We start from the raw sequence: 52143 nt of genomic DNA, 5'->3' as shown, positions 1-52143 counted from the left end.
CCCAGAATTGCCCACCCTGCCGTCAACCCTGGTTTGATTATCAATCAGCCAGTCTAAAATACTTGACTCAGATCTTACGCCCAAGTCGTTGCTCCACCTCCAGCCGCCCCAGCTCACCCACTGTCTCCTGTTCAGTCAAGCCTGTTATTCGATCTCAAACTTAACAAAATGTCACACCAATAAGCATGGGACGTCATCTTCAGTTTTTTTTTACGGGAGAACAAGGTAGGCACTTCAAAGTATGTCATGGGCCCCTCATCGTAGACACGAGCCAACTGAGGGCGATTTGATTTCCTTTACGGAACATAAACTTAATAGTCACAAAGCTATTCAATGGACGGCCGAAGTATTTAAAAAATGCGTTTCTCTAAATACACCTGAACGGACGGAAAAGGGATCAAATTGTTCCTAAACACAGGAAAAAGCTGTTTCAAAAACTTATGAAATTGATTGGCAAATAGCATTCAAGATTGAACCGAAACTTCAAACAATTGATTGTAACTGAAAGCGAAAAAACGTGCTAGAAATGCAAAGTGGTTTTAGAATCGGGAACAGATCTCAAAACCTTAACTGATGCAAATTTTGAAACAATGGCTAATCTCAAAGTAAGGCCTTTCATCAGAACCAATGGAGTCTCCACATTCGATCCTAAAGAATTGGCATCTATAATTAAAATCCATATTACCCATGTTTTCTCGACACCCATACACTTGGTATCGGGATTCTTAGCATTGTAAAACATGACATTGAGTTGGTCAAAATATCATCCAAATGTTTGAGCACCCTTGGCCTTGATGGAATCACGGCACAATGCTTGAGCAAATGTTCGAATGTAGTACTAACCCAAGTATTTATATCAAGCCTACAAGCTTGCCGCAATTGTAGCCAGCAGGAAATTGATGACGGTGCAAAATCCATGAACTTCTGGCTAAAATCCTTCAATGTCTTTCTTTGGTAAGTATATACACAGACATCCATGAATGATTTACGGTACCTATCAAGGTGCCTAAAGATGCTTAACATAGAAAGATCAGCAAAGGTAAGCTGATTCTCCTTCTCCCTGATTTTTCTTTCGGATCCCCTATTCTCATTGGTTGAGGGGTTTCCAGGGCTGCCATCTCCTAAACAAGAAGCACTAGGAATCGCTGAGTTGACATGATTAGAACCATTTGTATGGCAAGCGCTCATAATACAAAAATAGATGTAATCCTTGGTAATTTTTCAAAATGGTAAATGACCCGAAAAACTTCAGGTAAAAATGGCGTTTAAACTTGGGAACCCTGCTATAGAACTCCAGCGTCATTATTATTTTGATTTGTTTGCGTGTTCGAGATTCGAAGAGTCAAATGCTAAACCCAAAACAATTCTCACGCTTGGAGTCTTTTAGCCGAGTTTCCAATTTTACCTCAACTCTACAATGGATGGTGTTTTTTGTGTCGGAAAACTATACATAACGGCAGCCCTTGAAAACCCTTGACCAATAAGAAGAAGGAACCTAAGAGAAAAATCGTCTAATCAGGGAGAAGGAGAATCAGCTGAACGTTCCTGATTGTTCTATATTAAGCATTATAAACGAGCCTTGTGTTGTTGTTGTAGTTGAAGTAGTTAATTAGCAACGTAGACATATGTTGATCCGTTAGGAATCCAAGTTTTTTCATTTAATTAAAACTCTGAGGATATGACGCTGCCTTCAATATGAGTCAAGAAAGCTAGTGGAAATCACATTCATATCCACGAATGGTTTGTGGAGAAAAGTTGAAACTATTTGCATCTTTGTCAGTCGATGACGATTAAGTTAGACATCAAAATGGTTGAAGATAAATAATGGATTATGTGCATTTGATTTGAATTGTTGATGCAAGGAGTTGCTGCCCGACCTGAACGTTAACTTTTGTTGCCAATTTCAAGTAAAAAATGTTCTTGCTGCAAATTCCCCGAATTCTATCCGGAGCCGAGTTTTTCAAACGCTCGTCCAAGTGAGTTAAGGCTAGACCGTTACCCAGAACGATGAGCATCCTCTCACAATTTTGGCGAGTGTATTTTTCATACCGGTTAATTTCCTAGCCCATAACTACGAGCTGCGAGCTTTAAAAAAACAGGCCTCGAATTTGGTTGCCTTTTTTGTACTAGTCTGAAGTCGGCAAGACCTTCATTGAATTGAAGTACACTAATGGAGTTATCGGCATTTATTATTGAGTCCTGACATTGTAAAATGATTATTGTTGTTGTTTAGAGCTTTGAATACCAAAGCAGACATTATTTGGAAGATTATTATTTTAATATTGGTCATTGCTAGATAGAGTCGGAGGGTCGAGCCATGCCATCACATCGTCCTTTTTTCCAACGGGCATTGCCGGTTCCAAATCAGATTGGTTCATTTTCTGTGGGTGTGGTTAGCATTTAAAAGTTTGCTCATAAGTAAGTTCAGATTAACACGGAATCTGGGTGTAGTCCAAGCTGAAACCGGAAAATGCGTTGTTTGTGAAGGCGGGTCTGGTGCGAACGTTAACTACGAAAGGCACTCCCCTTTCAGCTGAAAATGGAAAAAGTTTGGGATCTATTGAACGACTAATCTTGATTCGTCAATCTTTGTAACGAATGCGTTGCTCTTAGGAGGTGATACGTTTGGTACCCAATAACTTTGAATTTGAATCTATGGAAAAGGCAGAACTTTGAATATTTTGAAGTTTGATATGAAAAAGTTTCGGCCGGCTACAAAAGATGAAATTTGTTGAAGGTTGATGATTTAATTGACAAAATATCTGCACGTACCAGATCGCCAATCTAGCAATTGAGCCTAAAAGTACGTCACTTCCATGAGGCCAATTTCATCAAATCATGAACTGCAATTGATAGAGCCAGACATTCTTGACATTAAGATTGCTCAGAAATGACATCAGAAAGGATATCATTTTGAGCTCAAAGTTTTGAAACGAGTTCAAATGCATTGAACATCTCACAGCCACTGCCCTTGCATTCAATTATGTTATGTAAATTTCAAATACATATCTGTTTGCAAATCAATTCCAACATTTTGTTTACAACTATTTTTCGTGTTGTGAAACTAATAGCAGAGAAGGAATAATTTCGTCTCCTCAGTCTGGTCTCTAGGGCTTCTTAGTAAGTCGGATCAAAATAGTAGCTTACAAGTCAGGGTTGAAGGGATTGTAGATCGAGCGAGTCCTCCAAAAATCGTGCCGCATCTCACGGATGGTGCAATACGAACTAAAAAGATAGTTTTTGGGTCTATAATATTGGCGACAGTTTCATTATCTTATCTATATAAACATACTATTGCCTCCTTCCTCTGGCACCAAAATGGAACTTGGAATAGAAATTTGATTCACGCTATCGCAAGCAATCTAAAAGAATATGCCAATTAATAGAAAAAAACTTTGCAGAATTTGAAAAAAGCTACCTGCCACTCTCACCCTAACTCTCACGTCTGCCGTCAAATCAAATGGGTCAGGTGTTGTAATCGGCGACTCTGCATATCGGACTGAGCAATAACCTACGGATAAGATGTAAAAGCAAAGGTGTGAAGAAAAATCAACGCTTCACTTTTACATGAAGTTTCAACGTACCTTCGTTTTGACGGATGCAATTGGTGTAGAGTTGGTCCACAAGTATTTGTCCGCCTGGGAAGTTATAGGACATGATGGTTCCCGCCAAGCCAATGAAGTATTGTGTACAACCACTTGGCGCCCTTAAAACATATTTTGAACACAAGTTCATTCTGGTTGACATGACAAAGAGGCGCAGAGTAATTTGATTTACCGAACAATACTGGTGCACTCTATGTAGGATACTTTAATGTTGTAGCGTCTGTCACTATTGACTCCGGTACCTTGAACGATATTTATTTGGCCGGCCAAAATGCCTGATCTTCCGCTCTCAAAATACACTGAAAAGCAGAAAAGTTCTATCATTCTTTGGCCTCTTGCATCTTCGTATCGTACATTTACTGATTGCTTAAGTTCCCAGTTGATGCATTCAAAGATAAAAGGCAGGGCAAAAGGAAGATACACTTCAACTTTACTAGTTGACCAAGTTCACCAAGAAGTGAGGTTTTTTGCACCGAAAATCCGACAGACAATTACTTAATCTATGAGTAACAAGAAATGGCTTTTGGTAGAATTATTTTGCTAAATAACAATGGTTGTGTTCTTCGGTCAAGTTGCACGTTTGATACTGAATTAGAGACCTAGGATTCTAACGTATTTCCCAGCAATCGTGAACCTCGCTGAAAACAACAGGACACTTTTCAGAATTCACGCCTTTTTCATCGTTTGTGATGCCAAGGATGGTCACGGTTACTCACTTGAATTTGACTCTGTTATTTTCGTAACACTTTCTTTGGATCATTAGCCTATTGGGTATGAATCAAAAGATTCACAATCGACATGGCACCATAATTTTTTTGCTTACCCATATAGGGACAAGTCATCCCGGTGCTGAGGAAGACGATTAATACTTCGAACTCAAAAAGAATCACTCTTCTAACGCGGGAACGGTGTACGTCCAGTTACATTCTACGTACGTATAAATCAAAAGCTTGATATATCGAATAGCGCTGCAGGAGATAAAATGAGTGTTGGAAGGCGACGTCGAGAAAACCTTATTCAACCCATCCATGGGCAATTTATGGCTCACTTGCTCAGAAGGTGATAACTTCTCAGCACTTTTGGCTTATCGTGTGCTTCGTGTTAGATACCTTCTATATACATGGTACATGATAAGCCATGAACTCACGGACTTCTAAATTTTTCTAGAGGCCACTAATTTCAATAAACATTGTTGACTTGTCAAACTATGACTTGTTCGAGATTAACTCATCTCTCGATGAAGTTACCTGATTTTGGGTTGTTCATTTGCCAATCCGCCCTTACAAGTTTAAGGAAATTAGCCAGGAAATCTTCCTTTCTACTTCAGAGAACACAAAATGTCATTCAAGTATTGTGAGACTATCAGGCCCACTTGCTATCATATTGGTTTTATCGATCTGAGTCACATTTCTGTTGTTCAAGCTAGATGTAGAGGGGAATTTTGGGCAATTTTCTTTTATGTACAGTAGTGAATATAGGTTGGTGAATATGAACCAATCCCCACCAATCCTGACATCCGAAGGCCCAATCTAAAGAAATCTACGGCTTTGACCATCATCTAACCTATACAAAGAGAGAATTCCAGTTTAGCCCATCTGACAACTATATCTGTACAGGTTTTAGTGAACAAAACCACGCATATCACTCTAAATTCCTCTGCTGCCGCAATGAAGAATTAGATTTGTCGCAATAAACAAATAAATAAATGTTAAAAGCTAAGTTTCAGCAAAAAGGCAGCCCTGGTTTGACACAAGAAATATCAGGGTTACATTTTAAGGCTCATTAACGGGTTTCCAACATGCCTGTAGCGATGTCATATTCCATTGAAAATATGAATTGATAACCCTAATTCCAACCTGACGTGATTATTAATTTGATCCCATCAGAAGTACTCACCCACTTGAAATTTACTTTTAAGATCTTGAGATTTCACGTTCTCTGTTAGTTTCGCCAATATTGGCTATCCAGAGGTTTTCAGGAGGTTTACTCTCTTATAACAATTTGTGCTAGCGTCATGATTTTTGGTGTCCTTTACCTGTAAATATTTCGCCGATCAATCCAGTATTCGCGAGTGTTGTTTACTGCATGTGGGTTGGATGTAGGATAAGTTTTTAAGAAATATACTCTCAAATCTAACTTACTTTGTCATGAACGGCCAGTGAACTCGTCATGCACAATGAAGTTGTGCCATTTGGCTTCTCAATTTAAAAAAGTGCCCTCATATGTCCCGGCATTGTTTTGGCAAGGTACACCCTTGGCTTGCCAGGTGGTTGTTTGGTTGACATATTTCTTATTCAAAAATGGTTCGCCTAATTGAAAGTCATTTATTCCTTGTATCAGAAACGAGCAATGTCTTTTAAGAAAAAGCCACCATTAGGGAACACTTTCTTCAGGTAGATTTTCAACTTTTGAAGTTTTTATACTCTGGCATAGCCATCACAAGAAAGGAAGGATTTCAGCTCCAAATCCATCTGTTCCTTTGACCACAGATTTACACAGATTCGATATACTGCTCAATTTGCCGGACAAAACGTGCAGCTGATGGGAGAAAAAGGTTTTACCCAAAAAATGGTTGAAGCACCTCGCAATGTCGACCGACTTGAGTGCAATCTACGTAGATTGGAATGGCTTGTTGAAGTTTCGTGAATACCTTGACGTCGATTTACAAAAAGCACTCAATGCTTATTTTCCATATGATAACGACGCTTATCTTCTTTTTGCCCAAAGAACTCCTTCAAATACATAAAAAATTACTGAGCACATAAACAGAGAAGAAGAAGAAGCAAGAACAAGCCCATTTTCAAAAGTATGCTCCTCAAGTTTCATACGCCTCTCATTTACGTTTTTAAGTTATGCTTATTATGAGTACCGACGAGAAGTTCTTTTTCAATGCATAAACTGGTCTGGTATCTAATATACAAAAGCCCTTAGTGATTATAATGCTGGAGGATCAAATATGAGACCATAAAGAACATTTGAGTTGTTTGGCCACAACCTCCTTCTCTTCAACCAGAGCATGGAGAAATCCATGACTAGAGTCAGCCGTCGGAAACGAACACCTCGGATCAGGTCAATTATGCTAGAAAAGCCTGGCCGAGGCTGCCCGAGAAAGACATCTCTGTCCCTTTGACCAGAAAAAACAATCGGTCAATGTGGTTAAAAGGTTATCTTGAAGATACAGTATGAATAAGATGTGAAGGATGCGAAAGATATCTCAGATGTGAATTGTGTCTAAGGTGTGAAAGATGTCCCACATTATGAAAAGGTAAAACCCTCAAATGAGCCTCATATAGATATCAGAACATCAACAATGTATTTGAAGGAACTTTTAAAATGCAAATGGTGTATCTGGTTGTGTTAGCATCGGGTGGTGAAAGGATATTTTAAAATGTTTGAAATTAAGAACAAGCAGACTACCCCAGCTGTCATCAAAACATGTTGCGGTGATTTGACTTGGGTTATTATTTTCTTGCTTGCTTGAGTTTGCATAAACAGTACGAACACGAAACTGATACGCCTTCGGATAGAATAATGATAATTTGGAGCCAGCCCTCCAAGTGTTCAAAGGAAGTCTTAGGAAAGGAAAATCTTGTCAATAGAAGTGCTTTTAACAATTTGCCGTTGGACATTCTGACATAAATGGAAAAATGACAATGTAAGATTGGTTTTAGCTTTGATTTCCTATCGATTGGAGCTTTAATGGGCTTGATCCGTGTCCAGAGACCTGTTTTTGAAACGCTGCTATCTCGGAGTTAAGACTTGGACGTTACTGAGAATAAGCATCAACTCACCACTCAAGTCAGCGTATTTTCATATTGAATAACGTCCAAGTACCAGACTCTGAGGTATGAAGACCTTTAAGAAACTTGCCTCAGGATCAACAGGAATAGAAACAGGCCAAGGGTAGTAAAACTACCAATCAGTATTCGCAAAGGATGGCATTTCACTTTTGTGACATTGTTTGACTATTACGTACTGTGTTGTCCGGTGAGAGTGCCACAAATCGTCGGAGGGAAGGCACTTTGGGATCCAGAATGAGGACTTATCACATTCAAAGTGTCTCCAATTCCACCACAAACACCTGTAAGTGAACAAGAGCAACGAAGTCAGACTGCATGTAGAGCGTGGGCCCAAACACTAAAACCCTTTAATTAAAAAATGATTAGTCGATCATGCTGGCTAACCCAGCCAAGATACAAAAAAAACTTTTGAACTAAAAGAAAATTCTAGTGGTACATACATACTTTTTTGTTCAATGAACCCCACTCATTTTCAACCACACAAGACACATGACGTCTAAAACCTCTCCACACGGTAACAATGTGTTCCTAAGTCATGGTTTTCTAGGCAGCCCTGATGGTTTTCTCTCATGAACTGATTGAATTTTGGGACATCCCGCAAGCCACCCTCGTTACCCCTGATAAGGTTGAGAAGTCCAATGAATTCAGATCTGACGAGCTTGGGGCTGAAAGCCCTTGGGCCAAAATCCAAAGTTGCGAGATCTGATTGTAGCGAAGCCTGAGTCTTTTTTCGGGGAATGAGGGGTTGCTTCGTCTAGCTTTACAAGGACAACATGGACATCTGTTCCATAGGTGGTATTCACCCATGGCTAGACATCTTCTAAAATGGAGATAAAGATGTCCGCGTTGATTTTTACTCCTTGAACAAAAATCAGGGACAAGGCTCTGCCATCTGACGCAATCAAGTCAAAGGCCATGATGTTGGCCGGATGTTAGGTCCTGAAATGAACCACATCAAGCATAGGCTCAGATAACAAGTGTCCGTCATCTATTTGCTTTGTTATAACATTGACGGTTAACACTTTCTCGTTGGAGAACAATATCACCGAGCTTGGTCATGGCTTGTGTTTGAAGAAGTTGATCTTGTCACATCTCTCAAGTCGTTTCAATCTGGGGGACTCGCTGATTAGCTAGCGAACAAGGGCGACTCTCAATTTCACCCTGAGATCCCTAACAACATTCCTCATTGTCTTTTGCTGACATTGGGCTCCTTGACCAACTTCCTAACTTATCCCCGTGGATTTTCTCCGGATCTGACCTTTGACTGCCCTCTCCAAGCCTTTAACCTGGTGAAGCAAAGTCGGCCTACTCCATGATGTTGCTTGGCCATCATGGCCAGTCTCATCTAGGCGTTTTGGGACATTTCAGACCATAGCTTTTGTCACTTTCAAGAAGTTCATAATGGCAACTTGACGACGTCGGCGGCACGGAGGAGATCCGCCAGCTGTTGCCTTTTTGAGTTCAAGTCTGATGTTTGTGTGGATTTTTTTAAAGGTTCCTCTTGAATTTTGTTCACAAGACTCTAATTCATTGAAAAAAGAGTTACAGCTGACATAACAGTCATATTTATAAACGAGCCAAACTTATTTATCTAGGTAGAGGGTTTTAGTGTTTGGGCCCACCCTGTAATACAACGGCCAAATTCCATAAGCTTCCCATGACAAGCAAATTTACATAAACAAAAACGGAATGATAATTGAAAGTTTGTCAAATCATTTACAAGCTAAGTTTGCTGGGCCTTACCTTGTCCAGCTCCCAGTGGTATGACAGTTCTTGACTGAAAATCCAATCTAAAAACATGATAAACGTTAATTTTCCTGAAATTGTGGGTTATGATCTTTTGGGCCGGAATGAGAAACAAAAAAGTCATCAAATTATGAAGCTTACCTGATTTGGCAGATATCTAAAAAGTTATAACGCACAGATCAAAGACGTGATTTGGTAAACAATCTTGAAAGCCAAACTTTTCACCTTGCGATAACCGATTTATGGAAATTGAACAAGTCCGGCCGTTGTTGGGGTCTGCTGCCGGAAATCCCATGTTCTATGGAAAAAATATCAATTAGGCCTTTCATAACAAAAAGAATAAAAGAGGACACACTCAGGTTGCTCGACATTTTTCTTCAGCTTACCCGAACCATTGTGCAATTCTAAAAAAAGGATAGTGTTAAACTAATTATTAGAAAACTTTTAATTTTTTCCTCAAAATACTTGGTTGACAACTCCATTGCATCCGGTCACAATGAAAACGCAACAAACGCCGAACCCTAAAAAGTTGGAGCTCTTAATGACACGCAATTAGGTGACCAAATGATAAAATATGGTCCACCTGAAGCGCAATTTCCATCCATCGTTCCGCCTTGAGCGTTGCATTCTTGAGTGCTCAAACATGTTCCAGTTGTGTCGGCATTTGAAGTAGTTGTGCATGGACCGTTCTGAAAACAATAATAATGAGAACCAAAAATTGGCTCAAAGCAACTCAAATACAAGCAATATTTGCAACAGATGAAGCAAATTTTGTGGAGTTGGAACTAAATATGTATAACTGATGGCAGCATTTTGGGAGTAAACAAAGATATACATAATTGAGCTGAAGATCTACCTGGAACTGAACAATATTGAAGAGACTGAAAAGCCCTAAAAGAAAAGAACCCATGAACGCGTTCTTGGAATGCAAGAAACAACTGAAGTTCTACTTACTCTTTTGTCGATGAGAGTTTGATTGGTGAACACTTTTGTTTTGAACTGAACCTTGAACTAGCTCAAAACTGAACAAAGTGTGAAGCAGAAGATGAAGTATGGCGACCAGGGATCCCTTCAGCAGCATGGTTGTTTTCTCGCAGAGTCGTCAAAAAAGAATGTCTGCATGTGAAAGAATCTTTTGAGTTTATGCTTGGCCTGCGATATCTTTTTAGACGGTAATCTTTCTTCAGGATCTAGAAGATTCGCTTAGGCGCGCAATACTCTTCAGCGATTGGTCATTCTGGCTTCGCAATGGAGATCTAATCCAGGGCCTGTTTTTTTAAAGCTTGTACCTCGGAGGTAGGGGCTTGGACGTTAACCGGTATGAAATTATGCTCGCCAAAGTGGTGAGCCAATACAAGCCTTAACTCAAAGGTACAAACGTTTAAAAAACTGTTCTCAGGTAAAACAATGTCCAATAGAGAAGTTCAATCTAGAAATGCTATTGCCAACCGTTGATCATGAATTCTTTTGAAGCATTTGCTATCCGGTTTGCACGTTGAAAATTTTGTCATCACTAATTTCATAAACGTTTAAAGATTCGCTCTACTGTGACCCTTGAATAGCAAAAACGGATGTCCATTGCAATCTAGAATATTTGACTCTCTGGAGTTATATTGCTCGCATACAAAAAAGTTAGAGACATTGCGGTTGGCTGCCTCTAAAGAATAGCTCCTCCCCGTTTGCGCATAAAAATGCTGAAATGAATGACCCGATGTCTTGGGCGTGCATGGTTTGTGCCCGTTTGTCTAAAGGAGCCTGAAAACCAAAATTGCTCACAACAGAGTGCATCCACGGAGTCATTCGACAACTGAAGCTCTAGACGGAAAGTCGAGGTCTGTTCACGTTGATCATCAACTCCTCGAAGATTTGGGAATTGGCGATACTTATCTCGAAACGTTGAAAAGAAACATGTTTGGAAAATATTGGGGCAGTGCCTTTTTAATTTGTCTCCTTGCTGATATCTCAGTAACATCACCCAAAAATCTCACTTCATTTAAACGGACACGAGATGGAAAAGGTATGCGAAGACGGAAACACTTACTGCTCTGTAAACCTGAGTACGAGTATTTTCTAAGTGCTTTCTTTTATCTGTTTTTTTCAGTTTTGTCCTTGTTCCAAGTCATTCAATTTCAAGTAAGTGTCGAATAAAACAAACCATCGGCTATGGGGGGATCTTGGACATCTCAAAACTATTACTTATACCTTATTTTTAACATCTTTACACTTAACGACTCCCTGAACGTATGAAAATCATCAATATAAAGAGGATGAATGAACACAACTGTTTTTCTAGTGGGTTAGTCCAAAACTCATTTTTTTACGTGGAGGATCGCTTTAATTGTCATAAGTCATAACTGGACCTGGGAAGAAAAGGTAGAACAAATCAGCAAAACAGGTAACCAAAAGATAAAATATTCTATGAGAAAAGTATTCTGAAGTTTATTACAAACGTACTCAATAGATGATATCATATTTTTCTATAAAAGAAAAAAGAAAAAAATATAAGAATGGTTGCTCATTTATAGCCATATTTCAAGTTGTTGTTTCCAGTCAAACCCACTGCAACAGCAACTAAAAACATTTTACCCTTTATAGATAACTCAGTGGTTCAAAACGAACTCAAAGTTGTATATTCTACTGATTAACATGTTGATAATTAGTATGAGTAACGGTAGAACGCAATTGGAGCTAATTGGCGCCAATGAGGCTACACCTTCCCACCAGATCCTTGGATCTCAAGAGTACGTTTAAGTCATTTCGTGGGAATCCTTTTCGGTCTTCCTCGTCCTCTAAGTAAAGCCAATTTTTCTCCATCGTCTTCAGATTTCTTCAATAAGTTGACATGCACGATCTTTTCTCCATCGTCTTCAGATTTCTTCAATAAGTTGACATGCACGATCTTTGATTTTTCGTCTTCTCCTTCGATCTTCCAATTTACACCATAAATCTGTTCCACAAGTCTGAACGGTCCAATCCATAATGCAGACAACTTCTTGCTCTGTCCAGGGCCAAATTGCTGCCTCTTCATGTACACGTACTCCCCAATCTGAAGCTTTCTTGGCGACACGTGGTGTCTCTTGTTGTACTCCACTTTTCTTCCCTTTGCCTTGGTACGACTCACGCTTCTCGCGTTCGTCCTATAACGTACCATTCGTTGTACAAACTCGTCCATTCCCTTAGACTCATTCAAGCTTGTTTGGAATTTCAAGTCCACTGGGAACCTTGGCTTCCTTCCATACAGCACCTCAAAAGGCGACACTCCAATAGATGAATGCATTGTTGTGCGATAACCAAATAACGCAGACGTCACATGAAGCAGCCAATCTCTCTGGTGGTCATCCACAAACATTCTGACCTTGTTGAGCAACGAGCGGTTCAACCTCACGACGGGATTTGCCTGGTGATGATACGGTGTTGTCACCAACTGCTTCATTCCCATGTCTTCACAAAAATCCTTAAACTCCCTAGACACCATGTCAGATCCTTGGTCAAGGATCACCTCCTTTGGTACCCCAAACCTTGGCACGATGTCATTGACAAACCACTCAATCAAAACCCTCGCTCCCAGTTGTTCAACAGGTTTTGCTTCCGCCCATTTTGAGAAACAGTCCATAAACACAAGCAGGTACTTCTTCCCATCCTCGGACCGCGGCAATGGTCCCATGACATAAATCGCCACTTTCTCCATTGGTTCCAAGAGGCTATCATCCACAACGATCATTGGTGCTGTCCGTGGCTGTGGAAGAAAACCTTTCTTTACAGCACATGTTCCACATTTGTTCGCCCATCTTTTGATGTCGTCCCTCATTTTCGGCCAGAAAAATCGTTCCTTTACCAAAGCCAAAACCTTCCATGGTCCCACATGCCCCAACTTTTCGTGAAACTCGATCCAAATATCTTCCTTGCGGGCCGCCGGTATGCACAATTTTAGTTCATCTTCCACCCTGCGAAACCACACTCCGTCCTTTAGGGTAAACTTGCCTCGCTCCTTCTCCATTGCATCTTGAAGTCCACGATCTTCGTCTTGAGCTCTTCTCAACTTTCCACTGCTTTCCATGCTTGAAACTACTCTCGAGAGGCAATCTGCATCCTGGTTGTACGCTCCAGCAATATGCTTGATTTCAAATTCAAACTCGGCCAGTCGTAATGCCCATCTCCCCAACTTTCCATTGCAATCTTTCTTGCTTTTCAACCATGCCAATGGACGATGATCTGTGCGTAGCAGGAACTTCCTTCCAATTAGAAAATGTTTCCACCTTTCCACCGCAAATGAAGACGTTTGACTCGTTTGCAAATAATTTCCGCATCAACCGACAAAACGTTGCTGGTGCTGATGCCAACCCAAAGGGCATTCGCTTGAATTCTAATAGCTCCCCCCGAAAACGAAATGCCGTCTTCTCCTGATCTTTCTCCGCCAATCCAATTTGATAGTAGCCTTGATTGCAATCTAGGACTGAGACCTATCTTTGACCCCCTTAATAATTCCAAGGACTCATCCACTCGCGGCATAGGAAATGCATCCTTTTCCGAAATCTCGTTCAATTTCCGAAAATCAATTGCAACCCGAACTTCGCCGTTCTTCTTTCTTACTAACACCGTAGGGCTGCACCATGCACTTTGGCTCCTGGTGACCACACCATCTCTCTTCATCTTTGCCACTGTCTATGCTGCCCCATCCATCAACTGCACTGGCATTCGATGAGCCGGTGAGCAGATTGGCGTTGTGTTTCCAGTCTTGATTTCATGTTCCACGATATGCGTGAGTCCAAGTCCTTTGAATACTTGAGGATATTTCTTCTCTAGCTCTTGCACTTGGGTTGGTAAGCAATATTGTAGGACTTCTTCCTCATCACGCCTTTCCAAGTTAACCAAATCCTCCGCAAAAAGGGTTTCCACTCGCCACTCTTGGTCCCCTGACCCACATTCGATCCCAGCTAGAATACTGTATTGTTCCTCTCCAGTGTCCTCCATAGACGGCACCAACGATCTTCCCATCACCACAGACTTCACTGCTGTGTCCACGCTCATCCCGTTCTCTCCCAGGAAATCCATCTCGAGTGTTACCAACGAGACGTTGCCCACGTGAAACTTGTGCTCCATCTCCCAGTCTCCAATCTCCACGTGACAAACTAGCGTTCCTTCAATGCTCAGGTTTCCACCAGAGGCCGTTTTGAACATGCTTGGGTTGCCACTGGATGCCTTGAATTGATTACTTGGCAACACACTATCAGTCGCTCCCGTGTCCACCAAAGCCCGTACCTTGCATCCATTCAGCACAACGTCGATTTGAGGTCTGGAATGTCTCCTTCCAATGCTTCGTACTTCTCTCCCAAATCCAGTCTTACTTCGATTCTTCGAGCAGTTTCTTGCTATGTGTCCAGACTCTCGACATTTAAAACACGTTAGAGTCCCACTTGCCTGTCCCATGAATGCTGGGATTGGATCAGGCTCCTTAGCCTTTACTTTTGCTTTTCCGTCCGACACTGAGCCAAGAGTTTCCCGTACTCCTTCAGCAAGAAGTGCGGCCTGTACTGCAGCTTCAAGTTTTTCGGATTTCTGATCGAGAACTACCCCCTTCAGTTGGGGGCTCAATCCATGCACAAACCGATCTCGAACTAGTTGTTCTCTATTGGCTTTGGCAAATTTCGGATATGTACCGTACATCCGCCTTAGCCGTACAGAGTTGTTCTCTATTGGCTTTGGCAAATTTCGGATAGCATTCCTGAATCACGGATTTGCATCTCCCCAGATATTGGCCCACCGACTCTCTCGGTTGCATTGACATTGACCAGAAATACTTTTGTACAGCCGCTTCCCGGTAGCAGGTCTCCGTTAGAATGAGGGAGCTCTTGATTGCCGAAAAGCTTGACAATGACACTGGTTCCACATCTTCAAGTACAGTGGAACCGACCTCCAACAATCCAGGGAAAATCTTCGCTGCCTCGGCATCAGACCAACCATTAGCGTTCGCGACCCGTTCAAAGTACTTGAGGTAATCCACTAAATTGTCACCCTTCGTCTTTGCAACTGGAGCAATTGCGTACGACATATCGTACCGTGTTGTCTACTTCTTCTGAACAAAGTACCCGACACACACCGATTCGGCTCTCCTAGGCTTCCCAACGATTTGGAATCCACCAACGTCACCTAGTACCGAGAGTCACCGCTGCCACCATATAGATAACTCAGTGGTTCAAAACGAACTCAAAGTTGTATATTCTACTGATTAACATGTTGACAATTAGTATGAGTAACGGTAGCACGCAATTGGGGCTAATTGGCGCCAATGAGGCTACACCTTCCATTTTAACAAGTGAGTATGAAATATACCCAAAAAGGTACAAAAAATGGATTCTTTTTCCCAAAAACGACGTTTTATGTAAGTTTGCAAAAAAATGATTCAAAGAGGTAAAAACCTACGTTTTAGGTTTTTAACTTCTTTTCCTAGGTCTAGTCATAACCCATTATCAAGGCAATGTTTACCCACAAATCGTGACCTTTACTGCGAAAGAAGAACTTCTGAAAACGGTTCATGCTATTTCTTTTAGAACGGCTTCTGCATTGGAAATGCCAATCGAAACGGCACTTGTTACACTCGTAAGACGCATTTTATCCCTTTACTTTCGGCAGCTAATATTATGTTTCATTTTTAGAGGGAGAGTGTGAGGCCAGAGGTTTGAAAAAACAAAGTCCAATAACTGTATTTCAGCAGATTTTTCTTTAAGTCCAACATTACCGTGTCGAATCAATGTCTAATTTTAGATGGAACATCCGTTGGCAGTTGTGCCAATGGATTTGGAGTTTGCTGTGCCTGTAAGTTATTCCAAATGTTGGAGCAAATCAAGTCAATCCATCTATTGGCTGCTATGTTTGCATTCGTTTTCAGTTTCTTTGAGCTGTGGGCAATCAGCATCGGAAAATTGCACTTATTTGGTTCAACCCTCTGGTAGCATGGTAGCCAACCCTTGTACGTATACGGTGTGTCCATCCAACAACAACATCTGCAGAATCCGATTTGATTTTACGGTACATTGTCTCAAATCACGAAAGGATATGGTGTCCTAAGTTCGTCAGTTGGTTTATGTTTTATGCTTAAAGACCTTCAACATAAATGGCCCGGTTACTGGGTTGGTAATTACCGACGTTCCAGCGATAACAACAACAGGTAAGCAAAATGACGAATCAAACATAAATGTTTTGGCTGACCCCTACTCTAGGATTATTCGAGTTTTTCGAAAGCAAATGTAGTAAAACACAAAAGTAAGATTGAAAAAGGTGTTAATCCTTCGCCCAAACTCAAAATCATTTTCATTGAAAATGAGGAAAAAACTGAACACATTGGCCTCATGCCAAATCATATAAAATCACGTTCGTTTATCACATGTACAAAATTATTTGAGGTGACATAATCTGATTGGTAAAAAAGCTATACTGTTAACCACAACAGGATATTTGTATTTAAAATTCAAAGAAGGTCAAGGAAAAAAAGACGCTTTGACAACACTAAGCGGACCGATATCTTTGAAACTATGAAATAATTGAAGAATCTTTTTTTTTCTTTTACGGCTGGAAATAGTATTTTTATTATTGCAAGCCAAAAACCATGTGAATTTGAACTTTCAGGTCATCCTTATGCTGTAAAAGAGCTCATATTATATCTTAGAGATTTGTTTTACGACAATGAATGCATTTGTCGAAGAAAACTCAAGCTATGTTTAGGTAGTCACACTGCCAGGGGTGAAATAAACAGGAGCCCTCCACTCGACCTCTCACAGCCGCGAATAAAACGACAATTTTCAGTTGGGTTACCGCACGATTCCTCTTGAATTGGGTCCTTGGACTCGCACGTGGAGGTTTATTGTGGCTGACGTTGGCACTCCAATCATTGGTAATGACTTTTTGCAGTCTTTTGGCTACTTATTAGACGTTCGTGAACAGAGGCTCCTCGATCCGGATTGCCCAAATACATATGTTCCCCTGTTATCATCAGGTCAAAATTCCTCGCATTTGTTAGGCTTAGAGTGTTTCATTGTCCCCAACGACCCGCATCAGTGCCTATCGGAGGAGTTTCCTTTCCACCCCTACATTGAAATCGTCTTGTGTGAGTCACGGAGTAACCCACTTCAGTGAGACCACAGGGCCACTTCCTCGAGCAAAACCTCGTCGTCTAGACCCTAATCGTTCATTAGCGGCCAAAGCTGCAATGGAGGAAAATGTGAAATTAGGGATTGCCCAACGTTCCAAGTCTTCCGTGGCGAGCCCATTTGTGATGGTACCAAAACCAAATAAAACGTGGAGACTATGCGGAGATTACGTTGCCTTGAATTCAGTTACCAAACCAGACAAGTAACCCATTCCTCACATTATGGATTTCACACAAGGCCTCTATGGTAAAAACCACGAACTACTGTATAAGTTACAGAGTACTTCATGGTAAAAACATATTCAGCAAGATTGGTCTCATGAAGGGTTACAATCAAATTCCCGTGGAAAAATCTCACATGTTCAAAACTGCCGTAATTCCCCCGTTCGGACTTTTTGAGTACGCTTGCGCGCCATTTGGCTTGCGCAATGCCGGCAATGCATTTCAAAGAATGATGGATGCAATTTTGGGAGATTTACCCTACGTATTCTGCTATTTCGACCATCTTCTCATCTCTAGCACAACCCCTTATGAGCATCAAATTGACCTTAGGGAAGTGTTGAAGCGACTCTCTGATCATGGTCTCGTGATCAGCCCGAATAAGTGTGAATTCGGAAAACCTTCTCTAACGTTCCTTGGCCATCCTGTTAATGGTAGTGGCGCATCTCCATTGCCTTCAAAGATTGCGGCCGTCCGTGATTTTCCCAAGCCATCAACTGTTCGCTTCCTTCAAGAATTTATTGAGATGGTCAACTCTTACTGGAGGTTCTTCCCTCATGTCGCAAATATTCTTCAATCACTGTATCGGATTTTGTCTTATACCGGAAAAGCCGCTTGTAAAGTAATGCGAGGCACCTCTAAATTGGAACCCACAGTCGATGGAAGCTTTTACGGCTGCTAAGAACGCTCTGGCTGATGCCATGCCCCTTGTGCATCAAGATCCTAATGCGGAACTGGCTTTGACAACTGATGACTCCAACTTTGGTGTTGGAGCTTTTTTAGAGCTACACTCAGGCCCCCCTTGTTCCAAATATCTGCCCCTAGCACATTTCAGCAAGAAACTAAGAGATCCTGAGCTACAATATAGTGCTTACGACCGCGAACTTTTTGCTGTAAAGCTTGCCGTTCGTCATTTTCGTTGGCAATTGGAGGTGCGCTCGTTTACAGTTTTCACTGACCATTTGCCTCTCGCCTTTGCCCTTGGCCGGAAGTCTCCACCTTGGACTCTGAGACAGCAAAGAACCCTTTCTGAGCTAAGCACGTACTCATTAGTCATTAAACATATAGCCGGAAAATCCAACCTTGTAGCCGACGCCTTATCCCGTGCTCCTTTGGAACTTGAGGGTGATACTAATATCTTTGGAATTTTTGTTGTTCGAGACTCCATTGATTTTAATGGTCTTGCTCAAGCTCAGAAGGTAGACATCGAGTACGCAACCACGATAAAGTCCTCGTTAAGTTTGGAATGGAGTGACGTGGATGTAGAAGCTGATACAACGATCTTGTGCGACATTTTTACTTCTGGGTGAAATAAACAAGAGTTTTAAGTAACCGCTTTAATGTCATAAATTCATTGTAATGTTAGAAACTTTTACAAAAAACGTTTCAAGATGAATAGCTTGTAACACTATGGACATTACCATCAATGGTTAATTTGAGAAAAGGTGTGGAATGATATGAGATCCAAGTTAAATATGACTCCCGCAACGATTTTCTTTCTACCATTTCTTGACAGCCCTGGTTAGTGAATAGTGATTACCTTTTGTGGGAAGTTGATATGAGTATTGACTTTTCGAGAAGCGGAAAGTAGCGCACTCCAAGAACTGAACTTCGTGCGTCCGCTTGAACTTTTGACGACAATGCTTCCAAACGAATGGCGAAGAAAAGCAGCAAGTAATTGTCAATCAGCCCAAGCAAAAGCCTCAGCTGACGAGTCTGTCCCTTTACAGGTTCCGTCTTAGGGCACACTCTGTCTTCCATAACATAAAAACAACAGATGTGTTGGCAAATGCAAAAGCAGGGCTTGTTTGGCGTTAGGCTGTTAAGATTAATTCAAATGATAATTCCTGCAAAGAACAACCAATAAATTCATCCTTGTAAAATAAAAACTTATCCATGATTTCAATTGGAAGATGTTGGTGTCCTCAGTTTTTCAAAAAAAGGCCCCATTTTAGTGATTTTCAAGCACAAAGATGGAGCGCCCTCTTTTAAAGCCAGGCTCTAGTGGACGCCCTTTATGCTCTCAACCTCCTCAAGTGGCATTCTTGTTTTTGTTGTGCTTAAATCTCGAGAGTCCATACTAAAAGATCAGAGAATATGAGGCTGCAGCACTATGATGTCGCTCTCTGTTGGTTAATTGTAGCAATTTAAAACCGTCAGGTTTACTTTAAGATATGAAGCATGGGTGAAATGGAAATCGTCGCACAAAAGACATAAATTGGAACTTACAGGTCACCATATCAATCGGATTTTATCACATACCAAAAAAAGAGCACTGGGACACTATGAAAAGAAATTTGCTCATTGTTGATGTGAACAAGTCTTGTTTCTTATGGAATTGAATGCTCCCATTGAAATGTAAAAGTACATTCCAATCAAGGCAAGCAGTTCATTTGAGGTGACCAATTCAATATTATCTTGTTCATAGTATCCCTTTCCTCTCGCATCACCATTGCTGAACAACAGGAGTAGCGATTCAAAACATTGATGTTTCGTTTTGTGCACCAAAACGAATGTGCACTTACCAATCAACGGAGACAATAAACAATAAAATATTTTTATTGGGCGCCTTTTTTGAGTCATGTGCCAATTTCGCCTCTTTTTGTTGATATCGTTATCGCCAACGGGAATGTAATTCTTAGTTAGCAATTCAAGACGAAAAACTTTTTTGCTTAACCTTATATTCATATCTAATCTTATCTGACCAACCAAATAATTAGGGCGGATTCACACTAGGATGGAAAACCGAGATTGATTCCGGTTATAGGAATGGAAGCAAATTAAACAATGAAGGAGCCCGAGAAAGAAGATATGTGGACTTCATGTTCGAACTGGCCTGGATTCTCCAAGCCTAGAAGGTGCTCAAAACGCACATAAAACCTCTACGGTCAATACAATTGACCCAAAATCGTGGGTTGGAACAAAGCACATGGATGCTTTTGAAAACATATACCATCAGATAACTTTAAGGTCTTGTCAAAAACCTGTGGCGTCTCAATATTTTTCAACTCCCAATATTTCAAATTTAAACTCCATTAATCTTTCTTATACGGTCAAATCAATGATTTTGTTTCCTCAGGAGGGCCAGTTGACTTCAAACCAACATAGATTTTTCTCGAATTTTCATTTCCTTATTTGGTATCTTTTGTATAATCTCAAACTAATGACTTAAAGCAACATCAATTCCAAGTTAAATGCTCCTTCATTATACTTTTTAGGCGGTGCTATCGGTGATTGCACGACTGACATGTTTACACTGACTTCCCCGGGAAATTTCGCTCCACCTATCATTTGCGGATTCAATAGTGGACAACATAGTAAGCATTCTTTGTATGTACTTTTTTGGATATAAAGGAAATCCTTTTCGTTCTCTGTTTTAGTGATCGTGGATGCGTCACGGAATATGTGTAACGAAGCTCAATTTAGTCTGTCTGGATCGGGAACTCGAGAATGGGACATAAAAGGAAAGCGGCAACTAAAAATTCCATGAGCCTTGAATTCCGATCTTAAGTACTTGCAAAGTGCTTGAATTAGGATTCAAATCACTGAATTTTGGAACATTTGCTTAACATGCTAGAAGAGCTTGCTAGGTCTATAGAGGATATCATCCACTATTGCGACCACGGCATTCACTATCACGTAGTCTCACTATCAAACATTTCAAAAAGCCATTGACGAATGATAACAGCATTGATGAAGAATTTTATAGAAGTAATTTTGAATTCATTTTGTCCCGTCATTTTCATTTTTCTGGTTGACGGGAATTTACCACATTTTTTCGTTCTTCAATCTTCAGTGTTTTGAATCTACTTACATTAGTGACCCAATACAACTGTGGTGATGAGCAAGGAGGTAATTATACAACATTGACTGTTTCCCGATTACAGGAGAATGCAGTTTCTGTCTGCAAACATTTTAGGGCCGGACGGGTGTTTACAATACTTTACGGGCACCACAGGAACTGTGGCCAGGTAAGGAATGAAAATTTTATAATTTTTCAATCTTCGAAGAAAGAGAGAGAGTTCAGGGTACGAGGTAAGCCCAAAACCATATCATATTGCGATTTCTGCGGGAAGCCTTTTGTTACTTGTTCAGGCTCTTTGGAGGAATTAACATCAATTTAAAAGATGATTGAGTGTACGTATGGTTATGCCTTCTTTTTTCTTATGGCTTTGACCTTTTCAAACCGATCTTATCCCCAATATTTTGATAATGCTAGCTGAATGGTCTAACGTACCCGATAGAAGCGCAACATGGTTCCACAGAGGTGCGTGGGCTCGAATCCCGCCTTCGGAGAAAACGTCTAATATGAATATTTCTTCAACATTATTGCATACATTATGCCCCAATAAAACCGGTTTGGTTGCCACCAGCTTACACCCTTAATAATCAATCGTTCATGCCAAAATTAACGAAGCAACGATCAAACGTCTCTGAAACGAATCAAAGCATTTTAGTCGAGTGATTCGTCTATTCATCAACTGACTATATTATTAATCCTTTTCTCCTGCGATTTGGCTTTCAGTTTCAACTTCCTTACCACATCACCGACTGTGGAACCTACAAGTAAGATTTTTTCATAAGAAAAGAGCCGCATGCATGCATAGCGACAGAATGGTGTGCTATACATTGGGATAGAGGTGATTTCAAATCAATTGATGATTATGTTTTAGCCACACATCTGTCAAGTCAAATACAAACCATGTGCTGGAGACAGGAAATGGATACATGCGCTATTTGTTGGATTCCAGTTGTGTTGGGATCAAACACGATAACGGTAACACTGTTTAAGGAATTGATCTTCTGTTTCTTATCAAAGACTATTAACTTGTGATTTTAGGGCTCGTTCGGAGTAAGGTAACTTCATTGTTATGCAAGTGATTAGTTCTTGAGCAACTTTAGGACTAATTGTAGCCTCTTGATTTGATTCTAGTACCAGCGTGAGAAGACAACCACGAGGTGAGAGAGATGGACAGTGCAGCACAGACTATCTTCTGGTAAGCATGCCATTGCGTGGTAAATGTTAAGATGTAAACTTCTGTGGCTTAATCAGAAACCATGCATGATCCCCCAAGACGAAATAGGGTTAATCACTCAATTTTGGTTACCTTTTTGGCCCGTTACTTCGTTAATCAGTCTGTGTTATGATTAAAGCTAAAGATTTCAGCATTTTCCTACCCTAGGATCAAACTACTTAGTTGTTGACATGTGATTTGTGATTGCAATCAACAATGCATGTTTTCTTACAAGCATCTTTTACGACAGCTAATACCATTGGCAAGAATGCATGACCATTTGGTTGTTTTCTTCCGGGCCGTCTGGCAAAAATTTTTGAGTTTCGTCTGCCATTGAAGGCCTCTTGTCCGCTAGCGCATCTAAAACATTGAACTGGTTTAGAATATTAATGGGACAATGTGAGGTTTCGAATTTTTCAGAGGAATGATATGGCATTAAGAACTGAGTAAATTTGTATTGCACTGTATTGCACAAAATAATGCATAACAGAAATGTTTTGGTGGACAGTGTTGTATTTTTTTGTTGTTCTTGACCTTTTGTTGCCAAAGCCAAGCATTTGTCATTACGAGAAAAATTAGTTGGATGAATCGATCAAACGAGTAACTCCAATCATGATCTCCTACAATTAAGGTTATGTTGATTCAAGATCATAGTCATCTAAAACCTTTCGTCGTAATAAAATATTCCTTTGGGTATCGATATGAATTAATGCAAGGGTTTGATTTTCATCAATCGTAGACAAATCTACCAATGCAGCCATTCTTGAAATGCCCGAACCAGTATAATGCCAGTATTTGATTTGGTTACAGATCCCTAATGCGCAATCCAACGTGCCAACCGATCCAGCCGATACGTTCACCATTGGAAGTATTGGAAGCGATGTAATGTTGAGCGATCGTATTTGCGGCCGTTTCTTTAGTTCGGCCGCAGCTGGTGCCAACCGTTTCGCTTCCCGCTCTGTATGTTGTAAGTATTTTTCTTTTCGGGTCCGTTTTTTACACATGCTTTTCTAACCGGTAAAGGGAAAGTAATTCCCAGTACCACTAAAAATGAAGGTTACATTACGTCTATTTTGTACCTTTCAATCTCGATATGAAATTTGGTCTGCCAACAAGTTTCAGTTGGCAGACCGAGTTAGTGTTTGAATGTAGGGTTGATCTGGAATGTTATCTAAAGTTGGGTCCAAGTCTGAGTTGAAAGATGCTACCGGATCAACAGCGCTTCCGTTTTTCTTCCCAATAAATTAGGAGATCTACGGTTGCTACAAAAATTAAGAAAAATAAAACTTGGGTTGGGACAAAGCTCATAAAAGCTTTGAAAAACTTCTAGTATCATATACCTTTTGTGCCTTCTCTAAACACTGTACGGTCCCAATTTTTTTAATCTCTCCCAATACGAGAGCTCTCTCATTCCTGTGATGTTCCTAGTGAAACATCTTGGGACTTGTTAGACCTTTTGCAAACCTGTGGAACTCATTGGAGCCCAAGAGTAGATTTGTTCTAGGACCTCTACCAGACAACCGGAATTCTGACCATTCCTACCAACTACCAATTTTGTATCATCAGCGTAGGAAGAGATACTGACATTACTATTACCAAGCTTCTGAAGCGGAGTAATGAAGATGATGAAAAGGAGAGAACCCAAAATGGAATCCTGAGGAACACCCGACTCGACATCATGTATGTCACTAAGAGATCCCTCAACCTTAACCAATTGCTTCCTACCAGAAATGACACTTCTTAACCAATTGAGAACCTTGCCTTGGATCCCAATCTTATCGAGCCTGTTAACTAAAAGACCATGATCTACCTTGTCAAAGGCCTTGGCAAAGTCGAGATAAACTANTGGATCCCAATCTCATGGAGCCTGTTAACTAAAAGACCATGATCTACCTTGTCAAAGGCCTTGGCAAAGTCGAGATAAACTACATCAACTGATTCATGGCTCTCCAGTCCCTCAATAACCTGCTCTATATGCTCAATCAGTTGGGTAACCGTGCTAAAATGTGCTCGGAGCCGTGCTGGCTAGGAGAAAGAACTGCCTGAATATCAAGAAATTCAACAAGTTCAACATTCAACATCACGATCTTCTCAAACACCTTCGCAATATTCGAAGTGAGAGAAATCGGACCATTGTTACTGGGGAGCGACTTATCTCCCCCTTTGAAAATTGGAACAACATGAAGTAGGTTCAGAGAAGAGGGGAACTTGCCCTGATCCAAGATGAAACGCATCAAGTACTAGAACGCAGGAGCAAGAACCAGTGAACATTTCATTAGAAACTGAGATGTCACACCATGAGGGCCAGGTGAGCTCGAGGGTCTCAAGTCCCTGATGGCCTCTAAAGCATCTTGATCTGTGACTATAAGATCATCTAAACGCTCAACTTGACAAGCCTTGCCAATATCAACAAACTTATCAATAGAGCAATGGGCTGTTTTTCTTAAACTCTTTGGAGTTGAAAATACACTAGAGAACTGAACTCCAAGTATGTTGGCCATAGACTGTACATTGTCTATGGCTTCCCCATTGACCCCAAAAGTCCCCACATGGTGTTTGATCTTTCTCTTAGAGTTTGCATAAGAGAAAAATGCCTTCGGATTCGACCTTACCTCTTGAACTACTCTACTTTCCTTTTTGAACTGATCTGTCTCAATGGAGGTCTTAATTCCACCTGGGATTAACTCCAAATTTCTTTGAAGGCTAGCCACAACTACTGGATTCAAATTGCTCTGGAACAAATGCTTCCTAGATTTTGGAGTTTTAGAATGTACCCCGCCTTCTGGAACACATTCAGCTTATATTGGATGAGCTATTGAGCTTCTTTATTTTATTAACAAGAAATGAAATCTTCTATATGACAATGCTCGGCATTAGGACACTTTTTAAGAGATTCCAATGTTTGGTTCAGTATACAATGAGATACCCCCGCGCGGTTTTGTGAGCACTTACTTTGAATTGTGATTGGGTAAAATATTCAGTTTTTCTATAATAGATGCCTTCACATTCTTCCAAATAGAGGCCAAAATTCAGCTTAATACGTCTTATCACGCGGTCACAACAGTTGCATCTAGCAAGATATACCCAAAACTCTTTTTGAGACTCTTGGTGACCTTCTTAAAATCTCCCAACATGGAGAACCAGGTAGAAGGCCAATTGGATGACCCACCACAACGTTAGGAATTTACCCTCTTCCACAAACTTTGTCCTGCCAACATACGAATGCTTTAAAAAAATTGCGAACGCCAAATGCTTTATATCATTTGCTGAAAAATTCACGTCCGTTTTAATTCCCATCAAATCCCATTGAATTTTCTTTTTCTTGCATAGTCTCACAATAGCTAAAATAGCTCCTATTGCTTTGGGCACTTTTGCCAATGATTCGATTTGTGTCCTATTTGATCCCCAACTGAATTAAGTCCTTGTTCTCAGAAGTCACCTTTCCCTCTGTTACGTATCATTCACAGGAAGAAAAGAAGAAAAGGTCAAAAATATGAAAATGGACAAGTATATTTTTTTAGGACCCCAACCGCCAAAATATGTGAAAAAAATTTTTTTTTTAAACATTTTTAGTCTGACTCTAATGATCAATAAGATGCTTTTCAATTTCAAGCGATTGGCTTCCGATAATGTGAGCCACTACAGTGGTGAAAATACTCTTTAAAGTTTTTCGGAAATTCCCAGACAAATCTTGGCATTCTTCTACCTCATAAGATTACAAGGGACAATTTACTTCATGGAATTTTAGCCCACATAAAAAAACCTAAAATTTTCAAATCTTACAGATTGTAAATTGGGAGCACACTTCGTTAGCTCTTGAATATAAATCATAATATCATCCATTACACCGTTATTTAGTGACATGGGATTTGATGGTCTAAATTTCATCGTTTTTAGCCCCAAAATGCGGCGGTTGTACGTATGTAAATACAATTTCCCAACGAATTAATATCGACTTTCATAATCAGAAAAATGAAAGATTATTTTTTCTTTTTCTTGCATAGTCTCACAATAGCTAAAAATGATACATTATGTCACCTAAAGCACACTACAAGTGTAATCTTTGAAAGCGTGTTTTACAATAATGATGTTCCTAAACCATCGTAATGGTCGTTTAAGTGGTGAGAGGAGAAGGGTAAGCTCCACATCCCCACCACGTTCCAAGAGGTGTAAATCGAAAGCTGAACAACGAGATTCAAAGACGTCTCTCAACTGGAAAGACAGCCTTGTCTATTTGCTAAATGTCATTTACCTCACATCTGTCTACAAACGCAACACAATTAACTAACATGACAACGGCATTTACAAATCTCAGGGTCAAACTCTTGTTTAAGGTCAAGGGATGGAACAAGCAGATTATAAGTCTTGTACCCTAAGATGGCACGCCTAGAGACCTTCTACATTCAGGGTCTCTAGGGAAGCTAAGCTGTCTTTTGTGTGAGGTGTCATGCGAAGAATCAGAACTGTGAAACCGAAACCATGACGCAAATACAAGGCACAATAATTTCGAAAAGGCGCCGAAGGATTGTTTTAAGCTCTTTTCTTCGACCAGTAAACCGCTTTCCCACTATTTGTCAGTCTAGTGACTTGCTCACAAAAAGTCTTAAAATCTATCATTAACACCCACAATCTATGTTTCAGCTCAACAACGGCCATTTCGAATGACTTTCCAAAGCGACAGTGATGAGGTGACTTTGAAGGGGAATAATCTAGCGATTGGTTTCGCTAGTGTTAATGAATTGAATAAAATTCCGGGCGGAATCATTGGTTTCAATCTCCGATGGACGCTTCAAAACTGCATTTAAAATCAAGCCTTGCTAACCTTAATCGCATCCCATGTATTCCAAGCGTGCTATTTTTATTTGTTCTGACATTGTAATGTACATTTTTTTTAAATATTATAACCATTTGATGGAAAAATACATTAACGCATCTGGAAAGACCATTTTTTTATTTCCAATTAGAGATAGAATTTTAGCAGATTTGTCAGAAGAAGTTAGGGACCGAATCGTATCAAAGCGAGAGTACCACGTGGTTTCATGAACTCTCATTCGGAGTTGCAACTTGGGGAAATGGTTTTTTTTTCTTCAGTATTGTCTTTTCTCTAAATTGGCGGCAAAATACCGGTTAATGAGTTTTTCACGTTGTTACGAAAGTTAGATCAAGTAATGTGGCTACCTCTGAGCCACCTGATGGCAATATTAAAACTTTACCACATGCAATCTTTCGGGTGGAAGGCCAATGAAATGGCCATGACCCATGTTAAGAATTACCCCGTTTCCAGAGACTTTGCCCATATAACATACTTTAAGACGTTTTGTGAACCCCAAACACTTGATTTAATTCGATGAGCAATTCAAGGCGCATTTAATAATTTTCTAGGGGATTTCTTTCGTTTCCTTGTTCTTTTTGCTTGCTAAGCTCTACCTATGGGGACATTGAAGCAGGAAAGGAAGATGACGGTCGCCGAGAGTCTGAAGATCCCTTTGCGAACGGTGGATAACTGGTGGAAGCAAGCGAAGGCTGACGAATCGCTGCAAAACCGACCAGGCCATGGAAGGCTGCCAACAATCTCCAGTGTTGAAAGGCTCGTCATTGCTAAATATCTAATGAAGAAGCGGCAATTTACGCGAAAGCTGGCAAAAAAGGCTGGCCGCAAAAGGATACCCGGTGTCCAAGCCTTTTGTCAACAAATATTTGCCCGAAACACTCAACGCTCTACCCTACAAACCCTGATTGTAACCAAAGCTAAGCAAGGCGCAACGAAAGGCACAGCTTCAATTCTGCAAGGAGCGGAAGAACAAGACCATGGAGGACTGGAGGAGGGTCCTATTCAGCGACGAGAGTCCATTCGAGCTTTTTCATCCTTCAAATTGTCAGACAGATCGCGCTTGGGACAATGAAATTGAAGACGTCCCTATCAACCGACTGTCAAGTTTCCATTGAAAGTTCAAGTTTGGGCCGTCATCAGCCATCGGGCGGTTTCAGAATTGCATTTTATTCACAAAAAGCAGTCTGTAAATGCAGAGTATTATGTTGATGAAATATTGTCCATGCCATTGTTGCCAGCTTTGTCAAGCACTTGCAAACTTGTTCCATTCTTGAACGAAAATTGTTGCTTGATCCAACAAGACGGCGCTCCAGCGCACACTTCGAGGAAGGCCTATAACTGGTGTCAACAACATTTCGGTTGTTTCTGGAGCAAGGGCATAAGGCCTGCCAATAACCCTGACACGTCTCCTTTTGAACAGCTGTGAGCTTTACTCCAGGAGCAACTCAACAACAAAGCACCAGCGACCTCGGAGCAAACCCTCTTCCGTAATCTGGAAAATTCATGGAGAAAGATCTCGCCTTACGTCCTGGAAAAATTACATGCTGGATTGCCTAAACGAATTCTAAAATGCATTCGACGGCCAGGCCACCATATTGGGAAATAAATCATAGTTTGTACTTCTAAGTATGGATGATTCATTTAAAAGCTGTGACGAGTTTTAAAAACCACCAAACAATACTGGAAATATTCGGCAGTCTACGACTTACTCTCTCCACGTCAACTCTATGAATTTCCAACATAGTAAAAGTCTCGTAACTTAGCTCGAGCAATGCGTGGCGACAGTGATCTAGGTTGACCAATACGTGGCGAACATGTCATTTTTCTACAACACAGGCCAATTAGTTGAAGGGTCAATGCCAGTGTTAGGAATTGACCCTGATTCGTGATATCTTGCCTTTGCGACAAGACGAATGCAAAACATGATTGAATACAATTCACATGATCAACAATTGAAGGTCCTCTAAATGTCTTGTTTTTTTGCTTGCCAAACTTCATATGTCATGCCGTGGGCTGATTGATGCCTAGATTAGGTGACGTTTAAGAGCCATAATATTTTTAAATATTAGTGGATCCTCAGTGGAACAATAACATGGCTATTTGAGACGTCATGTGGCCAGGAAGCTACAGAAGTGAGAGTGGAAAGCATACGAATCATTGAAATAAATGGCGAAAATACAAAGGTTCAAAACATACCTATAATCACAGAAGTATTAACGAAATATGTTCAAGAAATCAGACTAGGGACCAGATTTTGGTGATAGTTTACTTTTTAAAATTCATTAAGAGGTTTACGCAATCAAAGAACAAAACGAAGATATTCAGACTCTCAAACCACAAATCCTTCTCCCTGTAAAAGAACCGTCCAATGTTATGTCTAACTTCTTTTCGCATCACTTTCCTTGCTCGTTTTCTCTTTGATGACATGAACTAAAGCTAACTGAGATGGACTTGCTCTTTCAGTAACACAAACAACATTCTTACCATCGCCACAATTCGTAGAAGATCAAGCTGGCAAGGAAGTGCGACGTCCGGAGACGGCGGGAATGACGACGACGTAATAGTTTGAGAAGATGATAAGTAGAGTCAGACCAAACATGTTTTTACATGAAACATATTTTTCACATATTTTGGGATTTTGGGGTCACAAAAAATATTCTTGTCCATTTTCATATTTTTTGACCTTTTTTCTTTTCTTCCTGTGATGATATGTAACGAAGAGAAAGATGACTTATGAGAACAAGGACTTAATTCAGTTGTGGATCAAATAGGACACAAACATGGCCGATCAAGAACTCGTTATTGGCTAGAGTTGGAGGTGTGAGGCTTTTTCAGATTCCTTTTCTCCTCTCTGTTAAAGATGTCATTTGAAAGTCAGTAAAAATGGAGCTGCAGGTGTGCTTGCCATAGATGCCGTCATGGTTGATCCAACCAAACACTCAAGATCACTAAGTGAGCAAAAGTGCCCAAAGCAATAGCACTAGACTCTCGAAAAGCGCGATCCTCGCAATATTAGATCGCCAACCACAGACAATTAATCTGAGATCTTTCTGAAAAGAGAGAGATCCAGTTCTGACCTTAGGTTTGACGTTCTTCTCGACCAATGACTTCAACGCCTGGTACTCCGAAGATGATGGCGCGTGGGCCGAAAGATTATCCAACCAAACAAGGTCAATCTCTTTAGCCCTGATCAGCGCTACTTGGAGATTCAAGGCACATTTATCAAGATCATCGTCCTCATTGGGGTCCCAAATGGGAAAACGAGATAGGGCGTCGGGAATGTAATGGTGCTTGCCACACTTCCATTCAACATGAAATTTGAAGGAGGAGAGTCTAGAACGGTTAGTCAAAATTCGAGGATTTTCAATCAAATTCAACGTTTGCTCCTTAAAAGTATTTTCTCTTTCGATTACAGAAATGATTGGTTGTTTTGTTTAATGCATACACATCGTATTTTATTTTATAGTTATTTTTACGCCATGACATGACCAAGAGTCGCAATAAAGAGTATCATTATAAAATTGGGTTCAACAACACCCAGGGCCCGACAAGCATTAAAACTCAGATATTTTTTTTGGTTTGATTTTGCATGGGCTTTTCTAACCGTTACAGGGAATATAATCCCCTCAAGGATTTTCAATCAAATTCAACGTTTGCTCCATAAAAGTATTTTCCAAATGTTTGTGACCAGTAAAGACTGTAAAATTCTCCAAACCCACCAAATATATTCGGCACATCTTAATTGCCAAGTAGATCGCCAATGCTTCCACCTCTAAAATAGTCTATCTTCTCCCTGCATCTTTCAGAAACCGGGATCCGCATTAAATAAGTCGCCACTCACTATCATGGAGCTGCAAAAGTGCAATTTGGATGCGTCCGTCTGAAGGACACCTAGTTGGACCCCTAGCTCTTTTTGGCATTGACAGTCATGCCAAAGCGGTCACAACTGAATCTCCACCCGGTTTCTTTCGTGAAATGAGGTTGCGTGATTTCGAGATAAATGCTGCGTTAAAATTTCTTTCGCACACCTCACTCATTTCTTTGAGATTTTCCCACTGAGCCCCGTTATTGGCCACTTGAATGAATATATTTTCCAGCATGCGAACAGAAATGCTGAAAGATGAGTATTCTGAATTTGTTGTTTAATAACGCGCTCGATCTAAGAATGAAATACATTGTGCACATGTAGCTCATGTTGCCCTCTCTTTTGAGTCGTAATCACGCATCCCGAAAATGGTTCTGACCTCTTCCGCTAGAGGTACGATGAAATCAGTTGGAGATTCGGTAGCGACCAAAACGGACACAGCTACAGCCTTCAAGAATCTCGCAGGTATCGCAAACTGAAAAGATTGAAAACGTCTAAAAGGCCAAAATATTCAAAAATATATTTCATTGAAATTAAATGTTTTTCCTCGGTCTAGTGATGACCATAGGATCACCCACGATTGGACCGAGCATGGGTTTTAAACTTGAATCATCAAATGCCGTACTGTAAATGGCCTTAAGTTTAGATTCAACGTTTATGAAATCTTCCCTAGAAGGCGAAGAAGGTAAGGATGTAATCCAATCTTCTCGCTCTTTCATGGACCAAACATTTAGGTCCGGTATTAGTTCGACCTCTCTTTCGATTACAGAAATGATTGGTTGTTTTGTTTAATGCATACACATCGTATTTTATTTTATAGTTATTTTTACGCCATGACATGACCAAGAGTCGCAATAAAGAGTATCATTATAAAATTGGGTTCAACAACACCCAGGGCCCGACAAGCATTAAAACTCAGATATTTTTTTTGGTTTGATTTTGCATGGGCTTTTCTAACCGTTACAGGGAATATAATCCCCAGTACTATTGAAATGAAAGGCGATGATTCGTCTATTTATTACCTTTCAATCTTTATATGACATTTGGTCCACCAACGAATTTGAGTTGGTAGACCGAACTGTCCTTGAATACGCGGTTGATCAGGACTGCTAACTAAAAATTTGACCAAGTCTGACCTGAAAGATGCTACCGGATCAATTAGGCCTACGTATTCCCTACGAATATTAGAGGGAAACAGATTGACCAATGAAGGAGCCCGAGAAAGAAGAAAAGAGGACTTCATTGTTCGGACTAGCCTGAATTCTCGAGGGCTTGAAGGTGCTCTCAAAACACACATTGAGCCTCTATGGTCACAAGAATTGACCCTAAATCCTGGGTTGGGACAAAGCTCATGAATGCTTTTGAAAACCTTTCGTACCTTCTCTGAGTACTGTACAATCCCAACCTTTCTAACCTCTCCCAATACGAGAGCTCTCTCATATCCTCAATGTTCCTAGAAAAACATCTTTGGACCTGCTCGAGCTTTTGCAAACCTGCTGAACTAATTGGAGCCCAAATATGAAAGGCATATTCAAGATGCGGCTGAACAATCGACTTGTACAGAGTTAGCATCGTGATACTATCTCTGGACTTAAATGTGCGATATATTCAACCACATGTTTGAAAAGCTTTACCAACTTTCAACTGGATATTCTCATCGAACTTTCCATTATCTTGGAGGACTACACCTAAATCCTTCATGGATGAGACCTTCTCAATGTCCTTACCTTCATCATCTAATAGTGGAGTGTCTAATGGCGTCGACCCAAAGGTCATTGAGAGGAATTTCATTTCATTCAGTGCCATGTTACTCGCAGCAACCCAAGAGTAGATTTGGTCTAGGACCTCTGCCAGACAACCGGAATTCTGACCATTCCTACCAACTACCAATTTTGTATCATCAGCATAAGAAGAGATACTGACATTACTACTACCAAGCTTCTGAAGCTGAGCAATGAAGATGATGAAAAGGAGAGAACCCAAAATGGAATCCTGAGGAACACCCGACTTGACATCATGTATGTCACAAAGGGATCCCTCAACCTTAACCAATTGCTTCCGACCAGAAATGAAACTTCTTAGCCAATTGAGAACCTTGCCTTGGATCCCAATCTCATGGAGCCTGTTAACTAAAAGACCATAATCTACCTTGTCAAAGGCCTTGGAAAAGTGGAGATAAACTACATCAACTGATTCATGACTCTCTAGTCCCTCAATAACCTGCTCTATATGCTCAATCAGTTGGTTAACCGTGCTAAAATGTGCTCCGTACCCGTGTTGGCTAGGAGGAAGAACTGCCTGAATATCAAGAAATTCAACAAGTTTGAACTTCACGATCTTCTCAAACACCTTCGCAATATTCGAAGTGAGAGAAATCGCACTATTGTTACTGGGGAGCGACTTATCTCCTCCTTTGAAAATTGGAACAACATGAGCTAGCTTCAGAGAAGAGGGGAACTTGCCCTGGTCCAAGATGAAACGCATCAAGTACTAGAAAGCAGGAGCAAGAGCCAGTGAGTATCGCATCAGAAACTGAGATGTCACACCATCAGGGCCAGGAGAGCTCGAGGGTCTCAAGTCCCTGATGGCCTCTAAAGCTTCTTGATCTGTGACTATAAGATCATCTAAACCCCCAACTTGACAGCCTTGCCAATCTCAACAAACTCATCAATTGAGCAATGGGCTTTTGCTCCTAAACGCTTTGGAGTTGAAAACACACTAGAGAACTGGTCTCCAAGTATGTTGGCCATAGTCCCTACATTGTCTATGGCTTCCCCATTGACCTCAAAAGGCCGCACAGGGTGTTTCATCTTTCTCTTGGAGTTTGCATAAGAGAAAAGTGCCTTCGGATTCGACCTCACCTCTTGAGCTACTCTTCATTCCTTCTTCAACTTGCTCTGGAGCTTTTTTGCTAGTTTGCAACTCTTTTTGAACAAATTCTTTCTATTCTTTAAAACACATTCAGAGATTGCTATAGTGGAACAGACGTCCTCAAAAACTAGAATCATTTTGTCTAAGACTACATCAATGGATGATTTCTTTTTTAGCATTGAAATGAGGTCAAGCTTCCCTAACCTTTCTATAATAAACGGGCAATGCTCATCTTTGAACTTGAACTTAGCCAGCCAGACCGACCTTTTTGGCCGGTCTTACTCTAGAGCACGCCGGCTTTTGAGTAATGGTCGACCCTATCTCGAGAACATGATGATCTGACAGATTACTAGGTGTCACATGGACGTACTCTATCAGATCAGGGTCTTTGAAAAAAACCAAGTCGAGAACACTATTCTCTCTAGTGGTTACACCAACATGCTGGGAGAAATTGCTCAAGATCGCAAATTCCTCCAGCTTTTCGAACGACTGAGATGTCGATTTCGAAATGGGAATATACCCATCGGGACTAGCCTCCCATTCTAAAACGCTGCCCGGAAAATTGTAGTCCCCTACAAAGAAAACCTTTGAGCAAACTGACTGGTCCAACTCATTTCCTATGAATTTGAGAGCTGACAAGAACGAGCTTACTGAACAAGATATATATTGTCACAATGGACAGATCGAGACCTTGAAGATGACAAACTAAGACCTCTACTTCTCCATTAGACATATTTACATGACTAGTGTGCAGGTCATTTCTAACACATAGATATACGCCCCCATGCGGAAAATGGGATTGTCAGGGAGTACTCTATCACATCGAACTAAATTGAAACCAACCATGGCCAGCTCTTCCTCTAAGACCCCTGGTCGAAGCCAAGTTTCTGCCATGGAAATGAACGAGACCTACCTATCTAAAGCTAGTTCCTCAAGAACCTTGATCTTTGTGCTATCCTTTTTGGAAGTAAGACAATGCACATTCAGATAAATTCTTTTACGGGCTTTTTGTCCTTCGATGGACTAGTGCTATCAAATCTTTGACAAGGCCTTCTAACCTTAAAAAATCCTGCTTTTGGACAAAACTCATCTTAGGCGGAGGATGAAAAAAAACTGCGCTATCCACTACACCACGTCTCCTTCCTCTTTGTAGCTTTTAAGTGGATCAGTATTTTAATATGAGCTAGAATTCAAGATGATTTGTTACAAAAGTTGTTCCTTTTGTTTCAATATCAAGGAAAATCGTTATTAGAAGTCTTGGCATTTGCAAAAAACACTTTATCAGTTTTGTGAGTAACACCGCGTAAAGCTAGTTCCTCAAGAACCTTGATCTTTGTGCTATTTTTTTTTGGAAATAAGAAAATGCACATTCCGATAAAGCCCTGTTAGGGGTAGATTGTGTTTTGATGGATTAGAGCAATCAAATTTTGACTTGTCCTGCTAACCTTGAAAATCATGCTTTTGGAGAAAAAAAGTCTTAGGTGGAGGGTGAGAAAACCTGTGGTGACACAATAAAAGGGAACAGGAGGAGAAGGGGCTCTGGACGCCACCCAAGCATACAATCGAAAAGATGCGTTGGGCTCATGGCGTCCAGACGTTGGGGTGGGGTTACAAGGTGAGGGTAGGAACGAGGTTAAGGAAATTGAGGATGAAGGGGAGAAGGGAGAAGGGAACAAGGAGAGGGAAGAGGGAAGGAAAGAAGAAAAGGGTTGGAAAAGTCCTTTGAGAGACTGAACAATGAGGTTGAGACAACCTCCTAGTACCCCTGAGATGGGCCTTTGTGCACCTAAAATTGAAGCATACCTTATGCCTCAATGATTTTATGCACCTGAATGGATGAAAATAGCCACACCCTTGCTTATAACAAGCCTTCTCATTCAACTTGAGAAGGGCAACCTCCCCAAGTTTGGGACACCACTCTGGGTGAGCCATTTCACAACCTTTCCCTGCCTTTTTGAATCTTTGTCATTTATGGACATTGCAAATCTAGAGAGCATTCTCTGCTGTGCTCTCTTTGACCTCTTTAACTACAGGAAATGGATCTAACAAATCAAGAGTGTCAGTGCCTGTGTCTGTTTTGCCTACACTTGACTCACACAATCAACTAGTGGTTGCGTGTGTCCAACCCACGCTATCAAGGCTTCTATGATAAAGGGTTTATCAATAAAGGATTGAGTTTTCCCATCCAATACAACTCAAGACAGTTCCTGGTACCATCAAAAAGTCCCTTCAATAAAGTTTCCATGGTTATGAAAGCAAGACTATCAAACTCCGAAATGGGAAGTTAAAATACTGGAAACCTGCCCAACTGGAAATTTTTTTTGGAAGCGTCTTTTAAGAGCTAGAGAAAAATTGTTAGAAATGGACAATAACAAAATAAAAAAGAAAACGATGAGAGTGGTTAGAGTACAAAAGGAAACGTAGGCTGGTGAAAAGCCAACCGCCTCGACTGAGAACCAACTGCAAGTAGACAACACCGGCTGGGTGGAAATCAAGGAGGAAAATACTCCCTGAGGACAGAAGGAGATAAGAAAATAAGTGGGCGAGCTAGGTTGAGGCTAGCAACAGAAGAGAAGAAAGAATCCGATGGGTCGACTTCGCTCACCAAGCTACCTAACATTTCTTTTTGATATTCTTCTTTTTCCAACACAAAAAATAGATAGTGTGATGTGTTTATAATGTAATAGGATCAATAGCATATCTGAACTTATTTGAAATGACACGGACAGGTACGAACGTTTAAGTTGCTTTTGGCATATTTTTGTACAATTTTCTATCCTTAAGTTCCAATGGAGGTCGGAAGTTGTCCACCATTGGTTTCTTATCGGAATTGATGAGTGTTCTTAGTTCTTTCAACTGGAAGTGAGGCATATTAAATTTGTAAAAGTGGTTGTTTTCAGGTCATTTTTCTTCACAAATTTACCTCTTCCTCGGCCATTTTGATTGGATCCTCCATATTAATCCAAGTCACAATCTCGTTACAACCAGGGGTGGTCAAAGATCCGAGATAGGTGGTCCATTTGCTGAAATCTTCCACGCCTCCCAGAATGTCTGCCATGTTGATGGTAATTGAAGTGCTGTCATCCTTATTCTTCAGACTCGGAAGTTTTTCAACCAGAGGCTTAGTTGGGAAATATGATTTTTTAATGTTTGTTTGAGAGATGCATCAACGTATATGGTAAAACATATTTTCATAATAGCTAACCTCTCATGTTTCTAACGAATGTTCAAAGAAAGATCAATTAGCCATGGTGATATTTGCCATCGGATGAAAATATGAAGTAAATAAATTTCGTTATTTATCTGCCGCCATTTTAAAGCCGCATAACTTGTGATTGGTTCGTCAAAGGTGAAAATAATACATTTAAAGAAGTAAGTTATACTTCTTGTGAGTTTTAAAATTAACAATGGTGGATGTAGCTCAATTCTTCATACACAGAATCTTAAGAAACAAATATAGTCTTAATTTGATGCCATAGTAGAAATGAAGTTCACCTCCCTCCAAACTGATCACAACAAACACCATAGAATGTGCATGAAACTTGGTTGTCATCACTCTGGGACTTCATGAGTGTTTTTTGGCCAACCACCGATGATGATGTTTGCTCAAGATTTGATCTTGGCAGAGTATTTTTCGTAAGAAAATTAGCAAATCATATGTCGTTGAACATAATTTTTGAATTTCTTCAACAATGTCACGCAGTGCTTAAGAAGGGTCCTTATTTTTTGGCCCTTGCGGAATCATGATCATGCGGAAATGATGCCTCAAATCACCTCGAACAGTTGACAAGGGGCTTTAAATATCCAACAAACATTTTTGGATCGTTATGAACCAAATTGACAAAGCCATCGCTTTTTTCTGGACCTTTCATAAGCTTTTCGGTTGCACCAGTCCTATAGTCATAATTTAAGACAACCGAAGCTTTTCTAATGCTCCTGATAATCCTAGGGGCATTTTCACATGGTCAGACATCTCAAAACTTTCCTTTTCAGCGTGGCTTCAAATTGAGATTGGAGGTTCTTCCTATGATTCGCTGAAGGATAATTGAGCTGGAGTCTCCATTTTTTGCATCTAAACTGACACGGAGTATCGATTAATTCTCTAAAGTTACCATATTCACCTTTGTGCGAATCAATTGTGAGTTATGGAGCCTCAAAGCGGGTGCAGATTTAAATGGCCCACCCTTTAAATCATGTCAACGAAAGTTTCTCATTGTATCTCTGTTAGGAAAGGAGCCAGGTTTGATTGATTACAAAAACTTTTTTAGTTGTTGGTGAATTTCACTAATTGAAGTAATGGATAACGATGCTAATGTTTAGATTTTTCCACCATAGAAAGAACTCGAGTATTTTGAGTTTATACGGAGATAAAGTCCACTTTTAACATCAAGGTTTGCGGTCAGCTCAAGGTTTAATTGAAAGCGTGAAACATTGGTGACAAGTTTAACCTCGCACTCTCATCATTAGTAATTTCATATTCAATGGATTATGAGTCTTCTGATTGACGTGTTTGTTAATTGGGGGAGATAGGGGTCTTACCTGAAAGGCCATTTTTGCGTTTTCACCAACTTCGATGAATAAGCCGACCACAGCCAGGTCACCCCGCTTACCAAGGGGTCCGTCGAGACTCGCGTTTACGTGAACCAAGTGGATTTCCGCAGGGAAGCTGTAGACAGAAAATAATGACCGTCTTAAAATGCTATGGCAGCTTTACTGGTAGTAATAAATATCATCATGTGACTCGAGTATGGGTTTGGTACGCATAATAGATTATTCAGATAAGAAAGCAAACAGAGAAAGAAGAAACAAGGTGGCGCGATGATGATCATTAAATTTCAAATAGGTGATCCGCCATCGATTAAAAAAAAAGTCGAAGTCCATAAGAAGCATATGAGGCAAGTAAAACAAGATGACATTGAAGAGATGAATCGACCAATCATTGCAGCACTGGTGTGCAATCTGCTAGCCAAGACAGATTGGTTACGTCATCATTATTGTGAACGCCTTTGAAACCACCATCAATCCTAGATTTTTAGACACTGGATGTCGGATGGCCGACCATTCGACCGGCTAAAGAGTGGAATGAATGGTCCCTTGAGAATTTATCGCAAACCAGTTGATTGTATTGTGTAGTAGTGATGGGATCAGATCAAATTTCAAATTCAAGGCTGCCAGAAAGCTTGGAGAGTGAAAGTAGCAACCAATTCCATCGTACCGTAAATTGTTGAATTGTTTGACGGAAGAAAAATCAGGGTTACTTTTTGAGGGTTACTAACAGGTTTCTAATTTTCCACCACTAATGTCATATGCCATTAAAAATGTGAATTGGCAGCCCTAGTTGCAACCTCTCGTGATTATCTATTTGGTCCCCATGAGTACTGTTTAGCCAACGTAGTGTTCCGACATCCAGTGACTAGACATCTGTGGATCAGTTCATTCACAATCTGTTGAAGACTATAGCGCTAGTGTTTTCCAATGCTGGATCAATGAATGGTATGAGTGAACCCACTCAAAAATGTCATAAATGTCAGTTAATCTTTGAACTTGGCACTTTTCTGAATTTCATTCTGATGGATTAATAAACCTGTTCAACCCCAACGTGCTTTTTTGTTCATGTCCTTTTCCCCGACTTGATCTAACCTACAAGTAGCCATATCCTCCACGTAGCAGGATAAATGATAAGACTTGGTTCACCAATCAATACTATATACCAAACTTACGCTTGGCCATCCAAGGTATGCTCAGAGCCCTTCGTGGAATCGGAACCCCAATGTAAGTGGAATTGCAGCAATTTGTAGGGCTGGCTTCCTAGTGGTCCTTGGAATATCAATCTTGAGGGCTCACTTTCGTCCACGTTAAATTGAACTGGAATCAATAGGGTTGATGTGGATGTTTCCTTCGTAGCATGAATTCAATGACACCGGTAAGTTTGTTCATACCTGTGTGTCCATTATTGAACAGGGTTCCTGTGATGCATGTCATGTAATTCGTACTGAATGACAACAAGTTGTCAAATTCTTTTTCCATTGCATCCTTAATGTCGATTGGGGATTGTTCATTACCATCGCAAAAGGGATAATCATCACCCCATTTCATAGTGTCTAAAAAAAATTAACTCATTCATGAATCTGTAAACTTTCACCGTTTGAGTTGTGATGATTACGTAGTATGGATGTACCTACCATCGTAATTCCATGGTGCCATGTCACTCCCAAAGACCACCTGAACTATTGGATTCAAAAGAGAAAGCCTTATAAGTAAAACGATGTTATTGTGATATTTCGCAACAAATGAACCCGTTACCCAATGCAAATATCAGCAACACCTTTCGAACCATTTCGAACTTCAGATGACCAGGATGTACGAACGGCCGCTTTCTAACGAGTAAGATGATGAGGACTGCCTACGTTGCCAATGGTTGTCTGTTAATATACCTTCTGAAGAGACACATCAACATAGGGGTACTCCTGTCTCCTTCATTCTAGTGACTTCGTTACAGTTTATTTTCGATTCTGTCTAGGTTTTGATTGATGAGCTTGTAACCAGGATTCGGTTCACTTTACAGTGACAAGATGCTTGTCATCAACGCCACGTGTACAAACGCCTGACTCATTAGACTAAGGGTCATGAAAGATTAATTACGGGTAGGGTAGGATATACGATTGCCATTGACTGAAAGTTTGCATACTACAAAATGGGGAAAAAAATATTCTTCCAACAGTTAGTCGCAATTGAATTTACGGTTGGTATTGATTGCTCATACGGGCTTCATCATAGAGGTATAGACTCTTAGTAATATTTTTACTTTTGTAAGTATTGAATAAGTCCTTTGACCGGCAGTTGCTTTGGACATTGGCCGAATATCTGCACCCTGACATACATCCTGATGTTATTTCTCCTTACACGCAGGGCAAAATCCGGACTCTATCAAGATAAATGGAAGAACTATTGGCGACTCAGTAGTTTAGTTAATGATATGTCTGTCAATTTCAATAACAACGTTGCCAATCTGACAATTTCAACGTTGCTCATCTGAGGCTGGTTGCCCAATGCCTGTGGGATGCTTATTCTAAATCCCAAATGCTTTTTGTCTTGTTAGATGAAAAACTTCAAAAGCACGTTGTTAAATAATTTGAATTGTATCTTATTTGGCTGATTGAGCGAAAAAAATATTAGATCCACGTATAAAGGCGTACTATGAAATAATACCACACTTGCAAATGGAAACAAAATAGTAACTAATAAGATAATAACTAATAAAATTCACATGCATTGTAACTGGACGGTTAGCTTTTCGTTTAATATACATGCATTAAACTTTGTATGACCCTATAAAACCTTGGACAAAGGCCTTTAAAACAGTTATCATTATTATTCATTGCTTTTTGAAGAGACATGGAAAGGTGAAAAAAACCACGTCCCAAAAGTATTAGTCAAATCATTCACTTTAGCTCTCAAACACTAAGACCTACAATTGGTTAGGACTGAACGAATTTTTCACATTAAAGCCACTTTTTTGCGGACTTCCTTATCGCTGCTGGGATTGGAATCCCAGCAATTCAAGACGAGAATTTATTCATTTTACCTAACTTTTATTTATATATATTATTTGATCGACCAACGAATTAAAGTTGGCTGATCTGGCTAGCCCTTGAATATAAGGTTGATCGGGAATTGTAGTCAAAAACTTGTCCGAGTCTGACTTAAATCCTCCTACTGGATCAACACCTACAGACGCCCTGCGAAGATTCGGAGCCGATGGAGCGAAATTTTCCGGATTCAAACTCGAACCACAAAAGGTCAGTTCAAATCAGATTGGGAGACCATGTCGGATCCGACGCACAAACCGTGGCAAAGCCGAGTTAAACACATCTGGTGTTTAAGAACGGATGTAGTCCAAAAAATGATCAGAATCCCGTTTGCCGAAACAAATGAATCATCGTTCAAACTCACGCTTTTGTGAAGCCACTTGGCCCTTGTTGCGTCAATTCCTGTCGTTTGACATTCTCACTTAGTGGTATTGGTGCAAACAAGCTATTGCTTCTCTAGACTCACGGAAGTTTCTTGCTTGAGAATGGAAAATGGTATGATGAAAAACATAACTTGTCGATATTGAAAAGCACAATTCATTTACAAATGGTTATATCTTCTTAATCATATGTTGCTTTACATGGAATTGGGGGAATCAAAAGAAATGGACCCCCCCGAAGTTCCGGACTTATCTGGATTTGCTATCAGAGTAATTAACGTAATTTTTGAATCTTTTCGCATGTCTCTCTGAAACATATTTCAGTCTCCCGGATAAAATATAAATAATATCTTTCCAATAACCGTATGAAATTTAGACTTTTTACTTTCCAGCTGCTTATCAAGAGTTCCGAAATTTGCAGCCATAGAAAACATGGGTTATAGGGGACCTGAAACAACAACGCAGGGGAATAGCACTACTTTTGGCTCATGCCTGCCTACCTTTGACAGCTCATATGCGTTGCTACAAGTGTCAGCCTTTAATGATCTCTCCCGTTTGTCAGGGTGGTCAAAATTTTAGTAATTTATGCTTTTAAGAGATTGAGCTTTATTCATAATGGATATATTTCAGATATTCATGAAGTGAAAGTTAAAAGGCATCCTATTCCTGTGAAGTTCATCTTCACTCTAATTTATTTTGTAAATAGGAAGCCAAATATCACGCAAATATCGATTTCATCGACCTCACAACCTCTTGCGTATTCGGGGGGGGTCTTTCCATATTGATCTCACCAAGGCCATCCCGAGAATCTATCAACAAGTACCAAGAACCATTTAGCACCAAATTCGAACAAATCGGCGCTGAGGGATTCGAACGGGCGTGTGGGAGGCGAGTCGGACATCTTGGGTGCCTTGGCCAACGAAGGGCGGTATAATTGACACGTTTCACACGATTCGACCAAGACCTCGATCTTGTTCTTTATCCCAGGCCACTAAAACAGATTACGGGCCCGGTGGTAGGTGCGGGTCATCCCCTGATGAGGCAAATGGCGAAGCCGAAGCACCTCCTTGCGGGCATTGAGGGGAACCATGATTTTCCAACAATTCAACATAATGAGGTCATCTTCAATTGTCAAATCATCCCAAATCTTGGAGAAAGGACGAGCACATTGAGGTAAGTTGGATTTGGTCACACGGTTATCTTGAAGAGCGTCTTTTAAGGCCACATAACTTTGATCACTTTTAGCAGCCAGACGGAACAATGCTAGGGCGGGATCAACATCGATGTCACAGCTCCGAATCGAGCTCACGATCACATCTTGAACATGTAAATCCGGATCCTTGTCATCATTCCCACCTATGGGATCTTCGACGGAGCCCGGCTCAACGCTTCGTTAATGCAGTGGGACTTTCCCTTGGACCATTCCAAGGTGAAAACATAGGCGGCCAGTTTCTCTTTCAACCTTTGGAGGCGGCAAATTTCTATGGCATCCACAGAAAATCCATTAATGATCGATATCAGCGGCTTATGATCTGTCACCACTGTGAATCGTTCGGCGCCAAGCAGGTAGAGACGACATTTTTGAACTGCCCAAACGATGGCCAACAGTTCTAATTCACAAACGGCATAACGAGATTCAGTGTCTGACACAAACCGCGAACCACCTTGGATCATCCTCCATTCCGTACCGTGTTTTTGCAACAATACAAAACCGAGGCCTTGCAAACGGGATGCATCTGTCAATAACTTAATGGGCAGGACAGGATTAAAATGGGCCAACACTGGAGTAGACGAAAGGATTCGGCGTGCCTTTTCAAATGCAGGATCGTGAACATCTTTCAGCCATACAAAAGTGTTCTTGGTCGAAAGCAAAGGATGCAAGGGCAACACGGCCTTGGTCACGTTAGACGAGAATGATCCCAACTGGTTCACGAGGCCAAAAAATGAACGGAGATCAGTCTCATTGCTTGGCTTTGGGAATTCACGGATCGCGGCCAACTTTGCCGGGTACGGTTGAATCCCATCAGAACGGATCTTGAAGCCCACATAAGTCGTGTCACGCTTACTAAACACAAATTTCTTTGGGGACAAAGTAATGTTATGTTCGCGACAACGTTCCAAAACAGCTCGGACACTGGTACACATATCTGCAAACGAGGAGCCAAACACCAAAATGTCATCCACCACTTTTTTATGTTTCTCAGGCCATTCAAAGCACTACTCATCGCCAGAGCAATTAAGGCCCATTGGAGCTCGACAGAAACGTTTCCTACATCAATGTTTTTCGCGAATTGTAACCATAAGATAAATTAAAACAGGAAACTTGTGAATTCGGCGACCAAGTGATTTTGTAGACATGTGCTGGACCAGACAATACAAAGTTGTCTATAAAAGATTTCATTCCCAGCACAAACGTGGAAAGCTAGCACTCCAAGTTCTGGTGTCAATGCCATATAATAAGTCATTAAGTAAGTGACCTTATTAGAATGAAAAACTTCTCGAGGAACCTAGATGACGCTCAAATGAAATATAGTGGTATGGAAAGCATTATGTCAGCAATCAGAGACTTCCTCCTGGCATAGGCGATCCATCAACCATTCTGATGAGAACGTTGATATGCCCTTATTTTTATGCATCACCTGTTCTTTGTACTGCGTTGTGTTACTGGTCTTCGTTTTTCTGGAAAGGTCTACGAGTAATATATTCGTACAAATGCTTCCCCCATCACTACTCTGAATCGTTACATGTGTTCCAATCAAGGTGAGACACGTTGTCGAAACACAGAAACTTATTGGGTGAAAATGGGACAGCTGAATGGTTTTGCACCGTTGTGAAGAGCCCTCATGAAAGGTTCATTCTGGAAGCTGAAAAAGACACTTCAACGCTCATGGCACGACTTATCTAAGGATTTATCCTTTATTTTATAACCATATCTCTGATTAAAGATAGAAAAAGGTAGATAACAAAAAGTGAGTAAGTATAAGATAAAAAGGTAAACCATTTTTTGTGAAATTGTGAAGTTACAAGGTAGCTACTTACGAACGAATTACTCAATACTTCTTTATCAGACGTGCCTCTGAAAACGACTGGCGTTCTGAATGGTAAATCAATCACATCATGTAGATCAATTCTTAAAAGATGGCACTTTTAACTTCCTGCTTCTTTGCAGCATCTAAATTATAACATGAGTTGGTACTTTGACAACTGAAATGGGCAAACCTGTGGCCATTCTCGATTGTGAGATAATAATTAATGTTGGCTATTACGACAAAGCGGGAATATCCCTCGAATGGAACAACAATCATTCAGATGGAAGGCCAAGTGAGAGAGCTGCCAATTGACTTTTTAACAAACAGACAAACTTGGGGAGAATATTCTTGCATATTTCACGCTCCTCTCAGACCAATCTGCTAGATCAGCATCTTGTACGTATATCCTTATTATTGTATGACAAAAAGCAGGACAATCGTCGTTACCCAATGCAAGGAGCGGATTACAATAACAATTCTTTTGGCCAAAAAGAGTGATTTCTTACACAATCGTTACTCACCAAATAATGTAACGGCGTTGCTTGGTGCAATTATTTTTGATAAAATTTTAATGACCAATCATTCAGGATTTTTACCTCATCAAAACCAGTTTTTCCTGAATCAATGGTTTCATTTTTGTTTTAAATAGTCCTAAAATTCAAAGTTTTCCTACCAACATGTTATGCTAATGAGCATTGAAAATGTTCATTTGCCTAGCATTAGTGATGGAAAGGGGCCTCCGAGGTCTCAAGCTTTGAATCCTTAGCCAGGGTAAAACCTGATCTGGAGAGTCTTGAATCCTGTTTAAATGCGACTTTGTTACTAACAGCTTTGCCATTTTGACTCCAAAATTGAAAAGTAGAATTGATCAATGTGCTCTATTTATGCGTGTAAGTAAGCGCTGCAAAACTCCAACTCTTGGCCATGCTCGTTTGGCTAAGCCAATGGAAATGCATAATAGGATAATAATTTCTTTCCTAAATTTGAACTACTTTAACAACATTAATCTTAGGGTAAAACATGCCTCATGCATCTTGAAATTTGAAACTTGGGAGGCGAAAGGCACATTCAAAAAGTCAAAATCATCGAAAGCAGTTTGACCTGATCAAGATAAAGGCTGTCAGTTTGACCACCCTAAATGGTGTCAAAAGTTTCTCAAGTACGGCCTTGAGAAAAATATTGAGGGCATGTATAGAACATACTTTACACCCACCCCCCTTACTGTCTGAAATCATGACCGCAGGTCATGCCGTTGTTGTACTACTTAAAGTTATAGACTATACTAAAATATTGAGAGCATGCTTAGAAACATAGCGTACACCCACCCCCCTTACTGTCTGAAATCATGAACGCAGGTCATGCCGTTGTTGTGCTACTTAAAGTTATAGGCAGTAATCGGAAATATTGAGGGCATGTATAGAACATAACTTACACCCCACCCCCTTACTGTCTGAAATCATGACCGCAGGTCATGCCGTTGTTGTACTACTTAAAGTTATAGATAGTAATCTAAATATTGAGACCATGCTTAGAACATAGCGTACACCCACCCCCCTTACTGTCTGAAATCATGACCGAGGTCATGCGCAGGTCATGCGTTGTTGTACTACTTAAAGATATAGACAGTAATCTAAATATTGAGAGCATGCTTAGAACATAGCGTACACCCACCCCCTTACTGTCTGAAATCATGACCGCAGGTCATGCCGTTGTTGTACTACTTAAAGTTATAGACAGTAATGAAAAATTGAGGCATGCTTAGAACATAGCGTACACCCACCCCCTTACTCTCTGAAATCATGACCGCAGGTCATGCCGTTGTTGTACTACTTAAAGTTATAGGCAGTAATCGGAAATATTGAGGGCATGTAGAACATAACTTACACCCACCCCCCTTACTGTCTGAAATCATGATCGCAGGTCATGCCGTTGTTGTGCTACTTAAAGATATAGACTGTAATCTGAAATATTGAGAGCATGCTTAGAACATAGTGTACACCACCCCCCCCTTACTGTCGCAGTTGGACAATTGTTGAACGTCACTCACGATCAAGAGTATCCATCAAAATCAAGGTTGGGTGACCACGATCGACCATTACTTTCCGTAAAAGAGAAAGAGCTGCTCGAACGTGCATCGCTCGAGCGTACTCAGCGTACCCAGACAACGCTTCGCACGAAACAGAGCGCTCTATGAAACAGAGCGCCGACAATAAAGCGCGACATACCACCAGAGTACCCACATATTATCATGACCGCGGTCATGCGGCGCGCCCGAAGGGCGTGCCATCTAGATGGCGACGAAGGAGCCAGCTAGTGATTTCTAAAAAAAACCGCACAAAAGATTTCATTCATCTCTATAACAGAAACCTGGCTTCGGCCAGGGGTCTTAGACGAAGAATGTAGTGTGATTCAGATGCAGTATAAATAAAGTGGCTGGATGCGAAGTCCAGTCAGTCATATCACAGATCCGACGAGTGTACATTTCATTTATCGGGGGCAGCGGAGAACACGTCATGGCGCAGTCGGCAGGATCTGTGTTATGACCATAGAAAACCATAACTAGAATTCTTAAGCTCAACAGGAGCTGTACAGCATGAGCATGTTTTCAGGTCAGCTGACGCTGGTGGAAAAAGGACACAAGATATTTCGAGAAATCTCGCTTCAGGCATGTTGAATTATCCTCGTGAAAGTTTGTTATTCCTCTTTAATCTTAATTTTTTTTGAATCTTACAAATATACAAAGAAAGAGCGGTAAATAATTAAAAAAACATGCTTTTTGGGCATAATACACGAAACATGTCAAAAAAGGATTCGGACATTAGTAGAGCAAATCATGCACTCTATTGATTGCCCTTGTTTAGCAACGCATCTCGAAAATCTCGAAAGTGTAACAAAATGTATCCGAAATTGCAACGCAATGATGAGGCATTCGGAATTTCGTTTCAATCTCCCAACAATGTGCTTGAATGTGGGCGACATGATTGCGCTATACGTAAACAAGGTAATTCCGACACCTCTGGAGGTCAGCATGAACCCAGACTTTTTCTTGCGTTTCAGTTAAGTGTTTCCACCACACGGATGAAAACTTTAACTTGAGCCCCATTTTAACCTCTTCAAAATTTCGTTCTTAAAAATGTGGTCGGACAACTTACTCAAACCCGTTTTATGAAGCTTGCTAGACGAGAGTAATTGCTTGAGAAGGAGTTGTATTAGGGGTTTCTACTCTGAATTTGGACGAGCCGTCAACGATTCAAATTTGTACCATAGTTGTCCTAAGTAGCTTCACTACGAATGAAACATTTTGCCCACCAGTGACAGCTGAGACAAAAACATGCGGTCGCAGCGCCCTTGATCGATCTATACATGAAGTTATCTATGGTTATGACTGACTGGACTTCATCTCTCAGTCAAAATGAGTGGTAACATGGCAAAGGCTCCCGAGTGCGGCAACAAATCGTGGAACAATCCTCCGCCACACACCTGTTGAAACTACACTTGCCCACAATGGGCTTTGGGGCAGCCTCCTTCATTTTTCTGCTAGTGTTTTCCCTCGCCTGTTGGCGTGCTTGCGGCGCTTCTGCGGCACTCCTGTGCCACCTCGGCACTATGGGGGGCGGGGAAGGCAAATGGAGTATTCCCCATGTGTCATTATGGAACTCATTCACTTCGAGGCCTTCGTGGTCGCCATATGAGAGGCAAATCTAGGCTACGTAGAAGCTCTCGCCCACCACAATAGGTCCCGTAGAGGAGCCCTCACCCAACGCCGTCTCGACTGATGGAGTTGCCTGCGAAGAAGGAGCTGCCCAAACCCCAATCACTGAGATCTTCCGCGATTTGTCAGTACCTTGAGTGCAATACGTCCTTATCATGACTTTCCATTCTTTCTCATTCTTGTCTTGTAGTTGTGATTCAGATACAGTATAAATAAAGTGACTGGATGCGAAGTCCAGTCAGTCATGTCACAGATCCCGACGAGTGTAATTTCATTTATCGGGACAGCAGAGAACACACCAAAGAACTAACCATAGTTGGTTTCAACTTAGTTCGTTGTGATAAGATACGCCCTGATAATCCCAATTCCCACATGGGGTGAATGCCTATACGTTAAGAATGATTTGCACATTAGTCATTTACAAATGTCGAATGGAAAAGTAGAGGTCTTAATTTGTCATATCCGAAGGCTTGATCGGTCCATTGTGACAATATATAGGCCCCCTTCTTGTTCAGTAAGCTCTTTTATGTCAGCTCTCCAATTCATAGGAAATGAGTTGGACCAGTCAGTTTGCTCAAAGGTTTTCTTTGTAGGGGACTTCAATTTTCCGGCTAGCGTTGTACAGTGGAGGCTAGTCCAGATGGGTATATTCCCATATCGAAATCGACGTCTCAGTCGTTCGAAAAGCTGGAGAACTTTGCGATCTTGCACAATTTTTCTCAGTATGTTAGAGTAGCCACCAGATTAAATAACGTTCTGGACTTGGTCTTTTCAAATGACCCTGATTTGATCAGTATGTCCATGTGACACCTAGTAATCTGTCAGATCATGTTCTTGACATAGGGTCGACCATAACTCAAAAGCCGGCGTGCTTAGAGTAAAACCGGCCAAAAAGTTCGTTTTACATTGGCCGTTGATTATGCAAAATTAGAAACCTGGATCTGTTTCAATTCTAAAACAGGAATTTTTCATTGATGCAACCATTGATAAATTAGTTTCAGTTTTTGAAGAAGTTTCCTCCAATCTAGCAATCTCTGAATGTGTTTCCAAGGTGGGACACGGACAAAAATTCCAAAATATAGGAAGACTTTGTTCAAAAATAGTTGCAAACTAGCAAAAAGGCTGAAAAGCACTTCGAATCCAGTAATTGTGGCTAGTCTCCAAAAAAAAGTTGACGTAGTTCAGGTTAAGATTAAGGCCTCCATCAAATATGACCAGTTACAAACTGAGAGTAAGGTGGTTCAGGAGGTCAGGTCGAATCCGAAGGCATTTTTCTCTTATGCGAACTCTAAGAGAAAAAATGAAGCAACCTGTTGAGCCTTCTGAGGTTGATGGGGAAGCCATTAGCAATGTAGAGACTATGGCTAATATGCTTGGAGATCAGTTCTCCAGTGTGTTTTCAACCCCACTGAGTTCAGAAGATGATCTGTTGAGATGACAACGTTAGTCAAGGTGAGCATTTAGATGATCTTGTAGTTACAGATCAAGATGCTTTAGCGGCCATCAAGGACTTGAGGCTTTCGAGCTCTCCTGGTCCTGAAGGTGCGATATCTAAGTTTCTGATGTGATGCTCACTGGTTCTTGCTCCTGTTTTCTCGTCCTTGATGCGTTGCATCTTGGATGAGGGCAAGTTTCCATCCTTACTAAAGTTAGCTCACGTTGTTCCATTTTTAAAGGGGGAGATAAGTCGCTCCCCAGTAATTATAGGCCGATTTCTCTCATTTCAAATATCGCGAAGGTGTTTGAGAAGATCATGAAGTCCAAACGTTGTTGAATTTCTTGATATTCATGAAGTCCTTCCTCTTAGTCAGCACGGTTTCGAGCACATTTCAGCAAGGTTACCCAACTGATTGAGCATTTAGAGCAGGTCATTGAGGGATGGAAAGACACGAGTCAGTTGATGTTGTCTAACTTGATTTTGCCAAGGTCTTTGGTAAAGTCGAGCATGGCCTTTTGTTGAATAGACTTCATGACATTTGGATTAAAGGCAAGGTTCTCAATTGGATAAGAAGCTTCATTCATGATAGGAAGCAAATTGTTAATTTTGAGGGATCCTTAGTGTCATACATGATAGCAAGTCGGGTGTTCCCGGGGCTTGATATTTCAAATTCCGATGAATTTAAGGTTTCGATTAAGTTCCCTTGCAAAATCGTACTTACTTTTTGACAAATCAAACGTAAAAACACTGATTTGTTAACTTCGGTTTTATTTTTGCATTGTTATTTTTTGTATTTGGGTGCCAGGGTCTGAGAGGTGATCCATGCCCGTCCAGCGGACCTAGCCGTCACGTTGGCAACATGCAGTGCCGGTAGGCAGGTCATCTTCCGGTATCGGATTGGTTCTCAGACTGTAGGTGTGTTTAGCGTATAAAAGTTTCTTGAGAAAGGTCGGGGAGGAGAATCGAATCGGGGACATCTCTCATGTTAGGAAACTCCCTAATCACTTCGCCGCGTCTCCTCCCTGTCTTCGAAAACGTGTGAAAAGTTGAAGTCTTCGACAGGACTTGATTAAATGTTGTAAGTATTTCCCAAATATTTACTGACTTTCAAAATGCTTACCGAGCATCAAATTTTTGTCCCAACCCGGGATATAGGTCAATTGTATTGTCCGTAGAGGCTTAACGTGCGTTTTGAGAGCACCTTCAAGCCTGTGAGAATCCAGGCTAGTTAAAACAATGAAGTCTAACTCCCTTCTTTCTCGGGCTCCTTCATTGTTCAAGTTGCTGCCTTCAAATATTCGTAGGGAGTGTATAGGTGATGATCGAATATGATCTTTTAAGTCAGACTTGGACATATTTATATCAAAATACCTGATCAACCCTTGGATTTCTTAGTGACATTCATGATGGCAAATCAGGTGTTCCCCACGGTTCCATCCTAGGGCCTCTCCTTTTTATATATTTCATTGCCCTACTTCAAAACCTTAGTATTACTACTAGTCTCTCTTCTTATGCTGACGATACAAAGTTAGTTTCTGGTAGGAATGGCCAAGATTCCACTAGCCTTGCCAAGGACCTAGATAGGATCTACTCTTGAGTTACTGAGAGTAATTTGGCCCTGAATAGAATGAAATTCGGCTCAAGGACTTTCGGGTCAATTCCTTTGAATGCTCCATTCGTAGATGATGGAGGTAAAGATATTGAGCAAGTCTCATCTATGAAAGATTTAGGTATAGTCCTCCAAAATAATGGAAAGTTCGATGAGCATATCCAATTGAAGGTGGGGAAAGCTTTTCAAATATGTGTTTGGACATATCGCACCTTTAAGTCCAGAGATAGCATCACGATGCTAACTCTGTACAAGTCGAGTGTCTGCCACATCTAGGATATTGGCTTCCAC

At 40.7% G+C, this 52143-nt stretch overlaps 3 protein-coding genes across 3 annotated transcripts; 1 reads left to right on the top strand and 2 right to left on the bottom strand.

Annotated features, from left to right (window-relative positions):
• Positions 1-2179: 2179 nt before the first annotated feature.
• Positions 2180-10236, bottom strand: LOC131883452 (uncharacterized). Its single transcript, XM_059230928.1, has 15 exons — positions 10106-10236; positions 10008-10042; positions 9735-9840; positions 9617-9672; positions 9538-9555; positions 9377-9449; positions 9293-9308; positions 9149-9195; positions 7582-7686; positions 3778-3904; positions 3585-3706; positions 3432-3511; positions 3293-3362; positions 3148-3225; positions 2180-2533 (listed from the first exon to the last, which is right to left on the bottom strand). Exons 1-15 carry the CDS (start codon positions 10230-10232, stop codon positions 2430-2432), a joined length of 1164 nt encoding a protein of 387 aa, XP_059086911.1. The 5' UTR covers positions 10233-10236; the 3' UTR covers positions 2180-2429.
• A 5433-nt stretch (positions 10237-15669) lies between these two features.
• LOC131884071 (uncharacterized) lies at positions 15670-27453 on the top strand. The gene is made up of 14 exons (XM_059231707.1): positions 15670-15825; positions 15914-15964; positions 16038-16177; positions 16250-16316; positions 20732-20830; positions 20894-20977; positions 21333-21365; positions 21433-21484; positions 22039-22079; positions 22187-22290; positions 22354-22370; positions 22447-22510; positions 23339-23495; positions 27170-27453. The coding sequence occupies exons 3-14, from the start codon at positions 16103-16105 to the stop codon at positions 27331-27333; spliced, it is 957 nt and encodes a 318-aa protein (XP_059087690.1). The 5' UTR covers positions 15670-15825; positions 15914-15964; positions 16038-16102; the 3' UTR covers positions 27334-27453.
• Positions 27454-36770: 9317 nt separating this feature from the next.
• Positions 36771-40494, bottom strand: LOC131883635 (carbonic anhydrase 2-like). Its single transcript, XM_059231147.1, has 7 exons — positions 40399-40494; positions 40278-40322; positions 40035-40196; positions 39816-39960; positions 38635-38761; positions 37019-37216; positions 36771-36951 (listed from the first exon to the last, which is right to left on the bottom strand). The coding sequence occupies exons 1-7, from the start codon at positions 40430-40432 to the stop codon at positions 36835-36837; spliced, it is 828 nt and encodes a 275-aa protein (XP_059087130.1). The 5' UTR covers positions 40433-40494; the 3' UTR covers positions 36771-36834.
• Positions 40495-52143: the final 11649 nt, after the last annotated feature.

The sequence above is a fragment of the Tigriopus californicus genome, chromosome 7, assembly GCF_007210705.1.
Source record: "Tigriopus californicus strain San Diego chromosome 7, Tcal_SD_v2.1, whole genome shotgun sequence".
In the NCBI taxonomy this organism is placed as follows: domain Eukaryota; kingdom Metazoa; phylum Arthropoda; class Copepoda; order Harpacticoida; family Harpacticidae; genus Tigriopus; species Tigriopus californicus.
The sequence above is the reverse complement of the archived record's forward strand: the minus strand, read 5'-3'. Positions and strand labels throughout refer to the sequence as shown.

What these genes read in the sequence shown, in the direction of transcription:
- LOC131883452 (XM_059230928.1), bottom strand. Translation starts at nt 10,232, where the DNA reads ATGCTGCTGAAGGGATCCCTGGTCGCCATACTTCATCTTCTGCTTCAC. An exon ending in TCAATATTGTTCAGTTCCAG is followed by an intron (nt 9,841 to 10,007) that starts GTAGATCTTCAG and finishes TATTGTTTTCAG; the next exon opens with AACGGTCCATGCACAACTAC. An exon ending in GGATGGAAATTGCGCTTCAG is followed by an intron (nt 9,673 to 9,734) that starts GTGGACCATATT and finishes CCAACTTTTTAG; the next exon opens with GGTTCGGCGTTTGTTGCGTT.
- LOC131884071 (XM_059231707.1), top strand. Translation starts at nt 16,103, where the DNA reads ATGGTAGCCAACCCTTGTACGTATACGGTGTGTCCATCCAACAACAAC. An exon ending in TCCAGCGATAACAACAACAG is followed by an intron (nt 16,317 to 20,731) that starts GTAAGCAAAATG and finishes TATACTTTTTAG; the next exon opens with GCGGTGCTATCGGTGATTGC. An exon ending in CTGTGGTGATGAGCAAGGAG is followed by an intron (nt 21,366 to 21,432) that starts GTAATTATACAA and finishes CAAACATTTTAG; the next exon opens with GGCCGGACGGGTGTTTACAA.
- LOC131883635 (XM_059231147.1), bottom strand. Translation starts at nt 40,432, where the DNA reads ATGGTTCGAAAGGTGTTGCTGATATTTGCATTGG. An exon ending in GTTGCTGATATTTGCATTGG is followed by an intron (nt 40,323 to 40,398) that starts GTAACGGGTTCA and finishes TGAATCCAATAG; the next exon opens with TTCAGGTGGTCTTTGGGAGT. An exon ending in TCAAAATGGCCGAGGAAGAG is followed by an intron (nt 36,952 to 37,018) that starts GTAAATTTGTGA and finishes CCTCACTTCCAG; the next exon opens with TTGAAAGAACTAAGAACACT.